The following is a 62,296-nucleotide window of genomic DNA, read 5'->3' on the forward strand; positions in this document are numbered from 1 at the left end:
AGTGATGAATAAAATTAGGGAGAGGGCATGAAAGGTATAATGAGAATTAAAGGAAAGATTGTAAATATTTAGACTGAACAAGAAGAATAAAACAGATTGATAGGAAATGTGTGAGCTGATTTGTTGTTTTCTAACAGGCGGTATTTGGCCAGTGGCCAGTTGCTGTTTAATAGGCTTCCCTGAAGAACGTGAACCAAAACAAACAACACACACAGAGAACTGTATGCTGTGGCCCAGATTCCATTCAGTAATTTCACTTTTTTTCCATGAGAAAGAGACAGTACAGAAGCAAACTGGTGTAGTAGGACTTAAATAGAAACTTAGGCTACTCTATGTAAATAAACATCTTTGAAAAGTTGTGAAGGAGGGCTCACAAACATTGTAAACTGCAGTAGCTCACAGCAGAAATCACAAACCCTAAAAACATTAGAAACAAATACTACAGTGGCTAGCTAGCATACAAAAGCTGGATCCTGTTATTATTGTGTTGTTCTGGCACACTGTAAGCCTGCTTGCAACTGTTAAACTGATGACAGAAACATGTTAGCTTAGCTTTTCTAAAGCTGAGATCTAATTTTGGTTGACAGAAAAGCAGAAAGAAAGAAGAGAGAGTGAAGAATTACACAGACAAAAAGCCAAAGACCTAAACACTTTTCCTGAGCTTCTAATAACAACAACACTCACACTGCAATAAAGTGAGACAGTGAGCATACGCTAAAAGCTCAAACTTAGTCTTATAATATATGTCAAAATCGATCAGGTGATGGCGCTAAAAACCCAGCTTTTATGAGACAGGTCTCCAATGTTCAAAATAAACAGGGTCTACAGTTTTTAATTAAATGAATAATTTCTGAAAGGACACATTAATTTGATCGCAATTGGCTGTAATAAAAGATTTTCAAATCAATTTACAAAAAAATATCAAGTAGCACAATATTTAATGAGAAGAAATGTTTCTTGTAATGTAATGTAATGTAGTGTGTATTTATATAGCGCATTTATTGTGTATGGTTGTGTATGGCCATACACCCAAAGCGCCTCACAATCATGAGGGGGGGGGGTCTCTCCACACCACCACCAGTGTGCAGCATCCACTTGGATGATGCAACAGCAGCCACAGGACAACAGCGCCAGTGCTGTTACAACTGTTTTCACGAGAAGTGCCATGGGATTTTTAATGACCACAGAAAGTCAGGACCTCGGTTTAACGTCCCATCCGAAAGACAGCGCCCACTGACAGTGTAGTGTCCCCTTCACTTTTACTGGGGCATTAGGACTCACATAGACCTCAGGTTGAGCGCCCCCTGCTGGCCTCACTAACACCACTTTCAACTGCAACCTCGTGTTCCCTAGTGGTTTCCCATCCAGGTACTAGGCTCAGCCCTGCTTAGCTTCAGTGAGTAACCGGTCTTTGACTGCAGTGTGATATGGCTGTGGCTCTTGAACAGTAAATCCGCATAAATGACTTATATGACATTTAAAAACATTATCATATTATATTATAATATTATATTATATTTTTTCATTATTCATAATTTGTATTATGCAGCAGATGCCCTTTCAGTTGCTACACAGTACTGGGGAACCCAGTACACACTTATTGACACACATATACTATGGCCAATTTAGTTTATTCAATTCACAGTCTTTGGACTGTGGGGGAAAGCGGAGCACCCGGAGGAACACAGAAATGCCAACTGCTCTTGCAGTCTTAAACCAGCGACCTTCTTTCTGTGAGGCGACAGTGAGCCACTGAGCCACCGTACCACCAATATTACTGTGTATTATATTATATTATATTATATTATATTATATTATATTATATTATATTTAGTGCTGTCAATCAATTTAAAAAAAATAACTAATTAATCACACTTTTTTTGAAAATTAATCACATTTACAAGACTGAAACTTGTAATTTTGGCTATTCAAATGTAAAATTAATGTAAACGCAGGACAAAAACTTAAATTCAAAATATAATTGTTTATTATAATTTTTGTTTAGCTTATTACACAGATTTCTTCATGTAAACAACATCCCCACAATAAATCATCAAGATCCTGCTTGACAGCCATTTATTACAGAAATTAAAACACAGGCATGTTAGTGCCATTTGAATTTCAAAACAATCAATGCCAATAAAGAAAAAAAATGATTTCCAAGTTGAATTCTAAGTGTACTGCAAAAAAATGCCAAAATACAGGCATTGCAGATATGAAAAATGTTAATAATAATAAAGAATTGAATACAAACAATTGTACTTAGTGTAAAGTTGTATTGCTGTGAGTTGAGTACATAAATTATAAAGTAGAAACAATTTTGCTCAGTCCTCTTTTACATTCAGCCAGTTGCTAAAACAGTCTAGTCTGTTGATATTATCGGGGGACAATGTGGACCTTTTCTTTTAAATGATGTGAGCTGAGAGTGCATTGCAATCTCACAGCAATAAGTAACTTTTTGATTTAGTGGCTACGGACAACGGCGTTTAGGCAGGTTTGTTGCTGGTAGGTTTGTCTCGCGCACACACACAGACACAAACACGCACACAACGCGCGCAGGACAGGGCAGCCGGAGTGACTCCCATCAGATTCAACACGCATGATTGCGTTAATCAAATTAGCTTAAACTAAGCATTCTAAAGTATGGCTGTATTTCACAAGGATTCTGACACAACAACGCGAAGCAGCCGCTTTACAAAAGTTTTGTTTAAGAAGGAAACACGTCAAACTTACTAAAACATTAGAGGGTGCATGCTGAAAGGTAGAGGAATTAGCTGTCTTTGACAGCTCGCAACTTCATCTGGAACTTCATTTACATGGACACCAATACTCAGATTTTAATATGATTAGGATAATACTCTAATTAAGAGTCTACCATGTAAACAGCAATTTTTGATAACCTTATAGGACCACAGAGTCACGAAATGCAGAAACTTTTCTTTCCGTTCGCCATGCGGTAACAAATTCCATTAAAACAAAAGTCGAAAGTTAAAAAATAAAACATCCGAAATTGGATGAAACTCTGGAGCAAACGCTGGATAGCCTTGTAATGCGACATTAATTGGTAAATGCTGAAACTTGCTTTCAAAAAGTGCTTCCTTGGTCTTATTCATATTTCTTTGCATGTTTACCACACGTCAGTCACAACAGGAAATAAAACAAAAACAAAAACTGCAACCTGCGTTAATTGCGTTAATTCTTTTAACACGTTAAATATTTTAAATTAATCGCATGCGTTAACGCACTAATTTTGACAGCACTAATTATATTATTATAAAATTTTTCGATTTTTTTAATAAAAAAAAAAAACAAATATAGTGAAATACAATACAATTTTTGATTCATTCATTCATTTACTCATTTTCTTTTCAGCTTAGTCCCATTTATTAATCTGGGGCCACCATAGCGGAATGAACCACCAACTTGTCCAGCATAAGTTTTACGCAGTGGATGCCCTTCCAGCTGCAATCCATCACTGGGAAACATCCATACACACTCATTCACACACACACTCTACGGTCAGTTTTAGCTTACCCAATTGACCTAAAGCGCATGTCTTTGGACTTTTGGGGGAAACCGGAGCACCCCGAGGAAACCCACGTGAACACGGGGAGAACATGCAAACTCCACACAGAAATGCCAACTGAACCAGCAGAGGCTCAAACACAGCGACCTTCTTGCTGTGTTCGTGCTACTACCCACTGTGCCACCACGTCACCTGTGTTAGATTCTCTAACTGCATTTAAAAGGTGGCCAAATAATGAGTGTTTACATGACACCCCTTCTCTTTTGTATGTGTTTAGCCATTATTTACATGATAACTACATTTTTTGGGGACTGGAAATGCAAACGTTTTAAAAACTTTCAAAGTACACTTATTAAAAACAGTATTGTTGTGTAAACTGCAGTAACACCCTTTTGTAAAAATGCAAAAATCACACAAATGCATAGTGCATATTCAGTTTACGAGCAAGCATGAACAAATACTTCACAAAAAAACAACAATGAGGTACTACAGGATTGTCTGCAGATGTATATTGTTTATTTACAAAGTATCATTGCCACCTACTGGCCTGCCATGCATAATATAATGTCATTTGTCATTTTCTTTTATCCATTGTTTTGACCTTTTTTTTAGTCACGTAAATGTTCCCTTAGTAAGACAATGGTCAATAAGGCAGATTATTTACTGATAGGGTGCTTTTTTTACTCACTTTCCCCACAGCGGAATGAACCATCGTTTATTCTGACATATGTTTTATGCAGCGGATGCCTTTCTAGCCGCAGTAATTTTTTTAAATAATTGTAATAAAATGTAGGCAACATGGTGCAGCAATGGGTAGCACAATTGCCTCAACCCAAAAAGGTCGCTGGCTAAGTCAGTTGGCATTTCTGTGTGGAGTTTGCATGTTCTCCCCGTGTCCGCGTGGGTTTCCAAAAGGTGCTCCGGTGTCCCCCCCAATCCAAAGACATTTGGTGCAGGTGAATTCAATAAACTAAACTGGCTGTAGTGTGAATGAGTGTGTATTGATGTTTCACAGAGCTGGGTTGCAGCATGGAAGGGCATCTGCTGGGTATAACATATGCTGGATAAGTTGGCAGTTCATTCCGCTGTGCCAACTCCTGATGAATAAAGGGACTAAGCCGAAAAGAAAAATGAAGGAATGTTTGTAAGGTTTGTTATTTAAAGATGTTTTAGTTCTCTTTTGGAAATGCCATCCATTCCCTCGATGTCACAGCTAACATCTTCCAATATGGTATTTTAGTATCTTGGACTGAGTGTGCATGTGAGCAGGTTCATGACACATGCATAAACCGAGGAAAATTTACAATCACTATGCCTTTGCCAAAGGCCAGTTGAAAAGTTCACCACACTCATTCATTCAGCTACATGCCGCAGACCTACTTTAAGACATAACAATGCACTCATACTTCGGTTGATCTTGCTTTTATGAATAAAGAGCCGAGTTCCATGTTTGGTCGAGACTGTTAAAGTCAGCTCATAAATATCTCAGGGGTCCAAACAAGAGTGCAAAACATTGAGCAAAACTGTTGACTTACAGGGCTAAAAAGGTAACAAAAAAAATCCCCTCTAAGAATCAAAGCTTCATGTGCAAAGTCTAAATCCAAGTGTACACATCAATTAACATGTTTTATTGCTCAGTTTTAGAAAGGGAGGGCTGAACTTCACCCCTTAAAGTGACTTTGAATGCTCTGTGCATACCATTTGCATGTCACAGTGGTGTTAAGAAACAAATTACAAATATTCAAACTATAGTAATTGAGTATTTTTTCCTCGGGATCTCTATGGAGTAGTTTTTTAAATGTGTACTTTTACTTTCGCTAAGTCAGGGGTGCCAAAATGTTTTTCTTAAAAAGGTCCAAAAACGTTATTGAGGGCTGGGGTCCGAAGTTAAATATACCACACCCTATTACTGTACATAAAAAAAAAATGCTCATTTGTTTGATTCTTATTTAAAAATAACTAGAAAACGTTGCTTTAAATCATATTAAATGATGATGCAGTATATAAATATTTTTCATTTTATAATCAACTTATTATAGTAAAAACATAAACAATCCCATTTATAACACAATGGAGCTCAATAATGACTAAACTGGTCAAGCTGCTCCTACGCCTTGACGTCCTCACAGATGTCTTGTACATTGCCCTCTATCTTTCAAGTGACAGTATTTACATTTTAAAAGTCTGATTCATGTGAAGCATTTAATTTTATTTTGCTTTTTGTAGCTTTTCAATTAAACAAAGAAACAAAGGTGTACACAGTACATTAAATTAGAAGTGACAATCTCTGTCAAAGTCATTCGCCCCAACCAACTCCCTATCATTCTCCCTCTTTTTTTAGATGGGATGACGGACCAAACCAAAGGTTACCATGGGCCAACTTTGGCCCACAGGCCCTACTTTAGGCAACTCTGGCTTAAGTACATTTTAGGACTGCATCAGTGCTTTTACTGCTGTATTCTCCTTCAACCTGCAGTCATTATATGTTTATTTTTATCAAATCCGGCAGATCCTGCATTATATAGACAGGTCACCCAGCATTAAAAGTGCCTAAAAAGATGTAAATGTCACTCACTGTTATTCTGTAGGAGAACAGTTAATTAGTGCAAGTTAATCCACTAAAAAAAGGTTTGTTTAGGTAATATTCTGTGTTTTGATTGCCGATCCTTCTCTTTTGATGTCAGTTTGACAGCTTCAGCCACAATATTCTTAACCACGTCTCTCTCACAATTAGTTTACTTCAAGGGAATGAATATTGTATTTCAGCTGGAAGTACATCATTATACTAAAATAAAATAAAATAAAATGTGGACATAACAAACCTCAACAAAATATTAATTCATTCATCTTCTGCCGCTTTTCCGGGGCCGGTTCGCGGGGGCAGCCGTCTTAGGAGAGAACCCCAGACTTCCCTATCCCCAGACACTTCCTCCAGCTCCTCCGGGGGGATCCCAAGGCATTCCCAGGCCAGCCGAGAGACATAGTCCCTCCAGCGTGTCCTGGGTCTTCCCCGAGGTCGCCTCCCGGTGGGACTTGCCTGGAACACCTCCCTAGGTAGGCGTCCAGGAGGCATCCGAAACAGATGCCCGAGCCACCTCAGCTGACTTCTCTCGATGTGGAGGAGCAGCGACTCTACTCCGAGCTCCTCTCGGGTGTCAGAGCTCTTCACCCTATCCATAAGAGTGCGCCCTGCCACCCTTCGAAGGAAACTCATTTCGGCCGCTTGTATCCGAGATCTTATCCTTTCGGTCATGATCCAAAGCTCATGACCATAGGTGAGAGTAGGATCGTAGATTGACCATTAAATCGAGAGCTTTGCCTTTCGGCTCAGCTCATTCTTCACCACAACGGACTGGTACATCGACCGCTTTACTGCTGCCGCTGCACCAATCCGCCTGTCCATCTCGGGTTCCATCCTTCCCTCACTCGTGAAAAAAACCCCGAGATACTTAAAATCCTCCACCTGGGGTATGAACTTTCTTCCAACCTGGAGATGGCAAACCACCTTTTTACGTTGGAGCACCATGGCCTCAGACTTGGAGGTGCTGATTGTCATCCCAGCCACATCACACTCGGCAGCAAACCGCCCTAGTGCATGCTGAAGGTCCATGTCTGATGAAGCCAACAGAACAACATCATCTGCGAATAACAGAGATGAAATCATGTGTTCCCCAAACCGGACCCCCTCCAGCCCAAGGCTGCGCCTTGAAATTCTGTCCATAAAAATTATGAATAGAATTGGTGACAAGGGGCAGCCCTGCCGGAGTCCAACATGCACTTGAAACAAATCTGACTTATTGCCGGCAATGCAAACCAGACTCCTACTCTGTTCATACAGAGACGAGACGGCCCTCAACAGATCGCCTCTGACCTCATACCCCCTGAGCACCCTCCACAGAATGCCACGAGGGACACGATCGAATGCCTTCTCCAAGTCCACAAAACACATGTGGACTGGTTGAGCATACTCCCATGAACCCTCAAGCACCCTAGTGAGGGTATAGAGCTGGTCCAGTGTATCACGACCCGGACGAAAACCGCATTGTTCCTCCTGGATCCTAAGTTCAACCATTGGCCGGATCCTCCTCTCCAGTACCCTGGCATAGACTTTCCCCGGGAGTCTGAGGAGTGTGATCCCCCTATAGTTGGAGCACACCCTCCGGTCCCCTTTCTTAAAAATGGGAACCACTACCCCAGTTGCCCTGTCCAAAGGTACTGTCCCTGACCTCCATGCGATGTTGTAAAGACGTGTCAGCCACGACAGCCCCACAACATCCAGAGACCTAAGATACACAGGGTGAATCTCATCCACTCCCGCTGCTTTGCCACTGCGGAGCTTGCAAACTACCTCAACAAAACAACATAAACAAAAACACACTACAGAATGTTACGTGATCAAACACATGCACAAACTGAGATAACTGTATTCTATCAGTGCTGCACAAGTGCCAACAACTGGATAGTAATAGCTTTTTGGTCAGGGTTCAAAGTGCATTAAAAATTTACGTATCATTAACATTTCACCACAGCTAGATGTTTGCTCCCCTTTTCTATTTAGATTTTTCAGTTACATAGATTTTGTTCTGCATGTAAAGCATGAACCTGATTTATGTGAGCTTATCATAGGTGCATATATTAATGTATTGTGTTCATACAGTAATTTAATATCACAGTTTAGATTTATAATCTGTAATTGGCAAAAGAACCAAGAATATCATGTTGTTGTTGTTGTTTTTGCATGGTTTAAAGTGGAATACTTTTCATAGCATAATACTCACTACTCTTGAGTAATTTTAGCAGGGCTACCTTTTACTTTGAGTAGTATTTAAAATAGATACTTCTACTTTACTTACACTTTGGGCATTTAATGAAACTTTTTCTTGAGTATAATTTTTCAGTACTCATTACACCACAGGTCTCACATTGCTGGCTTCAATATCTATGCTACCAGTATAACTTAAAGTGACGCGTCTTACATCACTGCTTGCTAAATACAGCATTGAGATGCGCTGCATTCAAAATATCTGACGAGTTCAGATCCTGAGTGCGCAATTAGCACTGAAGCAGCTAAACAGTGGCTCAGTGATACTTCGGGAGAATGTCGGAAGCGCACTGTGACACCATTGATGATTTTCCAAGGCACCAGCTATAAATAACTGTTTTCATGCTAAAAGTGTCAGATGTCTGAGGTTAGCGCAAAAAGACCTTTGTCTTAAGTAATCCTTTTGAAGAAAAAGAACACAATGTATTTTATAAAAATGCCATGTTTACACTTAAATATAATGTTAAAGCAATTGGTGTAAAATAAATATAAGCAGTCATTACAAATGTTATCCATATCTAATACTAAAGATTTCATTCATTGTCCTTGGACTTAGATCTTTTATTTATCAGGGGTTGCCACAATGGAATCAACTGGCAACTTATCCAGCATATGTTTTATACAGCGGATGCCCTTCCAGCTGCAACCCAGTACTGAGAAACATCCATACACACTCATGTAGACACATACACTACGGCCAATTTAGTTTATAAATTGCACCTACAGTATAGTGCATGTCTTAGGACTGTGGGGCAAACCAGAGCACCCGGAGAAAACCCACACGAACACAGGGAGAACATGCAAACTCCACACAGAAATGCCAACTGACCCAGCCAGTACTCAATACCAGCAACCTTTTTGCTGTGAGGCAACAGGGCTAACCACTAATCCACCATGTCAGTGTGACACTTATTTTGCAAGAATTTTTGTGGTGAGGTGAACAATTTCCTGATTCCGACTTGTTGAACTTTAATGTCATCATCAAGGACCACAGTTTCAGCTCAAAATCTTAAAAGGGATAGTTCACCCAACTATGAAAATTCTATCATAATTGATTCGCCAGTTTACTTGTGCCAAACCTGTGAAACACGAAAGAAGATATTTTGAAGAAAGCTGGAAACCTAGTAACACTTGACTTCCATAGCATTTGTTTTTCCTACCATGAATGTCAATTACAGCTTTTCCTCATTTTCAAAATATCAAATAAATCTAGGAAAATGTATAACCACATTGGGTGAGTAAATAGTGAGTACATTTTCATTTATGGGTGAGCCATCTCTACATGATCTAAAGGCATTGAAATGTTAGTTGAATATATGCCTTAGAACTATAGGTCTTTATTGAAAAAAAAAAAAAGAATACGCCATAAACTTGAGTTAATTAACAATTAGGCCTATTTTACATTTAACTTTTCTTTAAATTACACTGTCACTGTTCGTGTGGGTTTCCTCCGGGTGCTCCGGTTTCCCCCACAGTCCAAAGACATGTGGTACAGGTGAATTGGGTAGGTTAAATTGTCCGTAGTGTATGAGTGTGAGTGTGAAAGTGTGTGGATGTTTCCCAGGGATGGGTTGCGGCTGGAAGGGCATCCGCTGCGTAAAAATTTGCTGGACAAGTTGGCGGTTCATTCCACTGTGGCGACCCCGGATTAATAAAGGGACTAAGCCGACATGAAAATGAATGAATGAAGCTACTGCATCACTGGGATGGTAGCTACCTTAATGTTTCATATTTGTATATTAAACAGATATTCTGTGATAATGTTGTGCTTTATTTCTTAGTGAATGCAGCTCATTTAGAGCAGAGATGTCCAAACTAGGGCCTGCGGGTTGGCCCATGAAAACCTTTGATTTGGCCCACCGTCCCATCTGAGAAGAGAGGGGGACAGTTTAGAGACTGATATTTCTAATTTAATGTAACTTTTTGTTTGTTTGTTTTATTGCTAAGCTATAAAATGCTAATAGAAATTAAATGTTTTAATTAAATGTAACAGATTTTTTTTTTACTGTCAGCCAGTGGACAAAGCACAACACAGAGACATCAGTGAGCAAATAAAGGCCGATTGGGCTTGACTAGTATTCAGCATTAAGCGGTGCGAATCTACTGTTCTTTAAATGTGATCATTTATGCATTTTATTGTAATAAGTTAAGGCAGCACGACGGCTCAGTGGTTAGTACTGTGGCCTCACAGCAAGAAGCACGCTGGTTCAAGTGCTCTGGTTTCCCCCACAGTCCAAACACATGCGCTATATAGGTGAATTGGATTAATTTAATTGGCCATAGTGTATGAGAGTGTGAATGAGTGTGGATGGGTGTTTCAGGTCCGTGTACGTTTTGTTCATTTGTTTCCCATTTTCAAACGGAATAAAGGAAATGGAGAAAACGGCCGTTTTTCCGTTTTTCTTTTGCTCACGAGAAAACGAAAAAACGAGATTTTGGCTGGATTTTCGTTTTTTGGTTTAGGGTAGGAAAACGGATAAACGACTTTAAAATTCATTTTACACATGTAGGCGGTGCTGAAACGCCCACTTTCCTCTAATTGGTTAACCAAATCTGCGCTCGTGACGTCACCCTCAAAATAAAAGCCTTACACGCAGGCTTTTAATTATTATTATTTAATTATATATATAAACAAAGTTTACATATTCTATCATTTGAACCACACACAGTTAGCAGGCTTACATTCATTGCGTATGTATAAATTAAATAAAAACGTAAATCAGCAGTATTTTTAGACATTTGTCATTAAAATAAGGTCATAGTTCACTGCCAAACTTCTTGCTGCTGTGCACCTGATGCAGAGCAAAGATAGCCATTTCCGAGCAGCACCTGGTTTACATGATTGTTTCAGAGCTATTGTAGGCCTAAATAATAGCCTACTCTGTATAAAATAATAATTTATTATTATTATTATTATTATTATTATTATTATTAGGCCTATTATTATTAGTATTGTTATTATTATTATTATTTACTTAGTTATTTAATGGTTGTAAGAACACAATGGACCCTGCATGGGGCTATAATAAATGGTACCATTTGTTTCTATTGGATTTTCTCCTATTTTAATTTAATATATGCCTTTAGCCTATTGTAAATATTTATTTGATAATTAATACTTTTTTATTGCAACGTCAAAGTAGGCCTGTCTTATTATTATTATTTTTTGTTATTATTTTGTCGTTGTTGTTGTTATTATTATTGTAGCAGGGACATAGCCACAAGTGTGGCAGAGTGTGCTGGTGCCACCCAAAGTGGCATCTTGCACCTGAAAATAGATGCCTTCGCGCTCAAGCGCGCGCAAAAAACTTGCACAGGCAAAAGTAATGATGAATGTGTTGAAGGAAAAAAAAAACATTCTAATTATTTGTTAATAAAATAGTGCAACATTATTCTCATTCAGTGTAGGCTGAAAAAATTAAGATCGCCAGCATTTCAAGGGTGGTTTTATTTTTAGTTCATTGCTGTGACGCGCTATATTTAACTAAGGCTGCATGAGACTGCGCATCTTGCTTATTTTCTCTATTTTACATACAGAACATATCATACAGTCCTACCGTTCTAGTGAGTGTGGGGCATTGCTTTACGGTGGTAAAGTGGATTATTTCTTGGCAAATTCATAATGATTCACTTTGTTTAGTAATAAATTTCATAGTTATAAAATAACTACATTTCAAGAATATGTTAACACTTTCAACTATTTAGGATTATTTATTGCATCAAAAGTAATTTCAAAGTAACATTAAATGTACGTATAAACTGCTTAATTTGTGTGTGTAAACACCTAAGATGCAAAAAGCTTATTTAGACCAGAATAGGCCTACTAAATGCAACGGTCAATGTATGTAAACTTATGACCTAAAATGTCTTAAATGACTAAATTTAAGTCTTTTTAAGTTTTTAAATAATTTAAGTTTAACATAAATGATTTAAACTTTAAACTTCAAATTAACAGAGTATGGCAAATAAATTGTTTATTAAATGGAGGTCAGGTGTCTATCTTAATTATAATTATTAAATATTATGACACTACAGTGGTGTATTGAAGAGTACGCACCTTTTAATTAATTAATTTTAAATAAGTGGTTTATCCTAAATAAAATGCAATGGGATCGGTGTGCAATGAATAGTTTGAAAACCCCTGGTTCAGACTAGACGAGCTAGCTGTCTGTGCGCTGCGCTAATAACTTGGCATTTGCTCTTTTCGGTGCTGCCAGATGCATTTATAATGCATAAAAAATAAAAAAGGTAATTCGGTAAAGCGCGCGATGCGCGCAGAAATAAGCGCACTATATGCATATGTCGAATTAAGTTCTCTTTTTCTTTAATCAAGACTTTTCCATTCGAGGAATTACAGTTATTAAGAGCTTAGTCCTTATAAACGATCAGTTTATAAAATACACAATTTACGGATCAAGCCTAATGAAGAATAAGAAGAATATGCAACGCATTATGATCCTTGAATGATCAGAGCGCATTTATATAAACTATATATTTTATATAATCTATAAATATTAAAAAACATTATACATTTAAAGTAATGGAACATTATATGTTATAAAATCTAAACTATTATTTAGGCTACAGGCTGTTCAGCGCGTGCGTCAAAGAAAAGACATGACACAATCTCTATAAAAACTAGTTGTTTATTTACAATATCTAAAGGGATATAAAACATCTAACATGCATCTCCATTCTCAGCGAGTTTCTGTGTTCTGCATCCTTCACAGACCGAGGTCTCATTCCGAGGTAATCTGTAAATATTCTCATTTGGTTCTGGCACATTCTTGATTAAAGGTGAAACTGACCGGCGCAATGGATGATTTGTCATCTAGAGTGACTACAGTTATAATACAGGTTATGGAACTATTTCACTTTAATTTCATATTATTATTTTATTAAACAAACAAACCAGTTTTTGTTTTGGCTCTGCATGCAGCGTATTGGATCTTTGAAGCATTGCACTTCAAATGTTATTCCTTCTTTTTATTTTTATTGTATTTTTAATATTTTTAATTATACAACACAAAATTGGTTCTAAACAGATACATTTTCCTATAGGCTATGATGAAGTGTATATTTTTGTTCACACAGGTCCTATACAAAACTGTGTGGATGGATGATTTGTTTCTCCGTGAAAATCACTCATTTAATAAGCAAAACAGGCCAAAATGTTGTTTAGCTTGCGTCAAACTGGATGGACAATTTACAAACATATTGAATACAAAGGCTGGTTATTTTATGCAATGAGGGACCTATTACAAATTAAAGAAAATTATTTGCATATTAAAACGAAAATATATAATACAACAACAGATCCTACCTCAGAAATGACTTTAGATAATGTAAATAAGCATCAAGTTTTTTTTTTGAGATTGTGTGTCTAATTCAGTAGTGCGTTCGCGTGGGTTTCCTCCGGGTGCTCCGGTTTTCCCCACAGTAAAAAGACATGCGGTACAGGTGAATTGGGTAGGCTAAATTGTCCATACTGTATAAGTGTGTGTGTATGTGTGGATGTTTCCCAGAGATGGGTTGTGGCTGGAAGGGCATCCGCTGCATAAAAACTTGCTAAATAAGTTGGCGGTTCATTCCGCTGTGGCGACCCCAGATTAATAAAGGGACCAAGCCGACAAGAAAATGAATGAATAATGTGCAATACTAATTTAAAATACGTATCACCAGGGCCGGATTAACCAATGGGCCTTATGGGCACAGGCCCAGGGGCCCGTGCGCACCAGGGGCCCCTGCGAGGGGGGAGAAAAAAAGACAATTTCGGAGTGTCTTTTTAGGCTAATTGCAAATAGCGCATCTAGTAGGACTAAGCTATTCAGGGTTTACGCCCATCGATGCCTGATTGATAGAGACAAGATTAGTAAAGAGCAGTGAAATAATATAGTCGCAGTGGCGCACCTTGTAAGGCACACGGTATCATCTTTTGACGCGATTAATCATAACATCGGTTCGAATCCACCATCAGTTGAACTCGTGCTACTTTTTTTTCTCCCCATTACATATCAGATTGGAAATATATTTATTTTTAACAGGAAAGAAACATTTTTTAAAAATAATGCAAATGTGATATAAAGTCACAAGTGTCTCGTGGGTATTTAATAATGTTTAGCCTTATTATAGGCGCCTGCCGCGTCTCCCTCTCTTCAAAAACTCTATTGCTCAGACGACTGTATTTCCTCTGAGCAAAAAAATCACGATCACATATTAATATTATTATTATATTTAAATTGCCTTTCTTTCTTTAACTAAACAGAATGCTGTAATTGGTCAAGTGCGGAAACGTCAGTTTTGTAATAACCCGCACTAAACTGAGCGGACTTTAGTGTAACGTTATATCTGTCATAGATCAAAACTGAGTGGACAAGTGGATTTAGCAAACGGGAGAGAAAGAGGAGAGGAGGCATCTTTATTGAGGCATTTTCCATACACACCTTCTTTAAACAGACCCGTGATCAGGAGAATGAGGGTACAGAAGAAGACGTTAACTTTAAATGATGAGTAGCTAGCATTAAGCAGGCGGAGGAGGCTAACGGCAGCGCAGCGCGGACTGGATTCATCGTGTGAGAGACAGACAGAAAGGGAGAGAGAGAGAGAGAGAGAGAGAAAGGCCCAGAAGAGGAGAGAGAGGGGAGAGAAGAGGTATAGTGTGTGTGATTTCGGATACTTTTAGGTTTATAATCAAGTCTTCATCACGAGAAGAGTAGAGAAAATACAGGGAGAGGAGGAGAGAGACAGTAAATTAGTGTTTGTATTATGAAAGACTCAGATTCATAGAACTCAGATTCATAGAACTGGATTGGAGAAGCATTGTGCGTTATATGCCATGGCAATAATATGCTTTATAAGTTTGTAAAAGCAATACATTAAAATACCCTTAAAAAAAAAAAAAAAAAAAAAAAAAATATATATATATATATATATATATATATATATACATATGTGTGTGTGTGTGTGTAGTTTTATTAGTATTTTTATTTAATGCTTTGAAAAATAATTTAAATCTTTGCAGACTATAAATACATATGTACTATATAGGCCTATCATTTATTTAAATATGTGGGCAACAAATTATAGATTCATTTTATTAAAAAATTATTATATTATTCTCATTTTTTAAATTCAACTATAGGGGTGCGGCCAGGTAGGGGGCCTTACAAGATAATGTGCCCAGGGGCCCCTGAGTTCTTAATCCGGGCCTGCGTATCACTAACCTTATATGTGAAATAGCAGGGCCCACTGTAGCACTTTCTCAAGAAGAGCAAATGTCAAATTATTAGCGCAACGCACATGTAGCGAGCTCATCTGTTTGTCGGAACTATTAGACAATTTTTTTATCAACTATAATGTGTTTAATTGGTTAATTTGAAATTTATTTCATTATTCCAGCAATAATTGTTGAGTAAAAGAATGCGCTAGAAATATGCATTGCGGCTCCCTTTATTGTACAGGCTTATTGCACTTAAACTTTTTTAGGTTCGGCTCTCGAATTAGTAAGGTTATGAGTAAATGTTATTTAAAATATTTAAAGCCTGCCATCTAGCCTACAATAACAGCAAATTTAATAATAAAAAAAAATAATAAGACAGGCCTACTTTGGCGTTGCAATAAAATAGTATTAATTATCAAATAAATAATTACAATATATAATTAAAATAGGAAGAAATAAATGAAAACAAATGGTACCCTTTGTTTTTATAGCAGGGCCCAAAGTGTTCTTATTCTGGTTCTGGTAACAACTATTAAAAAGAAAAAAATCACACCAAACAATAAAAACACTAGTAACTGATAATAATAATAATAATAATAATAATAATAATAATAATAATAATAATTATTATTATTATTATTATTATTATTATTATTACAAAGCCCTTGCTCTGAAACAATCATGTAAACCAGGTGCTGCTCGGAAATGGCTATCTTTGCTCTGCATCAGGTGCACAGCAGCAAGAAGTTTGGCAGTGAACTATGACCTTATTTTAATGACAAATGTCTAAAAATACTGCTGATTTACGTTTTTATTTAATTTATACATACGCAATGAATGTAAGCCTGCTAACTGTGTGTGGTTCAAATGATAGAATATGTAAACTTTGTTTATATATATAATTAAATAATAATAATTAAAAGCCTGCGTGTAAGGCTTTTATTTTGAGGGTGACGTCACGAGCGCAGATTTGGTTAACCAATTAGAGGAAAGTGGGCGTTTCAGCACCGCCTACATGTGTAAAATGAATTTTAAAGTCGTTTATCCGTTTTCCTACCCTAAACCAAAAAACGAAAATCCAGCCAAAATCTCGTTTTTTCGTTTTCTCGTGAGCAAAAGAAAAACGGAAAAACGGCCGTTTTCTCCATTTCCTTTATTCCGTTTGAAAATGGGAAACAAATGAACAAAACGTACACGGACCGTTTCACAGTACTGCCTTGTGACTGGAAGGGCATCCTCTGCATAAAACATATGCTGGAATAGTTGATGGTTCATTCTGCTGTGGTAACCTCTGATAAATAAGAGACTAAGCAGAACAAAAACGAATTAAAAAGTTAAGTATATCAAATTTAGTAATTAAAACAGTTATACTGCATTAGTTAATACAATTTAGATGAATGTTTTATACTTGTTTTGAAATGTCAATAATATAGGCAACTTTAGTGTAATATAGTTTGGTATATTCATATTCGGCCCACGGCACTTAATGATATTTGTTTTTTTGGCCCTATATATGAAAAAGTTTGGCCAGCCCTGATTTAGAGACTAGCCTACTGTATTTCATACCAAATCGCCAAACAACGCTTTCAGTGTATACACGCTATTATATCAGTCAGCACATACCCCTTGTCACCACAGCCCGGCGACGGTGAGTTAACTTGATTCAAGCGTTTTGCTCCTCCTTTCCAAACCTCGGAGGTGTTGCGCTCCTGCCATTCAGTAAAAAACACAATCGAGTTCCTAAAGTTCAGACGTCTGACTGGACGCAACCTATACGCACCAGGAGACTCTGTATATAACAGTGATGTGTTAAAGCTTGCATTCAGGAGAAATGATTCCTGCTTAAGGAATGAAGTAGCTTTCAAGCGTTGTCTCTTGTGGATAAAACAACGCGCGCTTGCTTGACGTTTCGTATTTTGTACAGGTAAGCAGTGCAATGATTTACCCTACTATTTCTTGATATTCTAAATGTAATCAAGAAAAGTAAATGTTTAATAGACAGATTATGGGTTGCATTAAACATTTAATGAAAACTTACACAGTAAAAACAACTTTGTTTTAACCTACTTTCAGTTTTGTAGCAGTACAACCCCGCTTTATTCCTTGCAGCTTAATGTCTGTTTTAAAAATTACGAGCTTCGCACCAGGTAAGCCAAGTCAATGCCATAACGCGCAATGCTGCTTCGGTGATGAATGTGTTTGTTTGTGAACCAGTTTTGAAGATTCCTCTTATCTCATTATCCGGTAGAACATAAACAACGAAGAAATTAAAGTTAATGTGAAGCAATAAATCGTAAGTTATGACTTTGAAATAGAATCTTTAAGCACAATACCTCTTGTTATAGACAATATTGTAGTTAAAGGCTACATGCGCGAGTTGGAGGATTTGTTGGGGATTGAATTGACTCGCTTTACGAGCGGTGGTATTACCCATGCGCATCTGTCATAAAACAACAATATGGATTTTTGAATGTTTACCATAAAATGTAAATTATCCACTTGTTCCAAACTTGTTTGAGTCTCTTTGTTAAACACAAAACAGGTTTTTATTTTTTTCAGCATTTCCGCCACTGACTTTGATAGTATTTTATTCCTACTATAAATGGCTGCTGGCATTCTTGAATAACTTGCTTTTTGTTCACCTTAAGCAAATCGTCAAAGGTTTAGAACCATCCGAGTGTGAGTAAACATTAAGGAAATTAGCATTTTTTTGGAGGGTGAACTATTCCTTTGAAAGTTAGTCGCGTTCACCTGAGGAAAAAAATTATCTGCCACAGTTCAGTTCACTGGAGGCTGTCGGACAGAAACAAGTGCTGTCAATCTAATTGTGTGTATAGAGCACAAATAGACGTTATTGCGCAAGAAAAAACATCAGCAACGCAATCAAACTGCTGTCAGAACTATTACTTTTGTATTAGCATCTCTATTGTATTAAAAATTATGAAAAATTGTATTATGTATCGTTTTGTTGGTCGCTTATGAATGCAATATCACAATATTTTATGGAATCGCAAGCGTATGTCAGTAAGAATGATAAGCTCTGTACGTTTTTACTTTTGAGCCAATCACACAGCTGAAATGTGCAACAATGGGAATCTAAAAGTGTGTTGATATTAGAGATATTAAAGAAAATATTTCAACCGAAAAGAAGTAATGCCCTTTAATGGACTCTCTAAATCGTTGTTGGGGTACCCTTTTAAATCTGGAAACATTACCAACTCTTATTGAAAAATATATAGTTATCATTCAATATGGAAAATAATTATTGAGACTGCATTTTTGCTTAGCACTGAAGTTCATACACTCATAAAATGGCACTTGCTGTTTGTTCAATCTACTTATTTATTAAAAAGAGCTATAACAACACAATTCTTGAGGGGTTTTTGTGGCAGCCTAATTGATTTAAGTTTAATCAACTTCAATTTGTAAAAACGAATAAGTTAATTTAATTGCTTCAAGTTGTTCCAACACAAATTGATTGAATCGAACCCAGCTTTTTTTCTCGACCTGTACAACTTATATGAAATTGACTATTTCTTGATCGGCTTGAATGTGCCAGATTGTGCTCATTTTATTATTGTGCAACATTCTTACCCACCAAAATTGACAAGTAGTGTAAATTAGTTTAGATTCACACAGTGTAAAGGAGATTATACTCAGTTATTCTGGCTTTTAAACCCATTATTTTCACGCTTCAAAGACTCCAGGGAGAAAGGTTTTTGTGCAGGACTCTATCAAGTAGTACTTTAGAGCAAGGGTTGAGTGGCATGCTGAGATTCTGGCCATTCTTTTTTGTGTGATTCTGAATAGTTTTGTAAATCCTCCTCAGCTGCACGCCTCTTTCTTGTGCTCAGTGGTTGGCAGGAGGTCTGAAGGAGATGTTGAAATGGTCTTAACCTTTAAATGTCAACTAGATTATTGAAACACATTAGGTGTAGCATCTGTGAAATGACCTGTTATGTAGTTTTGAGCAAAATTAGATGTTCCAGAAGGGGATTTTTGGCTGCGAGCATTATTGGTTCCCCTAAGAACCACATTTTTATTAGTGTGAAGAATATTTTTTTGTAAGCAAAAGAATGTTTTTGCAATTTTGTTTAATGGAAAACTTAAATATAAAAGGTTCTTTATAGAACCAGGGGTGAAGTCTGCTTTTTAATTTTCAGCAAGTCATTAAAAAATGACATTAAATATATTTTAATGACAGAAACCCAGGATGCTTGCCTTAGGATCCAAATGTACAAACTTTTTAAACTCCAAAGAACCACATGAGCAACTCAAGAACTGTACATACTGTACATCACCCTTCTAAAGAGCCTGTGATGTTTGAGAACACTTTGATGAACCTTTAATATAGGCATTTTCAACGTATTGCACAACCACATTTGTAGTGCACTCAACTGACCCTTGGAGCAGAAAACCAAAGTTATTATTTGTTTGCTTCGTAGATATTGTTTATAAATGACGTCAAAGCAGTCCAAGCACCAGCTGTGAGTTAAATCCGATCCGTCATTAGTAATCTGGGCCCCATTCCTTATGTAATGTGTGATAATAACTGCAATACTTATGTTAACACGTTCCTCTCGGTTGAGTTGGAGATCAGCTGGCAGACAGCCAGTCATCATTCGGGATAGGCAAACACTGAGGGGGCACTCAGGCTATGAAGGAGGGATGAGCGTATGAGAAAAGCAAAGCCAGAGATACAGAAGGAGAACAAGCAAACATTCCTGACTCTGTGTCTCAGCAATTTAATTAAAGGGGTTGGTAGGATGTTATACTGGGCATTTGAAGATGAAGGCTTAACCCCCCCTGGCCAGGCTTGGAATAATCCCAAAGGTCAGCTAATAAGTGCTCGGGTCATGCCACCATGACAACTAAATAGGGGAGTATCTCAGAAGAAGCTTCCCAGTCGTAGTTAATAATCCATGATGAACGTTAAGGCACAGCGATCTGGAATAAGTGTTTGCAGATGCTGAGTGAAGAATGACTTTAATTAGTCCATGGTAAAGTCAAGTGTCTGACATCTGATGATTATTTACTTATAGAAACCCAAAGATCGGAGCTTTTGTGTATTGTGTGCAACTTTGGCTGTTGTTAAAGGTCAAAAGCATGTCACTTGTTGTTTGGTTTATGCCAATCGCTCAAAATCACTCAAATCTGTTGAAGAAGTAGTGACTGCCAAAAAAACAAACCCTCCTCCTCCCACTAAGACTGAGATTTGATTTTCTCTTGGTTTCTTAGTTCTTGAAGTGTTTAGCAAACAAAGAGTCACAATACAAGTGTATTATACATGGAACAGTGGAACAACATACAAACTTATTAATGTCAGAAAACTATTTTAATGTCAGGCATTCAGAAGTTGTACGTCCAACAATTTAACTGGTTTGAATTACTGGTTTTAAAAATCACTTCCCCATAAGCACAACTAGTGAGGAAAAGCTCATGTTGTATCTTTAAGGATTTATTTCATGTATGTTCTGCCACGGCGTCCACTTGTAAAAACACAGTTTAGAGTAAATCCCTGCTGTGTGTGTGTGTGTGTGTGTGTGTGTGTGTGTGTGTGTGTGTGTGTGTGTGTGTGTGTGTGCGTGTGCGTGTGTGTGCGTGTGTGTGTGTGTGTGTGTGTGTGTGTGCGTGTGTGTTTGACCATGATCCAAGTGAAGACAAGAGTCAATGCCAAAAGAAACAAAGGAATAAAAACATGCATATAAAGCATGGCAAGTCTGTGAAGTGCTAGAAAGAATAAGATTAGATGCTACTATATGAATACTATACAAAACTATACAAATATTTCTCTTCTCAACATACTGTTAGATAGGGCTGTGCAATTTATCAAAAATTCGTTTTCGATTTTGGCTTCTCATGATTATAAAAAAAAATAATAATCGAGATAAAAACGATTATTGCATTAAATACCGCCCCCTTTCCAGTTGTGTTGCTCTGCAAAGCTTAGTTCCATGTGAAAAATGACTAAAAGCATGTATTGTAATGTAACTTTTTCAGCACGGGATGCGCATCATTCATTGATGTACATTCGAATCATTAATTTTTTTGTGAAGTTTATTAATAAACAAATTTCGAGAGGATCACATGCTTATGATTGTTCACAGCTGTTCCAAGTTTAGCTAATGACTGATTATCCTATCAGACGATCCTTAACTCACTATAAATAACCAGACTTTTCTCATCTCAATATCTTCGTCTTGAAGAAACCCCCCCACCCAACCCTACTTTCCCTCCTTTCAAACGGGCGTCACGGTGGCCAGCGATTAGCGCTGTTGCCTCACAGCAAGAATGCCCCTGGTTTAATTTCTTTCCAAACCAGACGGCATTTCTGTGCGGAGTTTGCTCATTCTCCCCATGGTCGCGTGGGTTTTCCCCATGTCCTCCGGTTTCCTCCCACAGTTCAAAAACAAGCACTCTAAACAATTAATCCAAATACTTTAGCTAAACTCTGAGTACACCTTTCAGCATCCATATCTGACACTTCGCTACAACAAGCAAGAGGGGGAGTCATGGAGATCTACCTGAGCTCAAACTCCCGACTCGCCTTGCAATGGGAGGGAGCCCAGGGCTCGAGGATCTTATAAGCTCAGGGCGCTCTCCCGGGACAGCACGCCAAACTAGCTTTATTATCAATCATCAGCTAAGTGTGAACTCTTGAAAAAAGCGTGAAAGAGCGCATGCTGTTGTGTGTGTGTGCTTGGCCTCGGAGACGAGTAGAGCACACTCAGCTAAAACCATCTTAATGCGAGCGCTTTAATGCTCAAATACATGCACATTTGTGTCAGAGCGCGGCATAGTGATTATTCATATTAACCCTTATTATTGTAATAAACAAAAAAAGTTGAGCATCAAAAGACATTTGAGAGAGAGACCATATCTGAACTGCTCACTGCTCTGAAAGTGACAGTGTGCAATATTCCTGCTGCTGACTGTTTTTATTATTAATCAAACAACAAAAGGAGAAAACTCACCGCTCTTGACTGAAGGACTTTTGTAGCTAAAGTTTTTTCTAACAACAGTGAAGATGCTTAAAGCACAGTTTGTTTCATATTTTTTCTAATGTATTTATTTCCCTTTCCTTATTTACAGGGAGGAAAATAACTGTATATTTACAGTTGAAGTCAGACTTATTATTAGTAACCCTTTATATCCCCCCCACCCAAATTTCTATTTAATGGAAAGAAGACATTTCTAAACATAACAGATTCAATAACTCATTTCTAATAACTGATTTCTTTTATCTTTGCTACGATGACAGAACATAATTTTTTATTAGATAATTATCAAGATACTAGTATTCAACCTTAAAGTGACATTTACAGGCGTAATTAGGGTAATTAGGCAAGTCATTGTCAAAAATATATATTGCTTAAGGGGGCTAATAATGTTGAGCTATTAAAATAAGTTTAAAGATGTTTAAAGCTGCTTTTATTCTAGCCGAAAAAAAACTAATAAGCCTTTCTCCAGAAGAAAAAATATTGTAGGAAATACTGTGAAAAATTGCTCTGTTAAACATCATTTGGTAAATATTTATATTTTCCTGAGGTGAGCATTTTTTAAAAATCTGTTCATGTCAACGAAAGCTTTGTTTTAGTTTTTTAAAACTACAGTAAGATGCGTAGTGAGGTGCTTATTGTGCATTTTACACAAAATGAGCGCTCATTGTTTTTTTTAATTAATCCGGCACTTAAGGCTGATTTATACTTGTGCGTCGAGTGATTGCTGCGACCCTCACCTATTTCCCTGTGTCAATATACTTCTGTGTACTGTTTGTGTTGCTCTGCAATAACACTTTCAAAATGCTTTCTAGCAGTAGGTCTTTAAGTCCCTCTGTGTTGAGTTTCTTTGTGAGTGTTTGTTTTTTTTAATGCTACAAGTAGCTAAAACTCGCTCATTCAGAGGCGGGAACCGTCAGACTTGCACCAACTTTAATCATAAGGTAAACACAAAACAATAGTTTTTCATCCGTAGCTCCTTCTCATGACTCAACACTTCTAAACACTCGCTCTTTCAGGCTTGCGGCTCTCAGCACTACCCATGCTCGTCACTAGTACCAAGCCGACCAATCACAGAGCTTGCTCTACACATCGTTACGACGTGTAGTTACATTTCTTTAGAGGTGCATGTTGGCGTCAGAAACGGCGAGGGCTATGCGACTGCGCAAAGGCTCCGCCAGACCATACGCATAAACTTGACAAAGAAGTATGAATCAGCCTTTAGAGAAGCACTTACAGCTAAGCATTTTTAGACTTTCAGCTGCGCTAAAACACTATGACAATCACAGATAAATGACAATATTCTTATTTCAAGTTTTAAAATTTGAAAAGGGTAAGATCTTTTCACATAACAACGGCACAGCCAATAGCATGAGTTTAGGGTGGTTAAATATTCAGTTGCCCTATAGAAAATCTAAGGAGTGCTGAGGAAACATCTTTGGAAACAGTCATTATTTATTGTTATTTATTTTATTTTTGGGATTAAACTGCAGACTTCATCACGGCACATAAATCATCCTAGGTGCAGTAAAAATGCTTCTTCAACTTTCTTACTTTTTTTTCTTTCCGGCTGTGAGCTGTAACATCTTGTTATTCGCTTGAGGACAGAGAGTTGTGTCGTTTGGCCGCGTCTGCTGGGTGGTGTTCAGGTTTTCACAAGTCAAGAACAGCAAACATCCGTCTAACGTCTTTCAAATGAAGGCTCTCAGGAGACTGTTTGATCAAAGATGACCTGTTTCTCCTTTTACTTTATTAAGTAAACTATCTTAAATTTTAAATATAAAACATAAGAAAACAATGCTGAGTAGCACTGTGGTGTTTTAAATTGGCCATTATACAGTATATATGTTGAGTACAATATCAGAATGTACTGAAAGTCAGTTTGAATTCTGATTTACTGTATCAATGTGGAGCCAAAGTTATATATACAGTACATACGTCATCAGGTTTAAGACACCTCTCATATGGAGAATGAACTCACATGCATTGCTCAGGTGTGATTTTTTTTACAGATTTTAACATGATGTAAAAGTCTTGACGGTTCTGTGGGTTTCGTCTAGCCAATCTGATCTTTATTTTGTATTTTCTTTTGGAAGATCCAAATGTGAATGGTGTTCCATTGTTCCATGTATTATACACTTGTATTGCGACTCTTTGCTTGCTTAACAACACTTCAAGAACTAAGAAAGCAAGGGAAAATCAAATCCCAGTCTTAGAGGGAGGAGGGTTTGTTTTCTTGGCAGTCACTACTTCTGCAACAGATTTGAGTGATTTTGAGCGATTGGCATTAACTAAACAACAAGTGACATGCTTTTGACCTTTAACAACATCCAAAGTTGCTCACAAGACACAAAATCTTTTAATAAGTAAATAAGTGACATGATTGGCTGGGCCATTCTACAGCTTGATTTTCTTTGCATTTGAGAGTTTCCTTGGCTGTGTTTTGGATCGTTGTGTTGCTGAAATGCCCACCCTGGTTTCATCTTTATCATCCTGCTAATGTAGATGTTGGACTGAAGCAGCTAATATTAATTAACAATGATGAAGGGCAGAGAGTTGCTAAAGAACTACTAAGAGATTTCAGCTGCTGTCTGGGCTTTCCCTTCCTTTCTACACCTCCCTTTCTTCATGTGTTCAATACTTTTTCCGTGCGTCATTTGGATTTATTATGCAAATTTTAATTGGTAAATTAATTAGATTTGTTTTGATTTGTTAGATTTGTTAGATTATCTTTGCATATATGGATTTCTTTGGCTGCTACCAACGTCTAGGGGAAATTTGAAGTGAACAGCCCCATTAGAAATATGTTTTCTAGGAAAAATGGTGTCATGTTCAATACTTATTTCCCCCACAGTATACTGTCTCTATAAAAAATTTCAGCGCTGATTAAATGTTTACTGATTTGTTTATTGGTTGATTTCTGAATTTTTATTTGATACCATAAGTTTATTTTCAGCTTTGCGATCACATATATCATATTTTAAAATAGATTTAAAGGGAAATGTTATTTTTAATACTAATAATATTTCACAATTTAACTTTTAATGCAGCTTTAGTGACTTTTGAAAACATTTTAGTATTAATAATTAATTAATTAGGTAAACATGATTATTGAGTAGTTAAGTAATGTTAAATTAAACCTAAATTAAGCAATAATTAATAAATGTTTTGAGTGTATCTCAATACATGAAGTTTGATTTGCAACTAAATTATGAAAATGCTAATATTCTAATGTAAATGTTTGAAAACATAATAATCTGTTCATGAAATAAAGCACCAACCTAACCGAACTTAGAGAATTAATATTATCTTTAAAGTGTCTCTGTCTAAATGAAAAAGCTACTTTTTTAATTGCATAAAACACAAACATTTTCTTTAAGAACGGTTAACTGTTTATGCATAAAAGTCAATGGTGTATAAACAACATTAGATCCCACTGACTACAAAAAACTTTTGGTGTTGCACAGAAGAAAGACAGAGATACATTGAGCGGACGATGGCAGAATTGACAAAGTTATTAGTGGTTAAATCATCTGCACATTCACGCGGCAAAGTCACACAAATAACTTGTGAACACTGCTGGAGTCACACTGAGGTCACCAATACATTAATTCTGCCTGCGCGCTTAAATCGATCAATGCAGCAATTGAACTGTCTCAGAATAAATTCATCAGCAGACTGCCAGGATACGATCAGATAAGCCTTTAAAACAAGCACACACTTAAACACACAGACACACACACACACACGCACGCACATACACTGCACGCATTTCTTTCATTGTTTTTCCACTGAGCTGCAACCATACACAAACAGAGTAGTGTGCTGAAGAGTGATGGAGGGCTACTCTAGTATTTAGTTACTGTAGCCACGCTTACACCATGTCTACACATTACAAGGAAGCACCGCATCTTTCAAAGGAGGTAAATGTTCTTCTAGTGAACCCCAGTAGGAACAGGTCGGGACAGGCAGGCAGAGAAACTGATTTGGTCTTGTTCCAGCATACCTTATCATCACTGAAGCTGAACCGACACTCATTTATTTCATTTAACGGGCTGCTGAATGTAAATAGATCTGCTATGTAACTCCGGACAGTGGAATATGATGATATATGTATATAATAAAAAGTTCATCATTTTATATTGCTCTGAGAGTGCACTCACACTAGGCTATCCGAACCATGCCTGGGTGCATATTACGCTTGGTTTGACATATGTGAGTGCTCCGAATCAGGCCCAGGCGCAGTTCAGTTGGCAAGCCCTGGCCGGTTGGAAGAGGTGTGCCATAGTGCGGTTTGGTTGGGCTTTGGTGCAGTATGCTTGTAGTGTGAGTGCAAAGTGTGCCTGAGCCCGAAACTGAGGACGCAATGTCACTTTCTAGGGACTGTTTCATATGGACCTATTTATCATTCTTACTTTTCAGTGAATACAAATTGTCATAGTTTATTAAAGATACAAACCACCCACTGTCTGCAGCCATCGTTTGGATGACTGCAGGTTGAAACCAATGCTATTTTATGGCAATTCACAACTGTTTATTTAGTGGTCAATTCATATTAATTTGTACCATCTCATTTGTACATTTGAGTACAATTTTCTCATCCCCAATAAGAGGTAGGTTTAGTGGTGGGGTTTGGGGACATGACAGTTTGCTTGGTAGCTCGCCAGGTATGTTGTTGGATGGTGGCGGAGCAGGCTTGCGGTTTGAATCTGGAAAAGGATAGTTTCAGAAAAAAAGTGAAACGAAACCTAAAACAGCAGTCTAAAATTGTGGTAAAAGCACTATATGGCAGTGATGGCTTTTCTTTTCTAGATTGCTTTTGAAAACACTATTGGTTGGGTTAAGGGAAGGAGCTGGGTGGGTCAGTACAGTAGGGTCTGTCTGCCGACTGGGCAGGGGTGTAACTTGTACTAGAGGCTAGGGATGTAACGGTATCAGAATTTCACGGTACGGTAATACCTCGGTATGAATGTCACGGTACGGTATTTATTGAATCATTTACAGGAAAAAACAAAACTTATGAAAATACTCCAAAAAAGTGCCAAAAGTGTCAATGACATACAAATTAGCCATCTATCTGTAAGCTTTGAAACAGGAACTTCAATTTTAATAACAAAAAATTATTAAACCATGTAAAAACAATAAAGTTTCAATTTAGTATTGTTGAAAACTCATCACATTCAACATTTAATCACTCACTCAGCCCATCTACCCAGATGAGAGCTCTGCTAGTCGGACTTCTCATCAAGCATCTCCCGCTGGATCTAATCTCACTATATTTATTAAACGGGATATTTCATTTATCTTGTTGTCTTTATCTAACGACATATTCCCTGACTTTGGGCATTGGAATCTATTACTTGTTCTCAGGTAACGTGTTTTGGCTGAGCGCAAAGATAAGTTAATGATTAATATAACCACGTACATTCTGTATATTGACTGATCGCTTGCCTTTATTTCCTATAATGTATAAACTTATTGTATGTTATACTTTTAAAATGGCCATTATCGATTATTAAAACTGATACTCAGCAAAAGAGAGGGTGTGTTTCGTATTTTCACTGAAATTGAAAGGAGGCAGTTGTTATCGGCTCCGTTTTGTTATAAATATCAACACAGTGAAGATGACGCTCATCTTATGCAGCACGACGCCTCAACATTTCTGCTGTCTAAGTTGCTAATATTAAAATGAAAATAGGCAGTTCCTTAAATCATGTTTACATTTTATTGTTGAGAAAGTGAAACAACGAAGCCAGGGTGATGTGAATGAAGTTATAAAGTAGGCTACATGGTTCCCTTTGAAGATTTACCCGTGTCCTCGGTATAATCTGCTTTTCCATATCAAACTGAGAAGAAGAGACTGCAGCCTTGATCAAACTTGCGAAGTCTGAACTTACACGGAGATAATGCAGGACTGAACTGTGCGTGTAAAGCAGGTCGCACACCAGAAGCGACGCTCGGCGGCGCGCCACGCAGCGCCATGTATTTTAGAATTCTAATCATAGGTTTCTATCAGGATACACACACCGGCGGCTGTCGGCGGCGCCCGGCGACGGCTCAGGACGCAGTTCATTTTTCAGCCGCGCCACAGAGCGCCATCTGATTAGTTTCATGTTAAATATCATTCGAATGTGCGCGTCTGGTGTGCGATACTTTAATCTGTCATGTACGCGCCGTGTCGCGGCGCCGAGCGGCGCTTCTGGTGTGCGACCTGCTTTAGAGTTTTCCAGCTCTTTTCATCCCCGCTTCTAGCAGCACACTCCATTTCCGCATTACTGGATCTGTAGCAACAACAGACCGCAAGGGATGATGGTCAAGCATGGGCTGATGGCAATTGTAGTTTTCGTTACCTCCCGTTCGCTTCATTCGCCTGAGCAAATTTTCTCAGAAGACCTATAGTTTTACCGAGTCATGCGACTTCGGTAATATCGAAAAAAATTAATATTGCGGTATGACGGTATTTACAATACCGTTACATCCCTACTAGAGGCGCAACTTGAAGTTACTGAGACCCATGTGTAAAAACTATGTTGTCTGCAAGATGGAGCTCTATCCATCACAGTTATTAACATCTACAACTGCCCCAATCCTAAACCTAACCATTATAGTTATTAATGTCTACACCTTCCCCAACCCTAAACCAAACAGTTATCCCCAACCCAAATGTCACAGTTATGAACTACTATACCTACTCCACAACAAAACCCAACCATCCCAGTTATTAACGTCAACACCTACTCTACTGTGCACGTACAGCTGCGAATTGTGGAGGCTTTCATACTTGACACACTCGCCATTGTACTGTTAATTGCAACCACAGGAGGTGACCCTGAGTAAGGCTGGGTGAAAATCATATCTCTGTATTTTTAGGAGAAATGACAGTAAACGATATATATACATGGTATTGTGCCATAAATGGTTACTTGAGAGTCAAAGCCTTTATTAAAACTTTATTAAACAGATTTTAAGCAGAATAAAAATTCAAACACAGGGGTTTCCCTCCCTGTTATATTCATCATTATAATTATCATTCTTATATTGTTATTTGTTAAAAGAGTAGCTAACAGCTAGATATTAAAATAGAAAAAGAAATGTTTGGTAGACAATAGGTTTTAATAATCGTTTAAATCACCAACCGTTTGTACACTAGCCACACACAAATCAAATCATGCCTTCTAGTTAAGAGGCAAAAATAAATAAATGAATTAAACAGAATAAATAAATAAATAAATAAATAAATAAAAATAAATAAATATAATGATTAGAATATAATCGGAATTGAAGTCAATATGCAATAACAGACCAGAAAGCAGAGCTAAATGTGTTATAACGTAAATGTAAAGAAGAGACCATCATGTAATAAATTCTAAACTTATAATCAGTGAATATGAGGTGGTTTCACTTTCAAAATGCGGTTTAAATTCATCCCATTTTGGTGTTTTTAATTCTTTTAAACACATTCAGATGCTGTTTGACAATTTGACAAGGCTTCTACATACGTTTTTGCTGTCAATTGCGGAAGAAATGATCGATAAAAGGTTTCTGATAAACTGCTGTGACAACTGCAGACGCTGTGTAATGCGCGTACATGCGAGGGGGAGTCAAATTTGTCTGGGGAGTCAGATTTTAATACAACACCAGCACTGCGTTTTCCTTCATGTCGTGTGTAGTTAAGGGGGGGTTGTTCTTGAACGTTTTGTTCATTTTGAACAAATCTTTTGTGTGACTCAGGGAGTGAATCATTAATTTGCGCATGTGCTTAGGTGTGCAAGTGGAGCCCGCGAGCTACCTTAGACTGGTCTGTTTCTTCCAGAATGCGCACATGTGGTCTTACACCAGATCGATATGAAAGATGTTGGATAATCCTGCATCGCGTTGGGGAATCATGTTGATATACTGCCCAGAACTCGATATACTGCCCAGCCCTACAAGTAGGCTAACTATCGATAAAACGGAAAAAGAAGTCAGCGAGTGGGGTTGCTTAAATGAACATAGTTATCTATCATGAATAGGATGTGGATAAAATTGGAGAAAACGCTTGAAAACATTTGCTGAAAATGTAATCTAGAAAGTATTCTTGCAAACAACATGACGTTGTGACATCTCACATGGTTCAATCAATGGGATCTCAATAACTGCAAGTTACGCCTCAGAAACACTTGTAGTAGTACGTTGAAATGTACATAGCGGCCTTGTAATTGGCAGGTATGATAAAATGTCCCCAGTAACATATTTGAGATTGCCAAAAAATGTACACGGCGAACACACAAACTGCAAGAAGTCGTAGCCACTAGTACATTGTTCTTGCTTCTCTAAAATTTAGCTGTCATCTTCATTTAACCTGGGTTGAAAACACGTTTTCTTTCGAGGTCATTGTATTGTTGTGCATGTCCCTGTCAAAGAAACTAATTTAAATATAAGTAAACATGCCCCTCTTAGCATTAATTAGCTAGAAGAGAAAATGATGTGCAAAAAGAAAGCCCCGCCCCCTACTCAATATTCACTTTCAGTTGGAAGTACATCAACATACTGAAATAAAAGTATCAGCAACTTCCCGTTTACGAGTTCAGAATTGCAATTTGTAAATTTTTTGGGAAAAAAAAGATCTAATTTTTTCATTTTCTGCAAGGTTTTAAGGTATCTGTTGTCGTCTGTACTTGTTTGCGTTTAATCAAGTTCAGAAAAATGTATAAAATATGTGTATTTATTGGACTATTTATCAGTATTTGGTAATTATTGAATATCTGTATTGACGAAAATCAACCAAATTCAGTGCAACTCTAGTGCTAATGATGGAATTTGAACACTGTTTACATGGTCTGCAATACAAATATAAAGCCAAAAACAAACTGTACTTGTGCCGACACACACACACAGTCTTTAGTAGAATTTTGTATAAAATATAACATGTATAAAACCTGACGATCATCTGAAGAGCTTCTTGTGTTTCAGTGGAAGCGAGAAAATCTGACCTTTTCAACCGAAGAGATCATATGCTCAGTATCACAAATGTGATTATTTGATTTATGACAGATATTGTGCATAGTGGTTCTATATTTCAGATGTGCTTGAATTAGTGCTTTTAGATTTGGTCTGTAGAGCCCCTGACAAACAGCTGAAAACACAGCTGGTCAGAAGACAGGACACCCCCTGCGGGGCAACAAGGGGGCGGTGGGCCGATTTGTTCCAGCACGTCCCAGCTGGGAGATATTTCCTACACTCTTTCTTATGCTCTATTCAATCAAATTCAATTATCAACTTTTAATTCCTATTTTCATATTTATTGGAACTATGAAATACAGTTGAAGTCAGAATTATTAGCCCCTCTTTAAATTTATTTTTCTTTTTAAAATATTTCCCAAATGATGTTTAACAGAGCAAGGACATTTTCACAGTATGTCTGAGATTTTTTCTTCTGGAGAAAGTCTTATTTGTTTTATTTTGGCTAGAATAAAAGCAGTTTTAATTTTTTAAAACACCATTTTAAGGACAAAATTATTAGCCCCTTTAAGCTATTTTTTTCGATAGTCTACAGAATAAACCATCGTTATTTATCCTGCCTAGTTAACCTAATTAACATAGTTTAGCCTTTAAATAAATTCTATACAGCTTCAAGTTAAGCTATATAGAAGTGCCTTAAAAATATCTCGTCAAATATGATTTACTGTCATCATGGCAAAGATAAAATAAATCAGTTATTAAAAATGAGTTATTAAAACTTTTATGTTTTGAAATGTGTTGAAAAAAAATCTTCTCTCCGTTAAACAGAAATTGGGGAAAAAATAAACAGGGGCTAATAATACAAGGGGGCTAATAGTTTAGACTTCAACTTTATCTAGTTTACCTTTAATTGGATTTGATTCTAATAAGTTATTGCTTTCAGTGCAGCCATTTTTAAGAACTATTTGCAGTCATTTTGTAGCTTATTTTGATTTAATGTTGGTTGTCTTTCTGCCTAGCTGAGTTCAGGTCTATTCATGTTACACGTTGGGTTCACATTTAATTTGAATTCTAATCAAAATCAATTCAATCTGCTTAACTTTCCTGATTTTGCTGTATGCAAATGTTTTTCAAACAAAGCCATTATCTCTCCCACTCACTTTTTAATTTAATTCACATTTAAATGTTATTTAATTTAATTTCAATATAAATCACTTAACTTTTCATTCACATTGGTCACTTCTTCTTCTTCTTCTTCTTCTTCTTCTTCTTGAGTCCTTTCCATGCAGTCACTGAATGGTTTAACTCTTACGTTAACTGTTACGTTTTTTCCTCTGTGTGGATCAGTTCAATTAAATTCATGTTAAACTTCTTGTTCACATTAAATTCAGATTCAAATCACTTGTAATCTAAATCTTTTCTGTGAAATGTATTGCTTGATTTAACATTATTTAGTGAAACAGTTTTCGCTCCCATTCAGTTCACAATAATTTCATATCTTATTTCAGATAAAAGCTTTCTTGGGTCCATTCTTCATACCTCGCTTAAATAAACTAAGATGATTTGGCAGATCCTGAATCTTTTATTCCAGATAATTGATCTCTGGCTTATTGGTTCTTTAAACAAGTTCGCATTTAAAATGTTTGGATGAACTGATCTGAGATCGCTGCGTGTGTTGTGAAGAACAGCTCTATCAATCCTTGAAACCATGATAAGCAATACAAAGATTGGCTGACGGCACAGCAGTGTGATGACATCATCTGATTAATATTTATACTTTAATGTGTCAGGAGTATTTAGCTATTTATTGTTATTGTTTTACATTTAGAGCTAATTTTCTTTAATATAATAGCCTGGGCCTATTCAAGTTTCTTAATCGGTGTAAGGAATAACTGGCTGTATAAATTAATTTAGCATTAAAAAAGCATTTTGATAACGGTAAAAGAGTCTACAACTTTTGCAAAGCATTAAATCACAGTCAATTAACTGTCAAAACATGTGCATGACCGCATTAATTATTAATTTTTTTTTTAAAACTGTAGAATATTGTGCATGTCCATTATCATACACAAATTGGACTAAAGCTGGTTGGTATCTTAAAATAGTATGCATTTGTATCTAATAAGTTCATATTAAAAATGTTTTCTTTGAACTCCTTAGGGGGAATCACCCTGTGACAGTTTTATTTATCCATATTTTAAAATTCTATTAAATGTTTATCTTTTTTTACTTCATAGCTAAATATATAATTAAAAAAAAAATACTATTTTCCCATGTGTAAATGACTAGTACCATACAAAGATATCAGAATTTGGTACATACTTAGTATTACCTTTGCTTGAAAATGCCTGATCTAATCCTGTTTATATGAAATGTGTTTGTTAGGTTTGAGCTACCCAAACTGTTGCTATTGCAACAACACTCGGATAAGTTTTGAAGAATGAAACAATCCTGGATTGTGTCAAATCGTCAATAACCAAATCCAGCTAATTGAGTAATCCAGCTAGTTGAGTAATCCAAGTACGAAGAATGAACCTCAGTGCTGTATTGTTTCAGTTTATTTCAGTCCACTTCTCTTTCACATTCAGATCATTTTTGACACATTCATTTTTATGCTTTAATTTAGTTTGTTCTAATAAAACAATCCACATTTTATGCTGCGTTTACACTACTCAATATTGCAAAATGAATGAAAACTCTCCTCGTTCAGCCTTGTGTTTTTACTCCATTTCATAAATATGATTTTGACCACACTGTACAGTGTAAAACATGTGATACTTGACAATTTGCACTAACTGGGCATGCATATATTTTGCAGACATTTATTATTGCTTTTTTTTTTAGTTGAGCAATGGTTATGTGAGTGTAGCTTGACGAATCAGGGAATGATACGCATTAATATTTCAAAACACTTGGTTTTCACAGTTCAAAGATGCTAGTTAGTGTGAACACCAGACATAACTGTAACAAAACTGCATTTTAAAAACAAAAACAATAATATAAATGGCAACCTCATTGCAAATTTGAATTATTATGATGGATGGTAGTTTAATTATGGTACGGTATGACTGTTTTGAATGCAATAGTTTCTGAGTTTTGCACTGGCGTTTTACACCTGTGCAGTGTGAATGAACACGTGACGACACCTGCTGAACTCTTTGACACTAAACCAATGGTAAACATCATTAGCACTCGGGGTTTTGACTGGTGACTGACACTAGCGCCTACAATCTGTGTACTTGCAAATGACTCATGGTATTATGATCTGTGGCATCGAGCCCAAAAAGTGTTTCACCTGACACCCAGCATGTTGCGTACTGCACTGCAGTAGACCGAATGACAATATGGAACGTGCTAACTTGAATAACTTGCTGCTCGAATGTGTTTAGCAGGTGTGCAAATGTTGAGTTGGTCAAATAAATATGTGCGTGTGGTGTGAGTTTGTTTGTTTTTCTATGAGAGATGTCAAGGAGAAAGCTGTTATTGTTACACATGGATTTCATGTAAAGGGAAGCCAAAAAACAATAGTTAAGAAAAAACTAGAAAGGACTAAACCTGCAGAAAGACACACTGTCAAGAACAAGCAGTTCTCTGACTCTCTTTTCATTTATCACAAAATGTTTCAAGTATAGTTTGTCCTTTATTGAAACAGTAAAATTATAATAAAATGAATCTATTTTTGGTACAATATATATATATATATATATATATATATATATATATATATATATATATATATATATATATAGATAGATAAATAGATAGATAGATAGATAGATAGATAGATAGATAGATAGATAGATAGATAGATAGATAGATAGATAGATAGATAGATAGATAGATAGATAGATAGGTTTAACGACAGCTTGATGGCATAATTGTGAATATAAATAAGAACATCAAACACGGAGAGTCTAAAAATCATTTTTTTATGAGGAACTACTTTCCTCTGCCATTCATTGTCAAAATTAAGCTCTTAGCAGTGCATAATGACTGGTTGAGCATATTTAGTGGTGCGACATAAGACCAGGTCACAATATTTGAGCACCATTTTTATGCCTTTTTTGCATGGAGTTACAATGAAAAGTGACAGATGCTTTCATGATATATAAATAATATAAACCACCATTAAAGGGGACCTATTATGAAAAAAAGTCATGTTTATAAGGGGTTTAAACACATTTGTGTGGCAACAGTCTGTTGATATAACCAGCTTGTAATGGTAAAAATTTAGAAATTAGATTTTTTTTTTTATAATCATACTTATTCATAAAATAAAATCTGAAATACTTTAATTGACATTTTCCCTTTGTATGTGTCATCTGAGGGGGGAATGCCTTGCCCTTTAGTGATGAGCTCTCCCTCATTAGCAAAGGAAGTCAGTCTTGTTTTTGAATCTGCCACTATGCTGACACATTGGCATCTGTAGCTCTGTCCTTTTTTTAAAAAGAGCACGATCTCATTTAAATTTAAAGCGACAGTCACTAAAATTGCACAATTAAGATTAAAGACTCAAAGGGGCAGTTTCAAAGTGTTATAGACTAATTGTGTATAGCAGAGACTTATTTACATCCTGTAAATAGGGGCATAATGGGTTCCTTTAAAATCTGCTCATACAACTTTTTACAGCATAAGCGTATGAATTCATAACATTTACAATATTAGAGAATATGACTTAATCTTATGTTTTGATTTATAGGAAAAAGATCCTTTTGATATCTCATTCAGATTTAGTTTCACAAATAAATTAATTAATGTCCAGATATTTTTATTGTAAAATATTTTGTACTAATCTGTCATACATAGAAAGCCCCAGAGTGAATGTGAGTTATGTGCGCACAATGTCATGGCTGCAGATTATGCTACCCGACAGCATGTTAGACATAGCAGCAGCACCATTACAGCTAATCCAGCAGCAAATGCGCTCTTCCTTCAAATGCAGCCCTTCAGAAAGAAATGTGCAGCACAAAAGGAAGCTAAGAACGCCAGAATGACATCCTTCTTAAACACACCCATCTAAAAATACCTCTCGTGCCAGGCATGCTATAGTTTTTCTCAGTCGCTTTGGTCCATTTCTTACATTATAAATGACATTTTTAAAAACCACTTCTTCAATCTTCACATCACTTGTGTGCATCATAGAAGCAGTTTCTTGTTGTTTTGAAAAAGTTGTGTTTGCTTTATTACATTCAGGCAACTATTTAAATGTATTACATTATTAATTGCTAATGTCATGTTGCTCAAAACATATTATATAGTTCTCTGTGCAATTGTTCAACCCCTTAAAACATCTACTCATCAAGTCATTGAATGCATAATAGTTGATTTAGTTTTTATACATAAACTGTCAGGCATATTTTCGAAACATTTCTCAATTCATGTGAATTAGCCTTGGACTTTGCAGGTGAATCTTGACTTTCACTACAGTTATGAAAAGAATAAAGATCAGCCAATGATTTGCCAGTTCACTAGTGATGTTTTCAACATCCCAATGATATGTATTTTGTACAAACAGACAGACAGAGACAGACAAAAAGATAGAAAGACACAGACGGACAGACAGACAGACAGGTAGATAGACTAAAAGGTAGATAGATGGATAGATAAACAGACAGACAATAAGACAGATAGACAGAGACAGACTGATGGATTGATGGACAAAAATATAGACAGACAGTGCATTTTGGAAAGTATTCATAGCGCTTCACTTTTTCCCCCCACATTTTTTTTTATGTTACAGCCTTATTCCAAAAAGCATTCAATTCATTTATTTCTTTAAAATTCTACACACAATACCCCATAATGACAATGTGTTTTTTTTTTTTTTTTTAATTGTAAATTGTAAATTTAATAAAAATAAAAAAGCTGAAAAATCACGTTCATAAGTATTCAAAGGCTTTAGCTTGAAGCTCTAAATTGAGCTTAGGTACATTCTGTTTCCACTGATCATTCTTGAGATGTTTCAGCAGCTTAACTGGAGGTCACCTGTGGTAAATTCAGTTGATTGGGCATGATTTGAAAAGGCATCCACCTGTCTATACAAGGAAATAAATGAATTTAATTAATTTTGGATAAAGGTTGTAACATAAAAAACTGTGGAAAAAGTGAAGAGCTATGAATACTTTCTAGATGCACTGTGTAGATAAATACATAGACAAACAGACAGATGTACGAACAGACAAAAAAGATAGATAGACAGATAGATATAAAGACAGATGGACAAAAAGATTCAAGGATGGATGGAAAGACAGGCAAAAAGATGGATGGGTGGCTGGATGAATGAATGAACCCACAGACAGACAGATGGATGAACAGAATGACATAGGAATAAACGGATGGACAGTCAGATGGACAAACAGACAAAATACAGACAGATATATAGAAAGACAGTTGGACAAAAATATTGATGGATGGATGGATGGACAGACAGACAAAAAGACAGACAGAAGGATGGACGGACAGATGGATGAACATACAAAAAAGAGATAGAAAATAGACAGATAGAAATAGATAGACAAAAAGATTAATGGATGAATGGACAGACAGACAAAATGACAGACTGATGGATGGACTGACAAAAAATAAATGGATGGCTGGATGGATGGATGAACAAACAGCCAAAGATAGACAGAAAAATGGACGGATGGACAGATGGATGAACAGACAAAAAAGAGATAGAAAAAATAGATAGATAGAAAGACAGACAAAAAGACAGACAAAGTATAGATGGGCGAATGCACGGGCGGGCCGGACAGACAGACAGACAGACAGACAGACAGACAGACAGACAGACAGACAGACAGACAGACAGACAGACAGACAGACAGATAGATAGATAGATAGATAGATAGATAGATAGATAGATAGATAGATAGATAGATAGATAGATAGATAGATAGATAGATAGATAGATAGATAGATAGGCAGGCAGTCACCTTTGTAACAGTATATGACAGGCTGGCGTGTGTCAGCGGCATGTGTAAGTTGGTCTACTTTGGTCTTTTGTCTTGTTAAGTTTCTCACATTTCACTCAGAAATGCAGAATCTCAGTGGATGTACTTGACTAGCAGGTGCACACATGCACACAGAGTAGACTGTAACATGAACTGCCTGCTGCCTCTGGGCAAAGCTGAGGCTGGATGGTGCACCTTTATTGCACCTAATCCTGTTTAAGGCATTCTCCACCTTTTAGTGTCTTTTGTGTGTGTGTGTTTGAGAGTGTCTTTGTCTGGAAGATGGGAAGTGTGTGAGTTTGTATGAACACTACCGCTGAAACTACTTGTTAAGTGCATCTAATTATGGTTATCTTATAAACAACCAGCATAATCTGATCCCGCTTATACTTTTGGTTCTTGTCAGTGTAACATTAATGAATTGAATAAATTGTGTCTTTGTTTTCTGTTTAGTTGAGTCTGTAGAACATTCCTGAGTTTGTTCTTTGCAGATTACATTGCTTCATATTTGTGATTTCAGTGCACATCAAACTAGAGCAAAGAAGCTTCTGTAGTTTGAGGAGGCTTTGTTGAGGTTGAAGTGAAAAGTCATAGTTGCCCTGATCAATCTGTTTTGTATTTGAAATAAGCCACATGGTCATGAATGTGATTCAAGCATGCGTAAACACAAACAGTCGCTTACGGGCATGCACACACTTGCGCTGAATCCACATTTAAGTGCAGATGCCTGTTTCTCTTTTGGTTTCCCTCCCTCAAGTCCTCCCCCTACCCTAATCACAAAACAGTTACTTAATGGGAGCTTGCTGTCACCCGGAGAGACTGCACCAGTGCATTCTGGGTAACACAATCCAGCTGTGCTCAGGAGTTGCTGACGGAAATGTGTATTTATCTGTATGTGTTTGTTTGGCTGTGAGTAATATCATGACAGTAGCATTTTATTTAAGGAAACGAGAAGTCACAACTTTGCCTCTAATCGTAAATGATAACCTATGAGTGTGTTTGTCTGACCCATATTTTACAACTGCAGCTTAATTGGTCAACTGAAACTGCCAAGCTCATGAAAACTAAGATTTACTAGTTGTTGCAAATCACCATGTAGCTGCTAGCTACTAAACTAAGACAAACTTTAACTGGGTTTTAATGTACAAGTAATATTTTTGCAGGTTGTAATGTGGCTAAATACAGTTAAATACACTGCAAGCTACACACTTTGCACAACTAGCTGTAATGGCACACTATGCACTCATGCACTCTCAGAGTATGTACTCTCGCACTTACACACTCAACAGCATAGTATATGTATGTAGTGTCATGCCAAATGGAGCACTAATGTTTTTTACTAAGAGGAAATTCAAAGTGTTTCCCTGATGGTGTTTGATGGTTGCCAAATAGTGAAATAAATGACCAAACTATCAAATAATACCTGCCGTGAGTACAACCGTATTCACTATCGGGAGGCGCTATAATCACTCTCGTAGGAGAATTTTGCTTTCACCATCCAAAATAAATAAAGTTATCCAACATGTGTGCCCGATAGCTCCGCCCCTTCCGCTACGTGAGCAAAAAAACTGCGGTCGTTAAGTGTTTGAAGTCCATCATTACACATTTCATTTTACTGGCTGCATGAGTGCATCATCCGGGTAATTAAAGTGCACTTATTATTTTTAGAGTTTTAAGTGTGAACGCACTACTTACACTATTTATACTACAAAATAGCGTAGAGTAGTGCAAAAGTATGCGATTTGGGACGCAGCTGACAAGCTACAGTTAGCTACTGTACAAGCTACTTGTAAACTGTTGTTAATATTTCATTAGCAGTGTGTGGAGTAACCAAACATCAAGCTACAATTAGCTACAGAACAAGCTACTAAAACAAGCAGTTAGCTACAAGCTACTTGCAAACTGTAGCCAAATAATTCATTAGCCGTGTGTAATGTAACTGAACATCAAGCAACAATTAGCTACACTTCAAGCTACAAAAACAAGCAGTTGGCTAAAAGCTTTTTGTAAACTGTAGCTAAATATTTCATTAGCAGTGTGTGGAGTAACTGAACATCAAGCAACAATTAGCTACACTACACGCTCCTAGAAAACGGTAACAAAATGTTTAAAGCTTGAAGTGAAGCTACAAAAATAAGTAGTTAGCTAAAAGCTACTTGTAAAATGTAGCTAAAAATGTTATTAGCAGCATGATGTAGTTAAATAGGCCTATCTAGAAAAATAGCTAGCAATATTATAAGCTGCTAGCAAACTGTAGCCAAAAATGTTAAAGCATGCACTGTAGTGCAGCAATTGTTTTTGCAAAACGGTTAGCTTCACTGCAAGCTACTAAAAGTACACACTTACCTGCTTTTCTACAACTAAATTGTTATATATTTTAGAAGTACATAGTATAGCTAGCAAACGTTAGCAACACTAGAGGCTAATAACAGTAAAGATTTAACTACACAACAGTAGAGGCTGCTTGTAAAAACTGTAGCTAAATATTTTTAGCAGCATATGATGCAGCTACAGTTGATATCTACAATTTAGCTACACTACAGCCTACTAGTGAGTGTAAACCTTTAGTTTTTAGTGTTTTTAGCTATTCGATTCAAAGCTTTGCTAAAGTTCGATGTAGCATTACTAGGTTTTAGTTACGTTTTTTTACTCTCACCAGTCTGTCAAATGAACAAATTTCACAAACATGCTGTTATTTTTATACCTTTTGACTTTGTGGATTCCATTTTGGGTGAATGTATTTAGAGCTTTGCCATTCAAAAGCAGTTTTATTGGAAGCATCAAGAATACAAAAGGAGAAGTAAATGACAAACCCCCACGCAAATGCAAAATTCTGTGTAAACAGGGTCATTCAAAGTTTTTCATATTGTTCTCTGGGCTTTCTAAGACTTAATTTATCAAGTCCTCTTTATCATCACTGTCTAATTTAAAAAAAAAAACATACTTCTCAGATAATGAGAAATCTAATAAGAATGCAAGCGGATGTTTTCTTGGTCTCTCATTCGGTTGGGGATTCATTCATCATATACGGCTTATAAATAAAATGAAGCCAAGCCAAACCCAGAGGGAGCATGTGTCTGAGAGTTGGAGTGAAACCTGTGTGTTGATTTTTGGGTGTGTGTGAGCATGCCAGTGCTCTTGTGTTAAAGGCTAAAAAGTGTCATAAATCATCAGTTTGTTGTAGTTAGATTGACAGTGTTGGGCAAAAATAGTTAAACTGTTTTGTCTGTATAGTGAATTGAGAAACTAATTTCTTTTACTTTAATTGTGTGAAAAAAAGACAATTTTTCATAATATCGGAAATGGAAAGAAATAGTACATTTTTAGTTGAACTTGTCCTTTTGTATCGCTAATGCTGCCTTTATAAGTTACATGGTGTACATATGAGGCAATAATTAATAGGTGACTAAGATGTATGACCTATGATGTGAACAAAAGGTGTCTTGGTGGCTTTTAGCTCTGCTTTATCTAAGCCTCCTGCTCCTCATGCCACCCTCGTCAAACCTGTTTTCAGGCAATCAGTTTTGACAGAAGCCTGGCAAACAAGCACATGAACCCTGGAACAAATAAAGAGAGAGTGAGAGAGGGAAATGTCAAACCCACTGGAGGCCCCATACCTTCCTGTGATGAAGATAGATTTTTAGGGTTATTGCAAAATTCCTGCCGTGCCGGTGGGATTGTGAATTTAAAAAAAAAGAACAGGAGGAGGGCAAAAGACAGGAACGTAGCAACCCTTCTTTAATGAAAAAGCTCTAGTTTCTATACAAAACTCCAGCAACCTACAGAGTCCCAACATGGTGTATAGCAATAGGAGAAGATGGAGCATTCAAGGGATGTGCAAAACAACAGTTAAAAAAAATAATCACTAAAACATTAAAACTTGATCCGCGTCAGATAATTCCTGAAGGGAAATTAAATAAGGATTAACAGACTGAGATGAAAAGATTGCATAATTATGATTTAATTATGCTAATTGGGCCAAATTGAATGTCACATCATCTAATCACTAGGCAAAGCTGTTAAACTCATACATACTTACCATCCTTCCCATGCCTGCAGGTTCCTGTTACAAATTAGCTAGTAGACTGGCTCTTACAAGCAACAAACTAGAAGGTCATTACCAGCTTATGTGGTGAAGTTGATTTTTGGGAGGTATCTATTGTCTTAAGTGGCCAGTCGACTTCAAATATAATTGAATACGGAACCAAAATGATATAATTTCTAACCAAATCTGGTCGTCTTTTTGAGTTAGCTTTGGCAGTTCGAAACAACTCATTAAAAAGTGAACTTTTGGACAGTTGGTTTGACCCCCTAAAAACTTCTGAGCTGCCATTGGTCCATGACCATTACACAATCAGTAAGTGTTTTCTGGAACTCCACTTTCTTTGACATGTCATTTCTTCCCTTCAATTGATTTCTATTCCTAAGGGGGTCAGACAGGACAACAGCATTTAAAAAACAAAACAAGAAACGTGAATGCACTGGAGAGTGTGGTAGCAGAGCTAGTACACATGGACCTGTATGATCGATTCTGGAGAAATTATTAAGGCGCAGAGGGGTCACACTGGACAAGAAACTCACCTTGTCATGCCATATCTTTTCTATGATATTGCGCACACTGGTGGAACCATTTGATGTCTGCTTGTTGCAAATAGAAAAAGATGTGACACATCGATGTGGAGCTTCTTGTGAAGAAAATTGTTTGCCAGCTGTCTATGAAACCATTCTTCTCTCAAAGCCACCGTCATAGTCTTTGGGGAGTATATGAGAACAGCATGACACATTTGGGTCCAGATTTAATCCAGCTGCTGTTTTCTGTGACATTTTTATACCCATTGGTTTCTAGTTTGGTCCTGCAAAATATGTTTCAAGGGCTATCTAGCCCTTCCCCTTAGCCCTATGCCTTCAAGCTAAAGAGAGTTGGGACAATAAGGGTGTACTCACACTAGGTACAGCTGCCTTCAACCATGCCATGCGCAATTGTTCTCCCTCCCTTCCCCTCGACGGCCTGCACCCACACTGCTTTTTGCATGATTCGACTGTTCAGTTTAACAGAAAGACAAACGCTTTTGCACACCACAGTGGAGATAGCATTAGTTTAATTGTTTTAGTCATTTGGGATGAAGTGACACTCAGTCAAATATTTTGCAGAACAGATCCACAACTTTGATGTTCATAAATTATCATAAAGCTCCTTGTGCTGCATGTATTAGGAGGTTTGCTAAAGGTGCAGCTGATGTGCAGCGAGGGGTTTGCATCTTTAATAAACTACGACAGTTCATTTTCATTGAAAAGTAAGAACGATTAATAAATTCATATGAAACAATTCCTTAAAAGTGACGTTGCGTCTTCAGTTTCGGGCTCAGGCGCGTTTTGCACTCACTCTACAAGCATACTACGAAGCCTAACCGAACCACGCTCTGCCATACCTCTTCCACCCGTGCCAGGGCCGGCCAATTAAACCATGCCTGAGCACAATTGGGAGCACTCACACTTGAACCAGAATACGTGCCTGGGCATGGTTCGGATAGCATATTGTGAGTCGACCCTAAGGGGAAGGGTTAAGGGTTAGAACTGGACCTTACAACTCTGCTTACTGCAGCTCAAGGTTTTTGAGTGTTTTGAGTGTCAGAGCTTTAAGTTTCTAAGTTGGACCAGCTAATAAGTTGGAGAATATCATGTAAAAAAAAACTGAGACACAACTGGGCCAAACATTCTTCATCTGAAACAATATCAGATCAGATAAAAAAGAAACACAGAATGAGCAAATATAATCACAAGACTATGAGCAAATATAAGCACAAGCTTTCCTAATATCCAAACCATTGCCCTTTAAGGGGAGGAGGGAACGAAAGGGCAGAGAAAATAAGATAAATGGTTGATGTGAGAAAAAGAGGCTCACAAAAGGAACAGAAAAAAGGATGAAAAGAGTGAGTGTACCTGCCAAATGAATAGTTGTGCATGTCCTTCAATAGAGAGGCTCTTCAGCAGCCAGGACTCTTGTTGGAACAGTAAACTATTCTTTGTACACACAAACATACACATTGTTACCTCAGTGGTAGAGAAGATGGAAGAGGCTTGGTCTATCTCTTTGTTGCTCTGGAAATCAAAGACATCTAAGAGACTGTCTATTGTCAAACACAAAATGAAACAAGGACTTCAATTGGGAATTAAGAGACTTACAATTGTTGAAGGAGCTTCAACCACTTATGCTACTAATTGGGTTTATTTCTTCCCTTTTAACTTGCTACTTGTGTCTAGACATTTTTAATTGTCACAATATAGAATCAAACAGCATTGTGCATTTTGGCTGGACACAGCATTTAAGAAGTTGGGTGGCCTGTGCTCTAAGACACATTTTGGGGTGAGGTCTAAAAACTCTCAGAGATGAACTCATTAAGCAAACAGTGGAAAGAGTGAAACTGAGTGCAAAGAAGGTCAACAGACATTCAGTCAAACTGGCCTCAAACCACAGTCCTTTCACAAAGAAAACGCTGATTTAAAATAATTATAAAAAGTTTCAGCCAAAACATAAAAGAAGTTTCAATTATAGAAGCGTGCAACTATTAATTAATTTTACTAAGGAATCTTTCTTTCTGCTTTTTCTGATTTAATTCAGAACAAACTCAAAAACACTTTTACAAACTTTTGTAGGTATTCAAAAGGAAAAATACAGTGCTAAGGGAGGGGTTGAGAAGCAATTATCAGCTCAAAAAGTTTAACTGGGCATGAAAGTTCTGGTCATTCTTATTGTCAGTCACCATTAATGTTTCCTGCAGGTTTGTTGTTTCTTTCTCTAGCTGTATTTGCTGTGTATGTACTTAAAAGGTCACACAGAAAAACTTCCAAAACCAGTTTTGCTAAAGGACCAGAAGTTTTCATCATCTTAACAGAGAACCAAAGAAATTTGACACGAAAATTGTACTACCATGAAATGTGTAGACCAGAGGTGTCCAATCCTGCTTCTAGAGGACCTCCTGCTTTAGCAAACCTGCCTAAAAGATAGTAGAGGATGTGTTGAAAACCATGTGTGTTTATTTATGCACTCTTTAATTACTTGGTTATCCTGTTTAATAATAAACTCTGCAGGTCAGTAGATGAGCAGGTCCCCTCTATGAGCAAGGTTTGACACCCCGTTAAAGGTCAAACAACCTCTGAAATAAATACAGTAACAAGTTTATTTTCTTTTTTTCTATTGCAGGAATTGATCACAAAAGAAAAAAGACACCAATTGACAATGCGGCCATTATCTCCCCTATCTCATCTCATTTTGCTTCAGTTACTTTGTGGGTGCCTGAGCAGCAGATGTCCTCATGATTGCACATGCCTCCCCAGTAACAACATCTTCTGCGTCCAGAGGAACTTGATCTACATGCCTCGTGGCCTTCCGTCCACTGGAAAACAGCTTTATGTCTTTCAGAACAAAATCAATATCTTGCAACAGCAGGACTTTGTGGAGCTTGGCGAACTTGAAATGTTGGACTTAAGTCAGAATTCCCTCAGTGAAATCCCCGATGGTGTATTCAGCCCACTCTCCTCTCTACACAATCTAGATCTCTCCTCAAACTACATTACTCACATTTCCAAAGACAGTTTCATTGGACTTGTTAACCTAGAAAGGCTGTATCTCTACAGTAACATCATCCAGAACATTCACCCAGCTGCCTTTGAGGGACTGGAGAACCTTTTGGAGCTGAAGCTTCAGGGGAATCAGATTAGTGTGTTGCCTGCTCTGCAGCTGCCCAGACTGCTCCACTTGGACCTTAGTTATAATAGTATCCCACCTCTTGTAGCTCAAGATTTACAGACACCACATCTTGAATCTCTTAAAATAGCTGGATTGGGGCTGACCAGTTTGGATGAGGAGCTGTTAGGCAGCCTAGTAAATCTGCATGTTCTCGATGTTTCTCAGAATCAGCTTGTAGATATACAACCTACACTAAAGTCAATGGGAGGACTACGAAACCTTAATTTAACTGGCAACCCTTTGGGATCTCTGAAACATGAAGACTTCCAAAATTTGGTCAATCTCCTTGAGCTTGATTTAAGCAACCTTAATTTGCAAGGCTTCCCTGAAGAATTCTTCAACCTTTTCCCCAAACTTGAGAAGCTCACTGCAGCTGAAAACCCCTTTAACTGCCTCTGCCCACTAGCCTGGTTCCCAGCATGGCTAAAAGATGTACGTGTGGAGCTGTTGAGGACGGAGGAGACTCGCTGCCACTTTCCGCCAATAAACTCAGGAAAGGTCTTGGAAAAGTTGGAACACAAAGATTTTGGCTGTCCCACAACAACCATTGAGCTAACAAGTGCAGGGACAAGTAGTACCACAAGCAAACCTACAAACTCCTCGACACAATCAGGCACAACACACATCGTTCCTCCAGCACCACCAAGTGACATATCCTCAGCAGATGCAGACAACTTCCCAGTTTATCAGACCACTGCTTTCCCCAGCAGAATCATGGAAGACTCTGAAGGAAAAGGAATTATGTGCCCTCCCAATATCTGTCTAAATGGAGGAACATGCATATTTAAGTCAAATGGGGTGATTGTTTGCTTGTGTCCACCTTCAATGTCAGGAAACTACTGTGAGATTCAGAACGAAGCTATGCTTCCCCCGCCATCACCAAGAGTTTCTCTAGAGACCATCGCTACAGTCCAGCCCAACACAATCAGTTCCCATCACATAACCAGCACTTCCATTTCCTTAGACCTTCATCGTTACATACAAACAAGACCACACATACGTGGAATCCGTCTGACGTACAGTAACTTGTCAGGTCCTGACCGCCGACCATTACAGCTGAGTGTGCCTCCAAGTTACCCTGAATACACACTTAGAGGGTTACAACCAAACAGCACTTATTCTGTATGTGCTAGCCCTCTAGGAGAGCCTGTCCATGCCTCGGTTAGTGCCTGCATGGAGGCTCGCACAGCAGGAATCCCACCCTCCTCCCATGAGCCCAGCGTTGACAGGACCGAACCTTCTTCCTCTCTTACACCCATTGTGGTAGCGGTGGCAGTGGTGATGGTGGTTGCCATAATAGCTACTGTGGTTGTCATCAGCCGCAGGAGAAGACCCAAGGCTCCAGTAGACATGGACTTACATGAGACATCTCCTTTAGAGATGGAAGGAGTGAAAACCAACCCAGAGAATGGACTGACACATCCAAAACAACCTGACATCACACCTTGCCCATCATTAGCACCAAACAGCTTGGAGTATGATGTACTTTTAATACAAGGACAAGGACAGTGTCCAGCCAACAACAATATAGATTGTACAAAAGCTTTATATGTGTAAAAGCTCTATTGCGCAATTCATACCTCGAGCTCACAGAGGGCAATGTGCTCCGTGACTCCTGCAGGCGGGTGTGATGCAGACACTAGATAGACTCTGTTGGGTTGGTGAACATTTTACCGCATCCCAGCCAAACGCTTAAACTGACTGCCAGTATTTAAACCAGATGCATTTGCCATCTTTACCTTTTTTACAGATACAACTTAAGTGCCTTTTATAGCCATAGTTATCAGAGAATTTCTCTCTTAAAAGGTGGCCAGACATTATGCAGTACACAGTGTTGCTAGCCTGGAAAACAGGTCGCTTTAAAGGTAGCTGGCTCTGGAACTGGTAGACAGAAGTCAGAAATTGTGACCTGGACGCCTGGACTGTTTTGTTGTCCAGAAAAAAAAAATTGCACTGATCAGAGACACTGGGACTGTGCCTAAAAGAGGAACTGAAAGTGTTCAGTCTCTTAGAAGATGCTTCAAATAGGTCAGCATCAAAGCATCCCACTGTCCCTCTACCCCATCTATCCTGCACGGGAGATTATTTGCTGTGAAAAACACAATGAAGAGACATTTTTTTTACTTTGTCTAGTTTACTCTGTTTTAGCTATGTAATTATAATGTTTTTTGTTTTGTTTTTTGTATTTTTAAAGTAAATTGTTTAACTTGGAGATTAATTCTGTTGTTTACTCACTCTCAAAGTGTTCAAGAACTGTGTGAATCTGTATTAAAGAATGTCAAACACCTTTAGAAAGACATTAGCATGAGTAAATAGCTATGTTTCCATCCAAAAGTACAAATTTGATTTATGTGCAAAACTAAAACATCGCATAAATCATTGGTGAATATTAATCATTATAATAGTAATAACAGCAAACCACTTTAATGATGGACTGTTCCTATGCTGGATTTTAGAATGACCAAGTATTTTTAGCATGTGCATTAATGCCGTCCCATTGCACACATACATGATCTGTTAAAACAAAATCCCTATTTTTTAAAGCACATACTGGAATTTATTCCGCAAAGAAGTTTCCATCATAGTTTTGCACTTTTTTATCGTATAAAAGTTTATTCTACCCATTTTTAAAATTTGTGCATATTTTACAGTTTCTATTAAGAATTTTTAATGCGATATTTCAAAATGCACTAATAAATGGGTGGATGGAATCATAGCTATTGGGCAAACTTTTCCTTTCAGTGCCATTTCTGTGTCTTTTTTTATGCGTTAAGTTGTTGAGTTTGTTTTTACTTGTAAACACGTGACTGTAGCAAACATTCTTTCTCCTCATACTGATTCTTAATTCTGAATGAAAACAAACTCACTTCACTTAAATTCTCCATCTCTGACAAAGAAACACTTTGCAAGACTATAAACACCCGCAGACATTTTTGACCTCAACAAATTCCACACATCAACAAACAGACTAGTACTATATAAGGAGATGGATAACAAATGCTTCTAACAAAGCTGTTTTTTGACGTGCCAGCTTTCTAAAAATGCCCCGTAGTCATAATTCAGACTGGGCCCCAAACACAGGCAAACTACGGAAAGACTTCAAAGCCAGATTTTTTGGTATGTGTTGCAGAGCTGAATGCAATTTATGTTGTACAACGCCGCAAAGTCCAGATGGCTTTGCTCACTTGACTATGAAAGCTTACAATTGTGAAGTGATTATATTTTCCATGGTACAGTATTTCGACATACACCAGGGTACTAAATAATTCAACAAATATCCATTTGTATAGGAATGTAACAAGACCAATTTACAAGGAGATTGACTGCCTCTTCTTTTTTTTTTCTGAAAGCTCCGAGCCAGATCTGTCATTGTGGAATTGCATGTTTATGTGTATTATCAAGTCAGTAAGTTGTGTTAAGAGAAATGGAGCCAGAACTCTACTCCAAAGTGAGGAAAGGTCAATTGTCAAATTCTCCCCATGCTCTGTCAATTTTTGTAGCCCTGTGTTTCACATATTTTTGACCGTATGTCTTGAGCAAACTGAATCTTGTCGGCGTCTTAGACATCTAAACATTTGAACTGGAAAGAGGACACAGCATGAGGGGCTTCAAATATTTGAAACATTTTCAAAACTGCTTTCAAGTCCCATGCTTGCATTGGGATGCTTGCTGTTTCTCTTTTGTGTTGTGCACAGAGCCAAGTCTTCTTTTTTATGTAAAAATGTGTACTTAAATGTGATGTCTGTTAAGAAAATAAAATGGAAACAAACTGTTTTGTGACTTCTGTAACTTTTTTTTTTTTTTTTGCATTTCAAAACTCAAAACTTAAAAAAAAAATGACGAATTTCAAAATATAAAAAGTAATTTTTTATTTATTTTTTATCACAGTCTTGGACATGTAAACGATTAGTAACTACATTGGCTTTGATGCATTGTTAGTTTTTCTTTTTTTCTCCCAAATTTAATGTTGGTGGCTGTTTTGCCCCATTGACCCCATTATACCATTTTGTTTACTCCATAGTTCTGAGAGCTGAGATGCATATTTTGATTTTCTCAGCCACATCAAGGTACTGTAAGTGTGTAAAGATCACTTTCTCACACACTCAGACACATAAAACACACTTTAATGTGATGTTATACTCCATATAAAGTCCAAAAACTAAGCTTTTTTGCACAGGTCTATCTAAAGGGTTAATGGTGCCAACTAATGATCAACAGTAAAAAAAAAAATACATATTTGACCTCTTCCCAACAGGGGAAACCACCAACAATCAAAACTGCAGGATTATATGGTGTCATGGTTTTGTAATCAAAAAGAGGTTATAATGAAAGAGAAGAGGTTTAATGGAAGTCAATGGGGCAAAAAACAGCCGCCAACAGTAAATTAGGGAGAAAAAAATGAAAATCAATCAAAAACAATGCATCAAAGGCAATTTTGTTTCACATGTTCAAGACTTTGATAAAAGGTTAAAAAAAAAATAATAATAAATATTACAAATACGTCAATTTGTGTTTTTTTTATCAAATCAGTAACATCATTTGTGAACTTGTCATATAAAGAGTTAAAATTCTGTAATTTGCTAAGCATTTCAGTAGTTTTGATCAGGACTGAGGTTCATTAACAGATTTATGCAAAAAAAATGAAAAAACAATATTAATCTGACGCATTTTTACAGCAGTTTAATTATGTGGATGTTTTCAATCCGAGCATAACAAAAGCAGAGTTAATTTGCCCAGAGTGTATCGTTGAGGTTTTTTCTCAAAATATATGTCAAAACAAGATTTGTCACCCAAAATCATTCTGCCAGCTGAAACACAGAAAAGGTTATGGCCAAATAGACACTCAAAATCACCCCGGAGGATGAAAACAAATCCAACAAGAGTTAAGCATTACTTTAACATTAATAAGCCGTTTATAAATACAACTACAAATACTGTGTTCTTGAATTATATTTGTAATATAGTAATGGTTACTCTGTATGTTAATCAATGCTTTATTAACACAACTTCATGGAGTTTTGTGAACTAATCTAAAGTGAGGACTATTTAGGCTTTATTTATTCCTTATCACCACACGAAATCCACAGATTTCCAGCCCATCCTTGAGTCTGAGTCTATTTATTTAGTTTTTTGTAAAAATGTGTACATTTTTATTTATTTAGTTTTTTTATTAATTTCATTAATATTACAAATAAGAAAACGTTGATATGATTTACTTACAATACAGTTTGTAAAGTAATAATTTCTGTCTTTTAGAATATATATATATATATATATATATATATATATATATATATATATATATATATATATATATATATATATATATATATATATATATAGTGTCAGATATATTATATGAGAGACTTGCTTTGTTTACCAAATAAATAGATCTAATAGAATTTCCATTGTAAACATTAAAGAAAAGTTTAAAATGTATTATTATTATTAATAATAATATTTTTATTTAAAACAAAATATTTAACATATTAAGTTTTTAGTTATGATACACCCAAAATCATTCCACATAAATCTATATAAATAGATTTTTTTACAATAATCTGCCAGAAATAGCAAAAAATGTCCGCAGATACTGTCTGAATCTACTTATAAATGACAATAAAAGTCTCAGTTATATTCTAAACAGAAAAAATGAATAAATGAACTGCAGAGTGATTCATAGGAAAAAAACAATAATAATTTCAAGATATACAAATAAAACTATCAAATGAAAAATAAGTCTTTGCAATCTTATCTAAATATAAAATTACAGTACAGTGTAAACATGGCTGAATAACACTGAAATGACTATTATGTTGTTAAATTATTAGATTGTTGTTTTATCCATTGATGTTGTATTTTATTTACTAGGGTAAAGCAGTGGCGTAGTGCTGTCACCTCACAGCAAGAAGGTCGCTGGTTCGAACCTCGGCTCAATTGGCATTTCTGTGAGGAGTTTGCATGTTCTCCCTGCATTTGCGTGGGTTTCCTACGGGTGCTCCGGTTTCCCCCACAGTCCAAAGACATGCTGCAGGGGAATTGGGTTGGCTAAATTGTCTGTAGTGTATGAGGGTGAAAGGCCCAGATGACAGGCCGGCTGGAAGGTGTAAAAAAGTCGTTATCATATGGACAAGTCTAAATGGAGGACTTGTTCCAAAGAGCCGACCCCGCAACCATACGGGACTAAGGCCAAAGAAAAAGAAGAAGAAGAAGTTGTATTTTATTTACTAATTAATTTATTTGTTTTTTATTTATTTTCATTTTTCTTCTGAGCCTGTAATTGTCATTTATAAGTGATTAATAAAGCATAAATAGCATTCACTTTAATTTAGGTCACAAAACTCCATAAAGTTAATAAAGCATTTAATAATATACAGAAAAACAATTACTATATGCCTGAATAAATATATAAATAGTTATTGGAATAGTTTATTAATCAGTAACAATGTATGAAAATACGATAAAGCACATTATAAATATGCTTACGAAATCAAGAACACAGCACATCTTTAGTTGTATTTATAAACTGCTTATTATTGTAGAGTTGATGCTTAACAAATAATGAATTAAATTTTTGCTAATGCTTAAAAAACGAGTCAGTGTGTGTAATTATTATAAACTGCTACCAATAGATTACATAATAAACACTAAATAATATAATGACTTTAAATAACAGATTTTTTTTATTACAGGTTTATTTAAATTATTTTATTCTGATTAAGTTCATTGATCATTTTTGATGGATTTTATATATAATGTTGAGAAATTAAGCCATTTTTATAAATCAGTTTAAAGTGTTACTGACAGTTGTCAGCAAACAGGCCTGAAATCACAAAATAAACCTCAAATCACAACACAAAAGTTTTTCAGGGAATTTCAAGACCTTTTTTTACTTCACAATAGGGTCCTATTAACCCTGTCAGGGCTTGTTTTGTCATAATAAATGCCGAAGAAAAGGAACAAAAAGAAAAACCAAACTAATGGCCTCCACGTCATGTTTTGCTCATGCCCGAAAATGAAGGAATGGAGAAACTGAATGGTCAGGAAAAGAAAGACTCCTTCCAAAAAAAAAAAAATGGCACATTTGTACTGTATGTTGTGGCAAAATTACAAAGTTTTAGTCCAAATCAAAAATCCAATCCAAAACGTTGAGTTCAAGACGAAATGAACACTAAAACAATACTGTTGTAGAGCAGAACGTGCTGTTCTTTCGTCACTGAAAGAGTCCCAATGGACATTGTTCAAAATGAGCCTTAAATCACTTAAGAACCGAACATCTAATGTGGTTTCCATTATGGAGCTCTCAGTGGGGAAAACGGGAAGAAGAATTTTATTTATTTAAAAAAGCTGGTGCTGATAAAACAGGGTCAGGGCTTGCAGGGGGTCACACCGTGAAGGAAGGTAGAAAAGAGTAGGTTTGCGGAGGGTAAAGAGGTATGAGGTGATGGGGGATGGATGAAACTTGAGCTGAGACTGATGGTTGGGTCTGATAATATCTCAAATGGGCCCCTCGGTCAACTGCCCCCCTCCTGGACTCATACAGCGGTCAGCGCTGGCAGATATACTGCAGCACAGATACACTCCTGGAGAAAGAGGGCGAGGAAGATGAAAACGGCAAATAAAAAGAGAATGAGTCAGGCTGCATGCACCATTGACTGTAACGACTGATAAGATAAAGTAGATTTAAAATGCTAAATTGCTGGTGACTATCAGAGACACAACAACAGCAGATGAAGAGCAGCTTGAAGTCGTCATGTAATCAAAGTTGACAGTGTTTATTTTGTTAGCCCGCTTTGAGGTAAACTTGTTAAAAAATAGGCTGTTTAGGTAAAAACTGCAGTATTTGTTCATGCTCTGGAATGACATTCCTTAATCAAGCATTTTAAGGAGCTGTATGTAAATTTTTGACTCTTCTAAGGGATAAAAATACCAAAATACGTTTGCAGATATTTGGGAAAAGTGAACATACAATAGGGGAAATAAGTATTGAACACGTCACTATTTTTCCAGAAAAAAAATAAATTCTAAAGGTGCCATTGACTTGAAAATTCCACCTGGATGTTGGTATCGACCAAATAAACCCATATACAGTATGCAAAGAAAACAAATTAATTAGTTTACAACTTAAATAGTAAAATAAAATGACACAGGGAAAAAGTATTGAACACATGAAGAAAGGGAGTTGTAGAAAGTGAAAAGCCCAGAGAGCAGCTGAAATCTCTAAGTGGATTTTCAGCAACCATCTGCCCTTCGCCATTGTAAATTAATATTCACTGCTTCAGTCCAACATGTACATTAGCAGGATGATGAAGATGAAACCAGGGGGGACATTTCAGCAAGACAATGATTCAAAACACAGCCAAAGAAACTCTTAAATGGTTTCAGAGAAAGAAAATCAAGCGTAGAATGGCCAACCCAATCACCTGACTTAAATCCAACAGAAAATACAAAATAAAAATCAGATTTGATAGATGAGACCCACAGAACCATCAAGATTTTGTAAAAAAAAAAAATCCCACTTGAGCAATGGATGTGACTTCATTCTCTATATGAGAGGTATCTTTATGCTGACATCACAAAAAAAGCCTTTTATATAAAGTATTGAAGACATTTCAGTAGTTCAGTACTTTGATATTGTGCCATTTCGTTGATATCACACGTCATTTTTTCAGATTTTTGAAATTTGTTTTGTTTTATGTTTGTATTGTGTGGGTTTTTATCAAAATCTGGTTCAATTCCATGTCAACAGCTCCTTTAGAAATATTATTCCTAGAAAAAAAACAAGATGTGTTCAATACGTTTTCCCTCACTGTACCTGTTTTTCTAAACAACAATGCTACAGTCATTCACCTTTAAAAATAAGCATTCCGTGTCAGAATGCTTTTGGTTGTTTGTGTTGTTTTGGTTTGTATAACTCCACCCAGTTAACTTATTTATGTTTCAGCACCCATAATAACAGTGTATTTCATTATGGTTATGAAGGCTTCCACAGTGTATGCAGGGACACATTTAATCGTGAACTGCTAACAAGATCTCACGGCAATTCGTAACATTTTGATTTAGTGGCTAGTATGATTTGATCATCACCCAATGACAGATAGGTTTAGGGGCTGCATTGGGTGTCATACCTCCTTTTTAAAATTGTACATTTTTGTATGACTGAACTTGCATATGAATTAGCCACTAAACTGACAAAACATAAAATAGTTAAGCTTCCTCGTGAGATCAGGCTGGAACTGCAAAGAACAGAAGCATTTTCAGAAATTCAAATATATTCAAATATTTAAATATATAAAAATCTACATAAGGTGTATTTTGATTAGCAAATAATATACATAATCATGGTTTCCACTACATTCATTCTTCTATGGCGGGGCGCCATGCCAAAATTCATCCCGCCATGGCTACATTACAGCTCCTCATTCAATAATCGCACCAAAACATATTAAAGGATAAGTGAATTATAACAGCGAAAACTTTTCTATATCCGTAGTAGTGCTGTGCATTGTTTGTTTACCCTTTGCTGACTGACTGACTGACCAACTGGCTGACTGACAGGTGCGTGATGCGTGAAGCCAGCAAACACACTTTCACTTTACTTCAGGACGCATTAATGCAACTCTGTAGGTCTATTAGAGAAATTCATAAATATTCCTAGCAAATCTAATAAATGCTGGAGACATACTTGTTACATAAACACATTAAATCGCACTCAGCAGCGTTTATTTGAGAGCGCACAAGAAGATCTGTGTGCTCTTAAAGTGGCTTATATTTGAGGGGGCGTGCAAGAAGTTTTGTGCACAAGCAGAGGAAATCGGCGCGCAAGCACAGAGATTTGCATGCTTGTAGGCTATTACATAAAGGCGATCCCCACTTCTAATACCGCACTCACGACATTTTTCAAATAACGACACAGGTAGTAGGTACTGTAGATCTGTGTAAAAAAAAAAAGGCCTGCTGCCACAGCTGGAAAAAGTCGTAGTGGAAACACTGCATAATACAACTGTAATCATTAGCTGAGCAGCATAAATTGTAAGGTTTGATCCCCAAAGACGCTCGCTCCTGTTAGTGTTGTCAATCTGGCAACCTTCATTTGTGTGGAGTTGTCGGAGGAGGGGTGAGGTAGAAAAAAACACAAATCCTAATTCAATTTTTAAAATTTGGACTGAAATACCTAGTTCAACAGCTAGGTGTCAATCCTATACAACACCTTTAACATTTTGACGTGTATAATCAAACTGGTGTGATCAGTCTAGGCTGGTTTTTGAAGCATACCATCGCTATGTACACTGTAAAGAATTTGATGAAAAAATGTCAAGACAACAAATATGTTTATGTTGCATTTTAATAAGTTGATCAGGTTTCAACTTCACTTCAAGTTAAAACGTTTTACTTAATATTTTTTGTCAGTTGGATCGATGTTATCTGAGATGACTAGAAAAGTTCATTTGATTCAACAACAAAATGTACAGTAAGGCAGCAAGAATATTTTAACAGTGTAGAATATTTAGTGTGTCCCGTGATCAGCTGCTAAATTCAAATCTGCTTTCCCGTGATATATAATGCAGAACCAGAGAAAAAAGTGCACAGCACTTGTCATAAATCCCAATTGATCAGTGTTTTCAAACAATCCATATTTTATAGAACATTTTTAACACATTAATTTTAACATATTTTGTATATGCCTATGTATGTTGTTCCTTTTATATAATAGTGTAATTCTTTTTCTCCCTTAACTGAAGCGCAGCATGTGTGTTATGATGAGATAATGAAAGCCCATGTTTTGTTATTTGTGCTGTCATTGCGCAGCCACCGAAGCACTGAAAAGAGGAGGGGAAACATTTGTGGTATTTTAAATGGTTGCTAAATCTAATTGAACAAGTCAGTTGTTTTTCAACAGCATTGGCTAAATGAATAACTCTACGTTTTTGCCCCACACTTATTTTACATTAAACCAGATCAGACCTAGAGTGAATTGCAAAAGTTGCTAAGGTAGAATTTATTAGTAATTTTATATTTTTACAGGAATCACTGACCAACCATGTCTGTGTACAGTGGATAGTGAGTATGTGTGCAAAGATACTATGAAGGGACATAAGGAAATTGTGTGTTTCCATGAATCTGACTTCTGCAAACTTCATTCAGGGGTGAGGGTCCATAACCTGAAGTTCATCCTGCCAAGAAAGGGTCATGGCCCAAAAAGATAATTTAGAAGAGTTTGTTTTAACTAGCAGGCCTGTTTGCAGCTGTTGTGGTTATGGATTAAGATTAAGCCTCTCATAAGAGACGACAGATGAAATTAAAACAGCACCACAATTACTCTACACAAATTTGATTAGAGATAATAAAAACAATTGGTCAGGGGAAAAAAACGTTTTGTTAATTAAACAGAACAGAAATGTGTCAAATTAATTCCTAAACATACATTTATAAAACTTCATGCCTTTTCATTATATATTATATATACTTAATAAATATTGAGTATATATACACAAAAAATAGATAGTCAAAAAAATAAAATCAGCCAATTAGTAAATTACACATTTTTAGAACACAATTTTTCTATTTACTATTTAAATATATGATGGACATAAACTCCGTAACACACATTGCCACCTCGGGGGTTCAAACCTCCACCTTTATTTCCCCGTCTGACCTTTGACCTCAGGAAAAAGGTGTGTTGCTGGGGCCCGTCAGGCTCATTCAAAAATAAAGGGGAATGTTCAGCTTTCAGGCACAGAAGGACAGGACTTAACATCTCTATCTGCTTGCTCAGTTACACATCAGTTTCTGGGTCCAAATGATCTATTAGTTTTCATCGAAGTTTTCAGCTATTAAGTTCAGTTATTAAATCTGTGAGTTCAGTTAATAGAACAATTTAAGTCCAAACAACTATAGCTAATCAAATGGTTTGGTATTGCTTATAGTTAAGTTAACACAAAAATATAATTAATTAAGTCATAACTCATTAGGTTTGAGCTCTGTGTAATATTATCAGTTTATGAGTCACCATAACTCTTATTCATTAACCTCTTAAAGCCCAAGACTATTTTTACATGAATTTTCATTTCACTTTGCTATTTGGGCTTATTGCAAGCTAATTAGAATAAAACCTAAGCATCATCTTTTAATATGATGTACTTTTAGTGAAATATTATGTCCATATATGCACTGTAAAAAAAAAAGTTGAATAAACTTAAAATAATAAGGCAACTGATCACACACAGCTTTTTGAGTTAACTAAGTCGACTTAAAATATTTTGTTGAATTCCTTGTTTAACCAACAACATATTTTTGTTTGCTGAACAAATATTATCATGTTTACTCAACAAGATCTTTTGTTTGATGAACATAAATTTTCACGTTTATTCAACAAGATCTTTTGTTTACTGAACAAAAATGATCATGTTTACTCAACAAGATCTTTTGTTTGCTGAACAAAAATTTTTACGTTTATTCAACAAGGTCTTTTGTTTACTGAACAAAAATGATCATGTTTACTCAACAAGATCTTTTGTTTGCTGAACAAAAATTTTTATGTTTATTCAACAAGGTCTTTTGTTTACTGAACAAAAATGATCATGTTTACTCAACAAGATCTTTTGTTTGCTGAACAAAAATTTTCACATTTATTCAACAAGATCTTTTGTTTACTGAACAAAAATGATCATGTTTACTCAACAAGATCTTTTGTTTGCTAAACAAAAATGTTCACGTTTATTCAACAAGATCCTTTGTTTACTGAACAAAAATGATCATGTTTACTCAACAAGATCTTTTGTTTGCTGAACAAAAATGTTCACGTTTATTCAACAAGATCCTTTGTTTACTGAACAAAAATGATCATGTTTACCCAACAAGATCTTTTGTTTGCTGAACAAAAATTTTTACGTTTATTCAACAAGATCTTTTGTTTACTGAACAAAAATGATCATGTTTACTCAACAAGATCTTTTGTTTGCTGAACAAAAATGTTCACGTTTATTCAACAAGATCCTTTGTTTACTGAACAAAAATGATCATGTTTACCCAACAAGATTTTTTTTAGTTTACTGAACAAAATAAAACAAACTGATTCATTATGCATTTACTATTAATTTTTAGGATTCAAATTGAATACACAAGAATAGTCAATTCACTTTTTTTATTTTTAACTGTGTTCAAATCACAATCCAAAACATTTGCATACAAAATCAGCATTTGACATTAGCCGTGTTCAGCATTGGGCTAGTTTGTACACAACTAGTACTGAATGTTTCCAGATTTGAAAAGATTGTACACTGCCTCAACATAAAATAACTAGCAACCTTACTAAAACCAAGCTATTAGTGTGTCCAAACACTCAAACCAGGTGAATATACAATCATCTAATCAGAGTAAACCCTAAAATCCACTCCATTCAAACAGTCTTTAAAGTGTACTGCACTTTTGTCAACAAAGTACATCAAGTCCAAAAACAGACCTCAAAACATTCAAACAGTGGCACAGTAGGAAGTGCTTTCGCCTCCCACCAAGGACGCTGGTTCGAGTCTCAGCTGGGTCAGTTGCTGTTACTGTGTGGAGTTTGAATGTTCTCCCTGCGTTCACGTGGGTTTCCTTTGGGTTCTCTGGTTTCCCCCACAGTCCAAAGACGTGTGGCACAGGTGAATTGGGTAGGCTAAAATTGTCCATAGTGTATGTGTGAATGAGTGTGTATGGATGTTTTCCAGAGATGGGTTGCAGCCGGAAGGGCATCCGCTGCGTAAAACAAGTTCATTGCGCTGTGGCGACCCCAGATTAATAAAGGGACTAAGCCGAAAAGAAAATGAATGAATGAATGAACTGAACTCTCGCAGATCATGTGCCACCAACCTCCATAAAACATGCTGAATCACTTAAAAAGTATATTTGAGTTCTTTTGGGTGTTCCATATTCAGTCTATACAAGAGGCTGAACAAGTAAGCGAAGGCTGCAGGCAGATGTGTGATATCCTGAAGTACTATGGCCTCCTCCAAGATTTTAGCGTCCGTGTCCTTATAGGAGATTAAGTAATAGGAAAATTAATTGATGTGTAATATTAATTACTACTTATTAATGTTATTACTATTATGCAAAGAAAATAAAAACATGTAATACTTTCGTACATACAAACAGTAACACTTTGAATAGTCTATAATATATAATAATTGAACAATATATTGACAACTTTTTAATATTTAGCAATTTTTTAAACTTTTATTTTACATAAAATTGCAAAGATTTACTTTTATTTGATACAGTTTCAATTGTGAAAGTTGTTAATTGTCCTATTTAGAATATAACTGAGCCTTTAATTATCATTCCTAAGGGATTTATAAAGCATAAATAGTCCTCACTTTAGATTAGGTCACAAATGGATGAAGTTAAGCTCATAAAGCATATACTAACATACAAAGTAACTATTATTACATACCTTAATATTAGGATATTTAAATGTTAATTTGAATAGTTTATTAATCGTGTACTTAAGCATTCTGAATGATCTTAAAAACACCAAGTATTCTTAAATAACTGGTTTGTAAATAATGCAATACTTAAATTAGTAATACAAATGAATCATTAAAGTTAAAAAAATACAATCATTGAGCACTTCATGTAGAGTTATGCTTAACAGAAAATAAATTAACTATTCGCTAATACTAAATAAATTATTTATAGCGTGCAGCTATTATAAGTGTTACCAAGCAGACTAATAAATGTAGAATAGGGTATGAAAATGGGTAACTTACCAGACATATCTTGAGAAAGCAAGCAGAATGAATTTTTACGAAGAAAAATTGGCAATCCCTCAAGAGCTGCTCTTTCTCGATCGGTGACAATATCAGTGACCTAAAGGAAAGTCATTTACAAAGGGTGTTTTACAATCTTATTGTTTTGTAAGTAAAAATGTACTTAGTACATTTAAATGAGCATAGTATTTTATTCATGCTGTTGAAAAAACACATGGCTTTATTTTTAAAAAAGAATTTTGTGGTTTCCATACAATGGAATTTGATAATGGTTGTGTTGGCAAATTTAGAAAAATGTTTAGTTTCATTTGACAATTACTTTGAGTTAAAAACTACAGCTATTATTTTTTATTTTCCTCTTTGAATGTATTCATTTGAAATGGTCACTCAAAACAAGTGAAACATCTGTTATTTATCTTACTTCCATCTCACAATCAAAACACAACTTGACACAATTAAAATTAATGCAAAAGGGCTGGACAATTAAATTGTTGCAATTACGTTTTATTAGACTGTATTACCTGAGCATGAAATTCATGCTTTTGTGTTTGACAGGACAAAATATGTTGCACATGTTAAAAACATCAGTCGGGTGTATAAGAAAAAAAAAATCTTAATGAGTACCTGCTCATCCATCTTGTTTAAAGTTGTATCCATCTCTGGACCCACTGAATCCCTTCTTTTTCTGTAGAGTTTTAGGAGAGGTGCTGTATATTTATCAAGTCACTCGATTAACTGTCTCAGGGGATCTACATTACAGATCTGAGAAAACTCTTTGCAGATCTACAATATACAAAAAAAACATACATATTAATATTTACACATAATATATATATATATATATATATTTGTAAATGTAAATATTTAAATGTTCAAATGCTGAATACAGATGTATTTTGAATTACCTATAATAATAATGTTGTTTGTTATTTTTAGCATTATCTTGAATGAAACCAAAGCAATTGCAATATAGTGACTTACCTCTTCCTTAAAGTCCAGGTTATCTCTCTCTAATTTCTTCCTGGCTAAATCTCAACAACTTCTTTTGGGCAAAGAGAAAAGGTTTCTTGCATCTGCTGGTGAATGACCGTCAAATTTCATTGATGATAGCAAGTCTCACCTCCTCAATGAAATCTTGCATTGAATTATGTCATTGTCAATATTTCAGTCCTTTTGAGCAAAAAGAAAGAAAAATATATACTTAGCCCTTTATATTTTTTATGTAAATAAAAGCTAGCTGACTGTTAAAGCAAGTTGGTCTAAATATGATAGACATTTAGTCGAGCTAACTAATATACAAGCAAATCAAGCAATGAATTACATGAAAATCACACGATTTTCACA

General features: G+C 36.3%; 1 protein-coding gene and 1 long non-coding RNA gene across 2 annotated transcripts in view; one reads left to right on the forward strand and one right to left on the reverse strand.

Annotated features, from left to right (window-relative positions):
- The first annotated feature begins 17,316 nt into the window (after positions 1 to 17,316).
- On the forward strand, positions 17,317 to 49,978 carry vasna (vasorin a). Its single transcript, NM_001326685.1, is given in 2 exon segments — positions 17,317 to 17,491; positions 45,660 to 49,978. A coding segment is annotated over 1 exon segment (2,067 nt). The 5' UTR covers positions 17,317 to 17,491; positions 45,660 to 45,695; the 3' UTR covers positions 47,763 to 49,978.
- A 9,356-nt stretch (positions 49,979 to 59,334) lies between these two features.
- Positions 59,335 to 62,296, reverse strand: part of LOC147838531 (uncharacterized) — a 3,419-nt gene continuing 457 nt past the window's right edge. The window contains exons 2-5 of the long non-coding RNA XR_015522157.1: positions 61,934 to 62,122; positions 61,577 to 61,735; positions 60,953 to 61,052; positions 59,335 to 60,217 (exon numbers count right to left, since the gene is read on the reverse strand). This is a non-coding gene — a long non-coding RNA (uncharacterized LOC147838531). The remainder of the gene's footprint in view (positions 60,218 to 60,952; positions 61,053 to 61,576; positions 61,736 to 61,933; positions 62,123 to 62,296) is intronic.

Source organism: Danio rerio, chromosome 22, assembly GCF_052040795.2.
Source record: "Danio rerio strain M-AB ecotype USA chromosome 22, GRCz13ab, whole genome shotgun sequence".
Classification (NCBI taxonomy): Eukaryota; Metazoa; Chordata; class Actinopteri; order Cypriniformes; family Danionidae; genus Danio; species Danio rerio.